The sequence below is a fragment of the Phocoena sinus genome, chromosome 1 (genome assembly GCF_008692025.1).
Source record: "Phocoena sinus isolate mPhoSin1 chromosome 1, mPhoSin1.pri, whole genome shotgun sequence".
Taxonomy (NCBI): Eukaryota; Metazoa; Chordata; class Mammalia; order Artiodactyla; family Phocoenidae; genus Phocoena; species Phocoena sinus.
The window spans coordinates 64,024,815-64,096,903 of NC_045763.1; positions in this window are offsets into that span (position 1 = coordinate 64,024,815).

The following is a 72,089-nucleotide window of genomic DNA, read 5'->3' on the forward strand; positions in this document are numbered from 1 at the left end:
AATGTTATTAATTTTAAACATTGGATAGGTGGATTAAGATCATAGCTTGGAACAGGTTAGTAATTTGGAGTCCCTACATCCTACCATAGATATCACATACACCACCCTGTATGTAAAATGGGCTCTGCATTCAAGAAATCTGTGTTCCAGGGACTACTTCCATTCCAGATAAATGATACATAGAGTGATAAAATGAGCATAAACTTTTGGACCAGTAATGAATTTGAATTCCAGTTTTGAGGATATATTGGGAAAGGAGATCAGATAACAATAATCCTCTTCTCTTGAGTGGTCCTCAGATAGGATCTAGCCCTCTGAATCCAGTGTCTGATTCTTCCTCAAGCACATTTACATACTGATCATTAGGCACACAAGCTGACCCTGAGGGTCTCAACATACATGTTGTAATGTTATCAGGATGCCAGGTCAAATCCAGTTAACTTTGAATTTCAGATCAACAAATGAGAGTTTTTATCCTAAGTATGTCACAAAACTGCATTTATCTGGGAAGCCCACGTAATATTGGAAACACACTTAAACTAAAAAATTATCAATTGTTGAAAATTCAAATTTAACTAGCTGACTAGTATTTTCATTTGTTAAATCTGACAACCCTAAATAGAACCCCCCCACTTTTTAAAGAAGCCCTACAGAGTTGCCAGATAAAGATAAAAAATTTCAAAAGGATTAAGGATGTCTAATATTTAAACACTTTTTAAAAACATGGTAGCATCTTGCCTATAAAACCAAGAGAAAAAAAGACTAAAGTATTGCACAGATAATTTATTAAAATGGCCAAAACTTTAAACAAATGCTATTTTCCTTGTGCATTTGTGAGTATGGGTATATATATGTTTGTATATGTATAATCTTAATGTACTCATTTTAACTTTCTGAAAACATCACTGTTTACATGGGCTAAAAAAGCATTAAGTGTTCAGGCTTAAATACATTTTAAAATTACAACTACATCACATCAGAAAGGATATTAAAAACATCTATATTTTGAGATTTTAAAATAATAATTCACAGTTTGCAATATGGAGAACTATATATAAATTATATTTCAACATCCGCTTGCAACTTCAACTTTTAAAGCTTTTTAAAAAACTTTTTCCATGGAAAGAATTGTCTATTGATAGCATATTTGCCTTCAGACTGGATATAAAGAAACTGAGAATGAAACAGATGGTTGTCTGCAAAGTAATGCCTACAAAGTACAATTGAAAATCAGTATTCAAAAATGAAAAGTTGGAAATTTTTCTTGATATAATTGTCAAAAGAACTCTGGCATACAAATTTAGAAAATAAAATTTTCAGTATTTACTTTTTATAAATATTAAATAAACAACTATAAATTTGTTGATATATACTAACATTTTGATGTAAACCATTGCAAATTCTAGTCTCTTTAATGACATATGTGCTATGTCCAAATCAGATTTTAGCTCCACTGTTTAATTGTAATCCTCCAAGATCTTCACTGGCATATGAAAACAGTAAAATAATCTTTTTATGCCATATAAATAATATTCTATGATTAATCAAATGACAAAAATTGCTAGAATTGTCTACTATGTTATCCATATATTTTATCTCTTATATACCTTGTGAATAACTTGAAAAAAGGTCATTAGGTTCTATATTATAGATGAGTTTTACTTTGATGTCAAAATAAAATGTTTTCTCTTGAAATCTGAGCAAAAAACTATAATGAATGTCTTCATTTCCTTTATTTTTACCAAGTATTTGAAGGATCTGGCTTTTATAACCACATAGGGAGGTAGTTCATATTCTCCAGGGAATTCAGAAATGGAGAAACCAACCACATACTTCTTCAAAAAGTTAAAACTTTTCCCTAATCAACTTAAATGTCAGTGCTTAATCACCTAAAACTAGACGAGGATTAGAATGAAAATTTTTAACAAGGACTTTTACAAAAGATTTCATTTTAAACTTAATTTCATTATTAGGACTTTGGCAGTAGATTGTCATGCTCAGTCAGTTGAGAGGTTCAAAATAGCATTTGCTAGTGTTTATTTAATGAAAATTGATTCATTTTGTCTATTGGCAAGTTCTTTTTCCTCAAGATGCTCAAGAAAGCTAACTTGTGGAATTTTAATGTATTAAACTGATGAATCAAAGTCATTAGGAATTTTAAATAGCTATTTTTTAAAATCATAATATCCTTAAAAAATTTGTACTCATTGTTCAGAGTTCTGCCATCATGGCTAGTATTACCTGAGTTGGGTTTTTCCTAATTATCTTATTTTCTTCCACTCACTCTCATAACCTTCTCAGCATGGCTATAACATAATGATGGTAAAAAACCAGTTTGTATAGCTGAATTTTATTCACAGTTTATCAGCCCATCATTGGTTTCATTTTCATCAGTTCTTAAAGCTAAACCTAGCACCATTATATTTTTACCTGAATGATCAAGCAATAAAATCTTGAGAATCAAGAACATATTTTTAAATGTATATGAAAATAAAAGTTAAAAAATTAAATTAACATCAAAATTTGTGAGATACAGTTAAAGCAGTGTTTAGAGAGAATTTTATACCATTGAGTACATATATTAGAAAATTAAAAAGATGTAAAATAAGTAATCTAACTTTTCACCCTAAACATTTTGATCATCCTAAAATGTTTCCTGAGCCTCTTTGAAGTCAATCTTCTTCCCCAACCTTTAGCACATGTAAACCACACTGCTTACTGTCACTATAGTTCTGTATCTTCTAGAGAGTAAATGGTACAGTGAATTACATAGCCTATCAAGAATCTTTTGAGAATTATCCATGTTGTATGTATCTGTAGTTTATTATTTTTATTACTGAGCAGTATTCCATTGTGTGAATATACCACAGAGTGTCTGTTGGTTAGCTAGCTGATGCACGCTAGTTTTTAACTATTATGAATAAAGTAGATTTGAACATTTATGCTTTTGTGAGAACATATGCTCTCATTATTCTGAGGGAAAGATATAGGAACAGTATCGTTGGGTTTTATGGTAAGTGTATGCTTAACTTTATTTGAGGTATCATGCTGTCACTTTACTTATAGTGTAGTTGAGTATCTTTAAGTGTATCAGCAATTCATCTATAATTTTTTGCCAATTTTCTATAGTGTTACTTCTCTACATCATGTTTTCACATTTTATTTTATTGTGGTAAGAATACTTAACATGAGATCTAACCTCTTAACAATTTTTATGTACAATACATTATTGTTGACCATAGATAAAATGTTGTACAATAGACCTTCAGAGATTATTACTCTTGCTTAACTAAAACTTTAATAAGTAATTCCTCATTTCTCTGGAAACCCCACAACCCCTGGAAACCACCATTCCACTCTTTGATTCTATGATTTTACTATTTTAGATACCTCATAGAAATGGAATCATGCAGTATTTGTTTTTCTGTGACTGGTTCACTTCCCTTATCATAATGTCTCCAAGGTTCATCCAAGTTGTTGCATATTGTAGAGTTTTCTTCCTGTTGAAAGCTCCATAATATTTCATTGTATGTATAAACCACATTTTCTTTACCCACCCATCTGTTGATGGGCATTTAGGTTGTTTATGTTTCTTAGTTATTGTGAATAGTACTGTAGTGAACATAGGAATGGTAATATCTTTAAGTTCTTGATTTCAATTCTCTTGGATAAGTATATAGAAGTGGGACTTCTAGATCATATGGTAGCTTTATTTTCGATTTTTTGAGAATTTGTCAAATTTCCCAGTCTACTTTCAAGTGCTCTAATCCTAAATTAGAAATTTGACTCTCCATTCTGTGACAATGCTGCTGCTTTTATCTTGTATGTATTCCCAATGTGCAGTGAAAACTTGGGTGTGGAGATGATGTCCTATTTTAATTTTCTTCTTCCTTATCCTATTGGTGAGAGAGGGATTCCTGACTTAGGTTAAGGAGATGGCTGACCTCATGCCACCCAACACTGGACAGATAATATTGACGATTGTTTATTAGTTACATATACTCACAACCTGGGAGACGAGAATATTGCATGTTGTACAAGGCCACAGGGAGGCTGTACTCAGGGACAAGGTGAGCAACCAGGAACTGTGAGTGGTAAACATTGTAGTATCAAGAGGATGAGGTGCCCCCTGGTTCCCAGAAAAGAATTTGATTGGATTGGTTGAATAATTTTATGGGCTAGCAGAGAACTGAAACCTACTTCTTATCAATAAGCAGAAACTATACCTGTTTCCTTTAATAATAACTATGCCTGGCTAGGGAACCTTATCTGTGGAAGCAGAGTTGGGAAGAGAACTTGTGGTTAGACTCTTGGAGGTACTCCCAGTTTCACCAGGTATTGAAGCAGCATGTATAGACCTTAATTTTAGGTCTTACACCACAAACTCTAAGCAAAAAAGCCAGTTAAATGTCGCTCTCTCAAAAAAGAAAAAAAAAATGTGGACCTCTTATAGTGAGATTTATAGTGTGATTCGTTGTTTACAAAAGTCATATACCTTCCAGCTTCTATCTACTTTTGATCACTCTTCAATATGTTGAAATGGCTTTTATTTTTGTATTTGGTCAAGAATCTGTGATTGTTATTAGGGGAGGTTTAGTCCTCCACAAACTTTGAATGAGGAAAATGTGTCATTGATTTATTATTCTTCTATATGTTATTATGAAAATGTTCAGACATACAGAAAAGTTAAAAGGAGTCTATAGGGAACACATATATGCTCACGATCTAGACTTTACAATTAACATTTTGCTGCATTTGTGTCATTAAACATCTGTTTATCTATTCATCATTGTATCTCTCCATCAGTCTTTCTTCTTTTTTAATACCTTCAGTATAAATTGTAATCATCAGTGCACTTCACTCCTATAAGCGTATTCTGAAGGTAGATGAAACAGTATTAGGCTATAAGGTATGCAAAGAAGTGGAGTTAAGATTGACTCTAGATTTTGATCTGACAATCTGGAAAGATGCTGTGGTTATTAAATGAGAAAGGAGTAGTTTTTGTGTGTGTGTGGAAAGAACAATTTTTGAAACATTTAGTTTTAGAATCCTGGTAGACATCCATGACTTCTTTAGATATACATATTAAGAATTCATTCTAAATATCAAGATTGAAGATATATATCCATGGTTACCTAATGTCTTCATTTTCTACCTTCAGCCTGATCACAAAGTCTAGAATATATTATGTATCTATTAATCATTGTTAAATGAATCAATAGTTTAATGAATGGGAAAACAAATGAAGAAAAATTCTTTTGAAAATGTTAACTATTGTTAATTTCAAAGCAGTGTGGGTTTTCTTAGGGGAATGTTTCATCAGTGTGGAGAAATAGATATCTCAGTTTTCTGATGATCTATTTCAGTTATTTTCAGGGATCCACTGAAACAGAAGAGGTATGTTTTTAAAGGTGCTTCCAAGTGTTTAGAAAGAATGAATAATTTTAGCAGTGTGATTTAATAGTTTTCTCCATTATGGAATAGGGGTGGCTCAAATTTTTAATTATTGATTTAGCATCTACATAATTACTTCGCACTTGTAAGCCCCTACTTATAGGCAAGATGAGTAAATTCTAATATAAATTAGTGTCTGTTTACAAATTTTGACATAGGTAAGATCATATTTCATTTTGTTTTCATTTCATAATTTGATTTGTTAGTTACCTTCTTATAACAAGTATGTAAACAACAATATATTCTGTGATAAAGGAAGAATTCTTCATATGGGACCAAAGGTTACCAACTAGAGATGAAACATCTTAATTTCCACTTGTAAATTTGCATTTTATAAGTATAAAGTTTGCATGAGGTCAATCCTTCTATTGAGGGTTTGAGGGTAAATGTCACCTAAACTTGAATTCCAATTTTTTAGTTTGTTTTTCATTGATTCATAAACAATGCCTTCAATAATATTGCCAGGCTCTTTTAAAAGTCATAAAAAGCTTTTATTTTGGTATTCAAATTAACATTTCATTATTAATGAAATAACTGGAAAATACTGCAGTAATTGTTGGCTGTGTCAGTATTTTTGACAGCTCTCCTAATTTTGTACTCAAAAATAATACCTCATGTTGTCCCCTTTACATGATTAATAGACAAAAGCCATTCATCATCTTTTGACTGGTAGTGTATGATGAGGTCAAGGCAATCAATCAATATTCTTATTCTTTAATAATATCTAACCTGACAACAAGTCCTCAACAAGATGAAATTTGTCAGTAATGTGAATGTTCTATATAGACTGAACTAAGTCATTAAGCTCTTGGGTTAGTAATTGCTTTCTTTAGTATGGTGATGTTAAAGACATATTTAGATTTAAGGTGATGTCCTGAGTGTGAATCATTCTGTTTTTTTATCTCCAGTAATTCTTCAAATACACTACAATATTGGCAATCACCACAGCTATTTTTCATAATATCCTTTAGTACATTTCAATGTCAGAATACGTTTCATTGTGACTGACTTTTCCTGAACTACGAAAGCTTTAGGAAGACAGGTTTGCCTGTCTCAGTGGAATTCTAAGACCTGGAGCATCTTCTACCTGTCACTTTCTGTCTATAATTTAGATTTTTAAAAGGTAGATTGAGACAGCCTGTTTTTATTTTTACTTCTCAACTAAAACTTTATTTAGACATCTGCTCTTGGCCATAAAATATCATTCTTGAGGGACCTATACTTGATCTATGGTGTCAATATGTATAATAAAATATTGACTTGGGGGCTATTCATATCCAATTCTAGTGATAATAGCAATGAAGTCTTTAGTATAAATAAATGCCATTTCATTTCAGGATAATAAAGCCACATATTAAGTTAGAGTCATTAACATAATCAAAACTACATTTTACTGCTTACTAAATCTTAATATTTATTTAACAACTATGTAACTTCTTAAAACATATTCATCATAGTTTCATTAAAAATGTATATCAATTAATAGTTTATAACAATGATATATTCTTGGTTAATTCTGTGTTACAACAGTATTTATTTTTCAAACACCATATATTTTATACTCCATTATGTAATGGAAAATATTTCAGTTTATAAATTGAACTGAAATATTTACCTTTATATCATAGATTATAAAATGTATATATCAACTGGATTTATAGAGAGCAAATAAAACATTTAAGCTGGAGTAATTCTATACATTGTTCAAGAAGTCATACACTCCTCATACAAGATGTGTCCACCCTGGATCTCTAAAGAAATATATGATTTAGTCATGTGGATATGAAGGGCATCATATTTAGAAAAATAATGATCTTAGGAAAATTTTTATTTTCTAAATTAACACTGTGAAATCAGCTTGAACTCAAGAGACACAGATGTTGGTAGCATTTTACCAATTTTTTTTTTTTTCAAAAACCATGTTACAAACTGTGTGTCTGTGTTTATTTTATCTTTATGCATTGGTTTTACCTTTTACTTGTTTTTCTTTTTCCTTATTTGAGTTTTATTCTAATCTTAAAGAAACATGACCAATCCAAAGCAGAAACACAAAAGAGGTGTTTTTAAAGCTTTATTTATGTAAAGGTAGAAAAATGTTCTTTGTACTTGTAAAACTAGATAGAAGATTAAAGCAAATAGTACTTATTCATGGATAAATTTAAAAAGTAATGACAATAGAAATAAAGGATTCATAGTTAATAATATTATTCATCTTTATAAATAAAAAGGACATTTTTATTATAAAAGAATTATAAAGAAATGGTAAAATAAATTATCAAAGTTTTGAGATATCCTATGGGAATCAGGCAAATGAATAAAACTGTTAAGAAAACAGGAACAAAATGTATATCTACTAGGAACTTCTATACCATTTTAAGAATTCAATAAAATTGTTAATTTATTAGAATAAATGTTGTATTAGAGTAGTACATAGAAATGAATTTGTACAGATGAATTTTTTGACAGTCAAATAACCTACAGGAAATACAAATGTGTGGAACAGTCCATTAGTCAACTGGAGTTGGTATATCTTTTTGATTTTGTGGATGTTTTTCCCTCATTTTCATAAGGCAGAACTCTGTACTGAGACCTCCTCCAAACACTGTATTGGCTTATTGTAGCAATCCAAACCTCTATGCTTTGACATCATTATTGCCCACGTGGAACGGCCCATGTTTGGTCTAGCATCAGTGTCTTTGGCTTTCTTTCTCTGACCCCCAGTTCCTCACTGCACCAAAACAACACTACCTCATTACAATTGTTAGCTTTGGAGAGACAATACAGTCTGCTCTTCTAAGTGACATGCTTATGATTTAAACGTTGTGACACCAGGAAGGTAGCTAACAGAGAATCTTGAAGAAGAAGTCAGCTGCATTTTTCAAAAGAGTCTGTAGGACATTCAATGAAGATTTACATATGCACACTTTGGGGTTTTTCTTGTTTGTTTTTTGCTAAATTGTGTTTGCTTAAAAATAATTACAGTTAATCAGTAAGTGGTTTCCATGTTCTTTTACATTTATATTTTATACTCTAGGAGACCTTTCTCATGAGTGCTTTTTCTTTATTGTCCCTAGGTAACTAAAGGAAAAGATTCCATGATAGTATCACTCCTTTTCACACACCTTCAACTTTTTTGCCCCTTTTTAGTTTTATCATACACACCTAGACCCTTTCTTCCATTTATATTCTACTCTACACTCACTTCATTTTATCCAAATTTATCACTCGCTCTCAATTTCTTCACTTGACTCAAGGGTAATATATTCAATATTTTCCTTCTATCTCTCACTGGTCCTTTTTCTAAGTCCTCTGTTGGTGGTTTTTCTACGTTTCCACAATCATGAAATATTAGACTTCACTGGGGCTCAGTACTCATACCTGTTTATTTTCTTCCCTTGGTGTTCCTAGCCAATTTTTCATCTCTAAGATGAAATATATATTTATAAATATATAAAATGATTTCTAACTGCATATTTCCAACCCAGTTCTGAACTGTAAACAGAAGCTGTGCAGTAGAAATTCATTGATGATGTATATGTTTTATACCTGCACTTTTCATTAGAGTAGCCACATATGATTAATATGCAATTGAAATGCAGCTAGCTAATGAAACTGAGGAACTACAATTTTAATGAATCTAATTTTAATTGATTTAAATTCAAATTGCCATGTGGCTAGTAACTATTGTATCAGACAGTACATTTGTAGACTAATAATTTCTAACTGCTAAGTTAACCTAATCTCTTAGCTGCCTACTATGCAGCATGGTACAATAATCACTCCTCTTTTCTTCTCATACCCACATCCAGTATGTTGGAAAATTATGACACTTATATTTTAAAATTATATCCAGAATCTGACAAATCTGAACACTCACATCATCTCAACTATGACCAGCCTTGAAAAAAAAAATCACAATCATTTTTTACTTTATTTGAAATAGCTGCAAACACAGATCATAGATGTCCTGCCTGCTTCCACCTATACTGCATGCTCAGTATTTTTTAACAAAGCAGTTACAGATGATTTCTGAAAAATAATTAGACCATTCACTCCTATGCCCCAAATTTCTAATTGATTGCCATTTTGCTCAGTATAAAAGACAATTTCTTCACAATTACCTACAAGTTCCTACAGTTATTTTTTCTGTTCCCTTACCTCTCTGAACTCATTGCCAGCTGCTGCCTCCCTTGTTCTCTCTAGTCTAGTCTCACTGACCAACTTGGGTTTCCCTGAATATATTAGGCATTCTCTAGCCTCAAAGTCATTGCAATATTTTCCCCTTGAATCTAGGATGTAGATATATATCCACATGGCTCCCTAATGCAACTCCCTTACATTTTTAGGCAATGTCACCTTTTCTGTACTAACTTCTTTCAAATTATAATCCATCCACCATATTCTCTATTGTCTTTTTCATGTTTTATTTGCTCTTCATGGATCCTAAAATCTCTAATGCTATACATATACTATGCAATTCTAGAATATTTTAATAACTTCCCCCTAAATAAACCTACACATTAGCAGTTATTCTCCATTTTCTTTTCCCCTGAGCCTTTGGCAATCACTAATCTGCTTTGTGTTGATGAATTTGCCTATTTTAGATATTTCGTATAAGTCAAATTATAGAATATGTGGACTTTGGTTTTCAGCTTATTTCAATTAAAATAGTATTTTCAAGGTTTAGTCATGTTTTAGCATGTATCAGTACTTCATTTCTTTTTATAGCTGGATATATTTTATGGATATACTATATTTTGTTTATACATTCACCCACTAATGGACATTTAGCTTATTTCTACCTTTTAGCTATTATGAATAATGCTACTATGAAAATTCATGTGCAAGTTATTATTTGAACACCTGTTTTTGATTCTTTTGGGTATATATCTGGGAGTGGAATTGCTGGGTCATGCAACTCTAAGCTTAGTTTCTGAGAAACTGCCAAACTCTGTCCCAAAGTAGCTGCACCGTTTTACATCCACTCAGTAATGCATGAGAATTCCAATGTTTGCACATTCTCTCCAACACCTGTTATTTGTCTGTCTTTGTAATTGTAGCCATGTTATTAGTATGAAGAGGTGTCTCATTAGGGTTTGATATGAACTTCTCTAATGACTAATGATATTGAACATATTTTTGTGAGCTTGTTGGCCATTCGTATATCTTCTTTGGAAAAAAAATCCTACTTTTTCATTTGGATTATTTGTCATTTTATTTTTTGGTTGGTAAGAAGTTTTTTATATAATCTGGATACTAAATCTTTACCAAATATATGACTTACAGATATTTTTTCCCTCTGTGTGCTGTATTTCAACTTCTTGGTGGTGTCCTTTGAAGCATAACGTTTCTATTGCGATGTATTTCAGTTTATCTGTTGGTTAGGCTTTTGACACTGCATTTAACAAACTGCTAAATACAATGTCATAAAGATTTGCTTCTATGTCTTCTTTAATAGTTTTTTTTTGTTGTCTTTTTTTCTTTTTTTTTTTTTTTTTTGTGGTACACAGGCCTCTCACTGTGTGACCTCTCCCATTGCGAAGCACAGGCTCCGGACGCGCAGGCTCAGCAGCCATGGCTCACGGGCCCAGCTGCTCTGCAGCATGTGGGATCCTCCCGGACCGGGGAACGAACCCGTGTCCCCTACATCGGCAGGCGGACTCTCAACCTCTGCGTCACCAGGGAAGCCCTCTTCTTTAATAGTTTTATAGCTTTAGCTCTTATGTTTAGATCTATGAACCATTCTGAATTATTTTACATGGGTGAGGTAGGAGTCCAAGATTTTTTGCATATCAATAGCCAAGCACCTCAGGTACAAAGACAATAGATTTTCTTTTTTTTTTTTTCCCTCGGTATGTGGGTCTCTCACTGTTGTGGCCTCCCCCGTTGCGGAGCACAGGCTCCGGACGCTCAGGCTCAGCAGCCATGGCTCACGGGGCCAGCCGCTCCGCGGCATGTGGGATCTTCCCGGACCGGGGCACGAACCCGTGTCTCCTGTATTGGCAGGCGGACTCTCAACCACTGCGCCACCAGGGAAGCCCAATTTTTTAATATTGATCCTGTACGTTTCAATCTTGATGAACTGGTTATTAGTTCTAATAGTTATTTTAGTGGATTCCTTAGGATTTTCTGTATACGAGATCATGCCATCTGAAAACAGAGATGGTTTTACCTTTTTTATCCCAAATGGGCTGGTTATTATTTTATTTTCATTCCTAGTTTCCCTAGCCAGAACCTTGAGTACATTGTTCAAATTAAGTCTTGTTACTGATTTTATTGGTAAGCATTCAGTCTTTCACAATTAAGTATGATATTAACCAACGAGTTCTGCCTTTATTGGGATGAAGTTTGATTATTTTCCTGGTTTGTTGAGTGTTTTTATCAAGAATTGTTGTTGGATTTGTCGAATGCTTTTTCTGTATCTATTGAGATGATCGTGTCATTTGTTTTTTATTCCATTAATATGGATATATTATATTGATTGATTTTTGAAATCATGCTAAATGAAACTTTCATTCTTCAGACGAATTTTACTTGGTCATGTGTAGATTCAGTTTGCTACTATTTTTTGAGAATTTTTGCATATAATAATAAAATGTATTGGTCTATGAATTTCTCTATTTGTGAAGTCTGTCTGTGGTTTTGGTATCAGGATAATACTAGACTTATAAAATTAGTTGAAAAATGTTTGCATCTATTACTTGGGACAGTATGTGAGAATTGGTGTTAATTTTCTTTAAAACTGGTAACATTCACCAAAGAAGCCATTTGGGCCTGCATTTTTTAACAGGAATATTTTTGGGTTGATAATGCATATTTTATTTTTTACAGATATAGTTATATGCTGTATTTCCTCTTTGGTCATGTTATGATTTTTGTGTCTTTAGGAATTTGTCCATTTCATCCCAATTATTTAATTTTTGGCACATACCATGTATTATATTCCCTTGTAATTTATTTCTGTAAGGTCTGTAGTGATAGTCCTTCTTTTATTACTGATTGTAGTAATTTGAGTGTTTCTCTTTGTTCTTGGTGAGTCTAGGTAAAAAATTGTAACTTTTGAGTCACTTTTCAGTTTGTTGATGTTATCAATTTTCCTATTCTCTATTTAATTTACTTCTGCTCTAATATTTGTTATTTCTTTCCATTTGTTTGCTTTGTGTTTAATGTGCTTTTCCTTTTCATGTTTCTTAAGATGAAAAATTGGATTATTGACTTGAGATATTTCTTTTTTAATATAGTAATTTGCAGTTATAAATTTCCCTCTAATACTGCTTAAGCAATATTCCATAAGTTTGAGTGTGTCATGTTTTGATTTTTGTTTATCCCAAAATATGTTCTAAATCCTTTGTGATTTCTTCTTTGGTAATTTAAGAGTGTGCTGTTTAATGTTCACATATTTGTGAATTTCCCAAATTTCTTTTTGCTGTTGTATTTGAATTTAATTCCATTATGGTTAAAGAAAAAACTTTGTCTTATTTAAATCCTTTGAGATTTGTTGATACTTGTTTTATACGTTAATATATAGTTTATTGTGGAGAAAGTTCCTTGTTCTCTTGGCAAAAATGTACACTTTTTTTTTAACAGGGGGTGAAATGTTCTATAAAAATCTGTTAGCTCTTTTTAGTTTACAGTGCTGTTAAAGTCTTCTATTTCCTTGTTGATATTATGCTTATCATGTCTATTCATTATTGAAAATGTAATATTGAAATCTCCAAGTATTATTGTTGAATTGTCCATTTTTCCCTTCAGTTCTGTCAATTTTTGTTTTGTGTATTTTTGACCTCTTTTAAGTGCATATATGTTCATAGATTTCATGTCTTCTTTTCAATCTATTTTTGTTGTTGAATCTAAAGAGTGCTTTAGACAACATATAGTTGAATTATATTTTTATATATATTCTGTCAGTCTTTTACTTTACATGGGATATTTAAGTTAATTCATACTTAATATAATTCTGATAAGATAGGATTTATATCACTGATTTTAAATTTGTTTTGTATATGTCTTATGTATTTTATTCCACTCTTCATTTATTACTGCTTTATTTTGTATTAAATAGATATTTTCTTGTATACCATTTAATTTTGTTTCTTTTACTATATATATATTTTTAGTTATTTGCTTAGTGGTTGCCCTGGGGATTTTGATTAACATTTTAACTTAAAACAATGGAGTCTAGATTAATATTAAATTACTTTAAATAGCATACACTTTGCTTCATTTTACCTCCATTCCTTCCTGTCTCCTTTGTACTCTTATTGTTATATAAGTTACTGGTAAATTCTTTTTAATATTTATTTATTTTGTTGCTTGGGTCTTAGTTGCAGCAGGTGAGCTCCTTAGTTGCAGTTGTGGGCTCCTTAGTTGCAGCACGTGGGTCCCTTAGTTGCAGCAGGCAAGCTCCTTAGTTGTGGTTCCAGGGCTCCTTAGTTGCAGCTTGCCAGCTTCTTAGTTGTGGCATGTGGGTCCTTAGGTGCTGCTCGTGGGTTCCTTAGTTGCAACATGTGGGCTCCTTAATTGTGGCATGCGAACTCTTTGTTGTGACATGCATGTGGGATCTAGTTCCCTGACCAGGGATCAAACCCAGCCCCCCTGCATTGGAAACGTGGAGTCTTATCCACTATGCCACCAGGGAAGTCCCAAGACAGTGGTAAAATTATTGTTTTATACAGTTGTCTTATAAATGAGACAGAAGAAAAGAATTATAAAGAAAAATACATATGTACTGACTTTTATATTTACCTATTTAGTTACTTTTAAAAGTGTACTTTATTTCTCCATGTGGATTTAAGTTACCTTTTAATGTACTTTCAATTGAGCCTAAAGGCTCAAAATGTCTCTAATATTTCTTGTAGCTCAATTCTCCTCCTGAAGAGGTCTCTCAGTTTTTGTTTACCAGAGAATAGCTTAATTTCTCCTTTGTTTTGAATGATAGTTTTGCTAGGTAAAGAATTAGTACTGGATAGATTTTTCTTTCTGTACTTTGGATGTGTAATTCCACATCTTTTTAGTCTCTATGGTTTCTGATGAGAATTTAGCTGTTAATACTATGACTTCCTCATATATGACATTCTTTCTCACTTTTTAATAATTTATTTTTCTCATAGAATTTCAACAATTTGACTATGATTTGTATAGGTGTAAATCTCTTTGAGTTTATTCTACTTAAAATTTCTTGAGTTTCTTGGATGTACCAAATAAGGTTTACAATAAATATGGAAAGTTTTCAGCCTTTATTTTCATGTGTATGTAAATTGGTGTTTTTGGTGTTGCACTACAGATCTAAAGCTCTTTTAACTTCTTCATTCTTTTCACTTTCTGTTCCTCAAACTGAATAATCTCAGCTGACATGTATTCAGATTTGCTCTTATTTCTTCTGTTGAGACCCTCTAGTGAAATTTTTATTTTAGTTATTGTCTTTTTCAATTCCAGAACTTCTCTTTGTTTTCTTAAAAATAATATCTATTTCTTTATCATGTTGTCTATTATTTCAAATATCATTTTCATACTTTAACTTAATTATTTTGCCTTGTTCTTTTGTTTTTTATTTGAACATATTTAAAATAGCTAGTTTGAAGTCTTTGATTAGTTTGTTCAATATTTGGGCTTCCTCAGGGAGAGTTATATCAAATACTTTCTTCTATGTGTACAGGACAAACTTTACTATTATTTGGTGTAACTTTTTTGTTTAAAAGTGATAATTTCAAATTATATAATGGGGCAGTTCTATAAATCAAATCCCTCCCCCTTCCTCATAGGATTTCATTTTATTGTTGTGAGGTTTATACTTCCTGTTTGTTTGTTACATGAATTTCTTGGGCTACCTCTGAAAAGTATTCTTTGTCATATGTGGCCATTGAAGTCTCTGCTTGGTTGACATAGTAGTCATGAAATAATTGGACAAAGCTTTTCTTAAATGCCTTTAATTGATGTCTCCAAGTCTTTACTGAGTGACTTTGCATGTATGTTGGGGCAAGTAGTTTTGCTGTAAAAGGCAGTTTACATCACTGCATTAGGCTTCACCTCCCACCTGTGAAGTACCACAAGGTCAACAAAAGTTTAGAGATTAGGCCTTCTCAGGTCTTTCCTGGCCTTATGCACAGCACATGTGCATGGTCTTCTAGATTCCCAGAAATATGTCAGGGCTTTAAAAATCTCCCTGTGTAAGCCACCCCTTTGCCAGATGTTTTTCTTTTATATTTATTTATTCATTGATCAGTCTCTTCTTAGTCTAACAGGTAACACCACCTCAGACAGTTGCCGTGTTAAACAATTCTTAGTGATTATTTTGGGCAGCTACCTGGAGATAAGGCTGTTTGCCCAGGGTAAGCTCAAAGCAATGCCAAATAGTCACAAGTGCTGAGAATGAAATTTTTCTGCAAGCTTTCAGGTCAGATAGTGACAATTTTCTGAAAATGGGGCTTTTGGGAAGCTCTAAATCCATCTGCCCTATGCAGGTGATATTAAGCTGCTAGCTTTTACAGCTACCATATTCGTGAGAGTCTTGGTTTTCAAGACTATCAGAAACTGAGGAGAAGGGGATAGGATTAGAGAAAGTAAATAAAGGTTACAAACTTACTGTTCTTACCAACATTCAGCCATTTTTTTGAATCCATGATTCTTGGATGGTTGAAAGAATTTAATTAATTTACAGAGTTCTAAGATAGTTGATTTTGATAATTATTTCAATATTCTCTTTGTTTTTCATTGACGATCTGAATTTCAGAGGTCTTTACTTCACCACTGTAGTAGTGGGATGGTCTAGATTATACTAATAGTGAATACTGTCTGTAATTGTAGAAGGAAAATCCCACTTAGATTAGTAATGAAATATCTGAGAATGTTTCAAAAAGTTTAATATATTAACTTTAGAATTATTTAATCAAATTTTGTACCTACATTTTTGCTTTTAAAGGAAAAGTGGAAATCAGACTTAATCCATAGACTCTGTGGGGTTTTTTGCAATTTGAAATTATCTTTAATAATTTCCAAATTTGTATCAGGAAAAGACATTGAACAAAATACAACGTGTATGACTCTCTCTGTGTGATGGAATAAAAGGTGACATTTTAAAAATTAATTTTTATTGGAATATAGTTGCTTTGCAATGTGTTAGCTTCTACTGCACAAAAAAATGAATCAGCCATACATATACATATATCCCCTCCCTTTTGAATTTCCCTCCCATTTAGGACACCACAGTGCATTAAGTAGTGTTCCCTGTTCTATGCAGTATGTTCCCCTCAGTTGTCTATTTTATACATAGTATCAATAGTGTATATGTGTTAATCCCAATTTCCCAATTCCTCCCACCCCACCCCTTTCCCCCTTGGTATCCATACATTTGTTCTCTACATCTGTGTCTCTCTTTCTGCTTTGCAAATAAGGTTTTCTATACCATTTTTCTAGATTCCACATGTATGTGTTAGTATACAATATTTGTTTTTCTCTTTCTGACTTCACTCTGCATGACATAGATTGTGTTTTAATAAAAGTTTATTTTCATGGATTGCTTGCTAGGTACCTATTTGTATATAGTAAGGGTTTTGCAAAAATTAATCCATTTAATGTGCACAACTCTGTGAGGATATTGAAGCAGAAAGTCAAAAGTGACGTACAGAAAAGATAGATAATTTGACCAAAGTTCACATCTATTACGTGAAAGAACTCGTAGGGTTAGAATGGAGCAGTCTTATTCTAGAGCCCATAGATATAGCCATCATACTTATTTCATGTCCCTAATATAAAAATGTATTAGAAATTCCAGCCCACAGAGAGATATTTGAAAGTCTCAAACCATCTGGAAGAGTCTCACCAAAAGGATGCCACAGGGCTTTTCATAAAGAGCTAATTGGACACAATCTTTGCCTGCTTTACAATTTTGTCATTAATTAAATCTGATATAGACTACAGTTTACATTTCTAGAATTTTACGTGTGTACCAATTTAAGATATAGTCATAAGGAATTAAGACAGCACATTAACAAAAAAATCCCTCTAAGGCAAGTCAGCTAAAAGTCAGGACTTGAGTGGATTAAATACTTATTAAAACTAGGCAGATGGCCTCCTTGGCATCTTATCACTTCTTTACACAAACTCATTGCAATTTCCCTTTAAACAAAATTCCATGGTATCTGCTATGGTACTTAACAGGAAGCACACCAAAAATGTTTATTGAACAAATGATTGCAACTAAAATACAGTGTGTAATGAAATGATAATTATATGATAATAAAGAGTTCTAGGTTCTAGCTCAACTCTGGGCCCTTTCTTGAAAAATAATTTCACCATTCCATGTCTCAGATTTCTTAATAGAAAAGTTTGGGTAGATCACCTTTAACATATATTTCAATAAACACAATCTATGTCAAATACAAGGATGTTTATAACATAAATTGCTTCTAAACCAAAAACATAGTTTCTTCAGTTACAATTTATGTAAGTCAATGTATATTAACTATTCAAAAATATAAAAGACACAGGTAAAGACAGGTAACAAAATTATAAGACAGAAATATTCAGATCAGAACAGATCAAGAATAGTTTGGGGCGGTCTGAAATTTTATCATTAACTATGTAAACAGTTCTTATAGTTGATGAAAATGCAGCTGAAGTGGTGTTTAATTGGAAATTTCTTGATTAGCCACTGCAACTCTAATGAATGCAAATTTCAACACTTTCAAAATTATATCCTACTGTGTGAATCTTTTTTATGCAATCAACAACAAAATGCAGTACTGATTTACTAAACTGATCTTAAAAGTTATTATTTCATTGTTAATTTAATCAAATTTCACTTACTATCTTTTTAAAACAAAATTTTCCTGTACTTTTGTTTACATGACATAGTGGGGGTTCTTTTGGAATCTTAACTCTAAACAAGAAAAGGAAAAAGTAACCAGAAAGTAAATATATTTTAAATTATTTATTTCAAGGAAACAGATCATCATGAAACAATCTAATTATGAAGGTATTCTTTTTAATTTAATTAAATATCTATCAAACGGTGTTTGGTGCTCCTGGAGATTTGCTTAAGACCCAGCCCCTCTCTTTAAACAGCTCACAATGAAAATGCTGAATATAAGAAAAGAAGGAGATGTCTAACCATTTGCAGAAACTGAGGAAGATACTTATTTTGTAAGCACCCATTCCTGGACATAGGATAAGAGAGTTGGAAAGGAATTTAATTCAACATTTTTTATTTCACGAGAGAAAACAGTACCCATCAAATGTGCCCTGCTCAACACATTTTTTCTACAGTTTGTAAGACATGTATATAGTACAGATTCTGGAAGATAAATCAGATTCTTGAGTACCTGTTGAGTGCTTTCTGCCAAACTGTATTATCTTGTGAAAAGTCAATTGACTTTGCCTTGACACAGGATAAACGAAATCTTGTAAAGGGCCAACTGATAACAGGAATTCTTCAATGTTATTCAGAACTTTCACTCACTAGCTTACACATTAACGTGTGCTTTTTTATCATGCACATTTAAATATTTTGTCTTGAGTGAGTTTACTTATGGAATAAACCATCATCAAGTTTAACTAATATTTATGAAACGCTTAATAATATCGGAAAAGACTATCATGAATAAATGTGACATTGATCGAAAATCGTGATTCAAAATCATTTATCTGGAGGAATTTTGACTGACCCTGTATAATTTGGGAAGTTGTTGTAGTTGATTTGAATTTAATATGAATCCCTATATTTTCACTTCACACATCTGTTGAAACTTCTAGGATTCATACAAAGTGTAGAAGATGCCATTGATTTCCACTTCTGAGTTTACCTTCCAATTGTTTCTCTGCCTAAGGAATTTTTCTAGAAACACTTTTTTAGAAACATTGCAGCTTGCTTGGAAAAAAATATCAGAGGTTAAAGAGAATTAATACCTCCAGGGATGACCCTTAACTCCTAAAGGACAAGAGTTGAATATCTCAGGCTTCTTAATTTTTAATGGGATAATTCTGAGACAGTAGAAGACAGAGTATCTCACTAAATATGTATTTTATTGGCTTTTTTTTTGCTTTCTTTCTTTTTCATTTCCCATTGCCTCACTTGTCTTCCTGGTGTTAACTCCCAAGACCTTTTCTCAGGGTTTGTTTTTATAAGAACTTAAATCAGACATTGGGTAAGCAAAATTCTCCATTTCCATTATTTGAATTATAACGAGTCTCAATTTCTCGGGCGTGTAATCATAGAACTCATAACCTGCTGGCAGAGTGATGAATGTGAATTATATAAAATAATAAATGTAAAGTGATTAGGTATACATTGCCATGTCATAGAACATGAAATTGTACATGTTAACTTATAATATGTAGCAGAGTAGTTCAGGCCTAAATATGGAAGAAGTATGAGAGTAGTTAGAAATTTGGGGGTTTCCCTGGTGGCACAGTGGTTAAGAATCCTCCTGCCAATGTAGGGAGCCTGGGTTCGAAGATCCCACATGCCACAGAGCAACTAAGCCAGTGCATCACAACTACTGAGCCCTCGTGCCACAACTACTGAAGCCCACACACCTAGAGCCTGTGCTCCACAACAAGAGAAGCCACTGCAACGAGAAGCCTGCACACCTCAACACCTCAACGAAGTGTCGCCCCCACTATCCGCAACTAGAGAAAAGCCCACGTGCAGCAAGGGAGACCCAGCACAGCTAAAAATAAATGAATAAATAAATAAATTTATTTAAAAAAAAGAAATTTGGTGTTCTAAGTACAAGAGGTGTCATGGCAATGGACTGACATTAAGGGGTCTAGGTTGCTGGCTTGAGATTCTTTACAGATGTGTATTTGTATGTCAAATGCAATATCCTTTCTATGAAAATATTTAAACCGTTTATCTGTTTTCTCCTTTTTCAAGAACCTTTATATGAGGATTTGTCATAGTAGTTTGACATGACTCTACCTAAGTTAAACAATGGACCAATTCTTTCTATGCATAAATATTAGATATTCCATTCCAGCAGAAGAACAGGTTAGAAAAATATATGGCTCAGTATCATTACCAGGGTGTTTTTCAATGTCAGAAAATCTACTATGAATAGTTATTCATGGTATGACAAAAGAAACAGTCCCCAACTCATTTTTGGAGCCACTGCACTCTAAGAAAAATAAAGCCTGAACATGAAAACTATATTCCTCATAAATGTAAAAACCTTTAACAATATTTTAATTTTTTAACTTAGCACACACACACGTGTGTGTGTGTGCATATCCAGCAAAAATAAACTTGGTTTTATCTTCCAAAACCTAACAATGGCATTATAATCTTATTTACAAAATCATTAATTTAAAAAAGAGTACACATTGTATAATGTGAACTCTGTGTACATAAGTATATACAAACAGTTAATTTAAGCATACTTGGAAACTCTTACACTTTTGCAGGTGTTCATATGTGTCTATATATGAAAAGATTTAAAATCTGCCTGTTTCTATTAATGAAAGCTCTTGCCAGGGAATGTTTCATTCCAATCTGTGTTTTTCTTTCACACATTGTACCAGTCTTCTATATCTTCACCATTCATGGCCTTATCCTTTTGAACTGGAAGCCATTCTCTAATCTTAGGGATCCTTCAATATAGCAAAACATTACTATACTTCCTTCTCCAATTGCCTTTACATCATTTTCTTTTGATGTGGATACTTCCGTTTAGTACACTGCAGCATGCTGGCTTCCTTCTAATTCCTTAGGAAAGTCTTCTTTCTGTTTGCTTAGTGCTAAATCAATCAATAGACCTCTTGCTTTTCCTAAACCTGTATTTTTTCTGTGTCTGTTTCCTTCTAAATCTAAAATCAAACAGTGTCTGGAATAAAGTAGTTTCACAATATTTGCTAAAGTAGAAGAGATCCACATTCTGAAGTGATACAAGGGGAAGAGTCATGTCCTAATTAAGTCTGATCTAAAAGCAGCTTTCCCTTTGGGCAAACATAACATGATTCTCCTGTGCAAAACTATTTAACCTCCTCCCATCTCTAATACAGCAGCATGTTTTACCATTTAATCTTTCAAATTTTGCAGCAAAAATTCCAATATACCTTCTTTTAACTAAAAAAAATGGGAGGGACTTCCCTGATGGCACAGTGGATAACACTGCACTCCCAATACAGGGGGTCCAGGTTCGATCGCTGGTCAGGGAACTAGATCCCACATGCATGCTGCAACTAAGAGTTCACATGCCACAACTAAAGAGCCCATGTGCTGCAACTAAGGAGCCCACCTGCTACAACTAAGACCCAGAACATTCAAATAAATAAATAAATAAATATTTTTAAAAAGGGAGCTCTCAAACACTCCCAAACTCATTCTAAAAGGCCACCATCACCTTGATACAAAAACCAGAAAAGGATGTCACAAAGAAAGATAACTACAGGCCAATATCACTGATGAACATAGATGCAAAGATATCAACAAAATACTAGCAAACAGAATCCAACAGCACATTAAAAGGATCATACAGCATGATAGTGTGGGGTTTATTCCAGGAATGCAAGGATTCTTCAGTATATGCAAATCAATCAACGTGATACAGCATATTAACAAATTGAAGGAGAAAAACCATATGATCATCTCAATAGATGCAGAGAAAGCTTTCGAAAAAATTCAACACCATTTATGATAAAAACCCTGCAGAAAGTAGACGTAGAGGGAACTTTCCTCAACATAATAAAGGCCATATATGACAAACCCACAGCCAACATCGTCCTCAATGGTGAAAAACTGAAAGCATTTCCACTAAGATCAGGAAGAAGACAAGGTTGCCCACTCTCACCACTCTTGTTCAACATAGTTTTGGAAGTTTTAGCCACAGCAATCAGAGAAGAAAAGGAAATAAAAGGAATCCAAATTGGAAAAGAAGAAATAAAGCTGTCACTGTTTGCAGATGACATAATACTATACATAGAGAATCCTAAAGATGCTAACAGAAAACTACTAGAGGTAATCAATGAATTTGGTAAAGTAGCAGGATACAAAATTAATGCACAGAAATCTCTGGCATTCCTATACACTAATGATGAAAAATATGAAAGTGAAATCAAGAAAACACTCCCATTTACCACTGCAACAAAAAGAATAAAATATCTAGGAATAAACCTACCTAAGGAGACAAAAACCTGTATGCAGAAAATTATAAGACACTGATGAAAAAAATTAAAGTTGATACAAAGAGATGGAGAGATATACCATGTTCTTGGATTGGAAGAATCAACATTGTGAAAATGATTCTACTACCCAAAGCAATCGACAGATTCAATGCAATCCCTTTCAAACTACCACTGGCATTTTTCACAGAACTAGAACAAAAAATTCCACAATTTGTATGGAAACATATAAGACCCCAAATAGCCAAAGCAATCTTGAGAATGAAATACGGAGCTGGAGGAATCAGGCTCCCTGACTTCAGACAATACTACAAAGCTACAGTAATCAAGACAGTATGGTACTGGCACAAAAACAGAAAGATAGGTCAAGGGAACAAGATAGAAAGCCCAGAGATAAACCCACACACATATGGTCACCTTATCTTTGAAAAGGAGGCAGGAGAAAGGACAGCCTCTTCAATAACTGGTGCTAGAAAACTGGACAGGTACATGTAAAAGTATGAGATTAGATCACTCCCTAACACCATACACAAAAATAAGCTCAAAATGGATTAAATTCCTAAATGTAAGGCCAGAAACTATCAAACTCTTAGAGAAAAACACAGGCAGAACACTCTATGACATAAATCACAGCAAGATCCTTTTTGACCTGCCTCCTAGAGAAATGGAAATAAAAACAAAAATAAACAAATGGGACCTAATGAAACTTCAAAGCTTTTGCACAGCAAAGAAAACCATAAACAAGACCAAAAGACAACCCTCAGAATGGGAGAAAATATTTGCAAATGAAGCAACTGACAAAGGATTAATCTCCAAAATTTACAAGCAGCTCATGCAGCTCAATAACAAAAAAACAAACAACCCAATCAAAAATGGGCAGAAGACCTAAATAGACATTTCTCCAAAGAAGATATACAGACTGCCAACAAACACATGAAAGAATGCTCAACATCATTAATCATTAGAGAAATGCAAATCAAAACTACAATGAGATATCATCTCACACCAGTCAGAATGGCCATCATCAAAAAATCTAGAAACAATAAATGCTGGAGAGGGTGTGGAGAAAAGGGGACACTCTTGCACTGCTGGTGGGAATGTGAATTGGTTTCAGCCACTGTGGAGAACAGTATGGAGGTTCCTTAAAAAACTACAAATAGAATTACCATATGACCCAGCAATCCCACTACTTGGCATATACCCTGAGAAAACCAAAATTCAAAAAGAGTCATGTACCAAAATGTTCATTGCAGCTCTATTTACAATAGCCAGGACATGGAAACAACCTAAGCGCCCATCATCGGATGAATGGATAAAGAAGATGTGGCACATATACACAATGGAATATTACTCAGCCTTAAAAAGAAATGAAATTGAGCTATTTGTAATGAGATGGATAGACCTAGAGTCTGTCATACAGAGTGAAGTAAGTCAGAAAGAAAAAGACAAATACCGTATGCTAACACATATATATGGAATTTAAGGGAAAAAAATGTCATGAAGAACCTAGGGGTAAGATAGGAATAAAGACGCAGACCTACTGGAGAACGGACTTGAGGGTATGGGGAGGGGGAGGGGTGAGTTTTGACAGGGCGAGAGAGAGTCATGGACATATACACACTAACAAACGTAGTAAGGTAGATAGCTGGGGGGAAGCAGCCGCAAGGCACAGGGATATTAGCTCAGTGCTTTGTGACAGCCTGGAAGGGTGGGATGGGGAGAGTGGGAGGGAGGGAGACGCAAGAGGGAAGACATATGGGAACATGTGTATATGTATAGCTGATTCACTTTGTTATAAAGCAGAAACTAACACACCATTGTAAAGCAATTATACCCCAATAAAGATGTTAAAAAAAAAAAAAAAAAAAAAAAAAAAATGGGCAGAAGACCTAAATAGACATTTCTCCAAAGAAGATATACAGACTGCCAACAAACACATGAAAGAATGCTCAACATCATTAATCATTAGAGAAATGCAAATCAAAACTACAATGAGATATCATCTCACACCGGTTGGAATGGCCATCATCAAAAAATCTATAAACAATAAATGCTGGAGAGGGTGTGGAGAAAAGGGGACACTCTTGCACTGCTGGTGGGAATGTGAATTGGTTCAGCCACTGTGGAGAACAGTATGGAGGTTCCTTAAAAAATTACAAATAGAACTACCATATGACCCAGCAATCCCACTATTGGGCATATACCCTGAGAAAACCATAATTCAAAAAGAATCATGTACCAAAGTGTTCATTGCAGCTCTATTTATAATAGCTAGGAGATGGAAACAACCTAAGTGTCCATCATCAGATGAATGGATAAAGAATATGTGGCACATATACACAATGGAATATTACTCAGCCATAAAAAGAAAAGAAATTGAGCTATTTGTAATGAGGTGGATGGGCCTAGAGTCTGTCATACAGAGTGAAGTAAGTCAGAAAGAGAAAGACAAATACCGTATTCTAACACCTATATATGGAATTTAAGGAAAAAAAAATGTCATGAAGAACCTAGGGGTAAGACAGGAATAAAGATACAGACCTACTAGAGAATGGACTTGAGGATATGGGGAGGGGGAAGGTAAGCTGTGACAAAGTGAGAGAGTGGCATGGACATATATATACTACCAAACATAAAATTGATATCTAGTGGGAAGCAGCTGCATAGCACAGGAGATCAGCTTGGTGCTTTGTGACCACCTAGAGGGTGGGATAGGGAGGGTGGGAGAGAGGGAGATGTAAGAGGGAAGAGATATGGGAACATATGTATAACTGATTCACTTTGTTATAAAGCAGAAACTAACACACCATTGTAAAGCAATTATACTCCAATAAAGATGTTAAAAAAAAAAAAGGGTGCTCTCTGAAGTGTATGTGAAAGTTTATTTGGTTCAATAAGATGATTTTTCTTTCCATCTAATAATGGAATTTTGGTAAGTATTAGAGGAGCTTGATCATTTAATATTGCAGTACAAATTTATTGTAATTATATTTTTGTTCATACAGCAAACATTTATTTTATATGTATATGGTATTTTAAAATCATTATCTCATTGACCACTAGCTATATCCTCATGCTTAACAGCTATCATTAATCACCAAACAGTGCTAGTTTCTCAGAATAATATGTTTTGCATCATTCAGAAGTCTAGTAATGGAGACAGTCAAGGAATGAGACAATTGTAATATTGTGTAATCAGTACAGTGATAATGATAAATGCTAGCTTTGGGGATATACAAAAAGTTTTACCTATTCCATCCTAGTTGAGTGAAGAGATGGGAATAGCTTTCTAAAAGAGTAGCTCATGACCCATCACCTTAGATATGCTTAGTATTAGCTAACTAGCCAAATGACTGATGTGAAGATGAAATTGGGCTGAGGGAGATAGAAAAGGACATTCTCGTGAGACAATATCAAAGACAAAGCAGGAAACTAGTTATAGTGGTCAGGCCAGACTCTAATCAGTAATGCAATAAGGAGAAGAGTCTAGTGTGATCTGAAACCAACATTTATTTGTTCAGAGACGACTGGGCATTTTAAAAGGAGACTGAAGGAATAGTGAGGGCAGTGAGGGGCTTCAGTAGATTCAGAGAAGTGAAGAATTACAAAAACTGGTAGAGGAGTTGGTCCATGTGAAACCTGTCTGGGTTTATTAACCGGCACTCATGGAAGTTAGGCTCCCATCCCCCCACAGAGGCTGGAAGACAGGAGCCCTGTCTTCAGGTGTGGGCTGCAACAAACTAAATTCTTTTGGCAGCCTTGAATTTTCTTACGCAGGCACTTTGGGGGAAGAAAGGGTCATCCTAGAAATATAGCCTTGAGCTGTTAGAAGCTATGTTAATGTTTTGGTCAAATATTTATAGGCCAAGGCTGAGGACTAATCAGGAAGATGGCTCCGAGAAGCCTGGCTAGAGTCTGGTTAAGGAGAAACTCTTTAGCAAGAGTATTGCATATACTAAAACAGAAAGGAAGAGAAAAGTAGGTTGTTTTAAGCATTAAAAGTAAGTTTTATTAGACACAATATACTGGTTATGATGCAGTAACCAGAGGTTCATTTCTCAAATATGCCGTCAGCAGTGTATCCCACTGCACTTGATGACAACTCCTTTCCAAGTGGTGACTAGAGATATTGTGGTTCTGCCTTATCAATAATGGCTTCCTGGTTGTTGCATCAGGAAAAGAGAACAGGAGGATCATACAGGGCATTTCCATTCCCTAAAACTGGAAGTCACTTGTGTCACTTCTACTCATAGTTTTTCAACCAGAACTAACTACACTGTAAATGAGAGAAATCCAGTTTAAATTAGATTATGCAGAAAATGGGGATTAAATAGATGAGAACCAGTATACTTTTTCAAAAGTGAGAAGCAAATTAAACATACAATTCTTGGAAAATGAATAAACCAAAAATATATCTAAATATGTCCACGGCAGAAATTTACAGAGCTTCTCTTTATGGCACCAGCATCAATATGACACATCCCTTTAGACATTTCAATGTCTCCTCTTTCAAGTTTCATGTTCCCAGGAGAAGGACTTCAATTGCCTCTGATCAGGTTAGTTGTCTACTCCTAGTTCAACCAGATATAGCCAAAGAGACACTTCCAATACAGTCAGATATTGCTACAAGACTCACCTTCTTTGTATAGAGAACACTTTGAGGCAGCAGAAATCATTCAATAACTAACCACTACAAAAACTTCTGTTGAAAACGTAGCAGGAATATTCTTGGTAAAGACAAGGCAGGAATAACAAGATAATCTATAAAGTAATAATTTCTGTCAGATCAACAAACTAAAGCTTCAACTGTCAAGTTTCATATTTGTGCAAAGGATCACTCTTTTCCAGTCACGTGATGGTTGCCCTTCTCTTCAGAAAGGGATGAACAGACAAGGACCATCAAAGATTCAAAGTTTGGAACTACTGAATATAACATAAAATTTCAGGTATAACACAGAGGGAAAATGCAATAAGTTGAAGCGGTCTCTGCCTCTTTCCCATCATTACAGAGTAGAAAAGCCATTAGGACCTAGAAATGAAAACAAATAGGAAATAAGTTCAGATAAAACCTTTTTATATTAATTAAACCTTCTAACCAAGGACAGAATGTGAATGTGGGGTGGGGAGAGAGGAGTAATTTAGCAGGCAAAGTTCTCCAAGTTGAGTTGAGAGAACTGGGAATAAACAGACTTGCCCCTTGTTCAGAAAAAAGGTAACCACACAAATGCCATCGGTGGAAAAAAAAAAAATCACAGTGAAAGTGGCGTTGAGATATACTTCAGCAGTAGAGGGCCAAAGAGATGGCAAAAGAAGGGGTCTAGAAGTTTTTAAAAAAATACTCTTGAATTTCTAAAGAGGTGATTTAGGGGGGAAAAAATATCCCCATGTGCCTCAGCAAGAGATAGACAATGAGGCTGACAGTAGGCCCTGCCAGTCTCATAAGGTGGAGCAGAGTGGGGCACAGTGTTTCCTGATGACAAGACAGTCACCCTGTAGAAACTGATGTGAGAGCAGTCACAAACAGGCATCAAATAGGATATGTAACAGGACATCAGGGGATTAACTCCAGCAAAAGCCATGATAGATAGAACTGAATCAACAGGAAAATATGGCCATGCCTTGCTGGAGCAATCACGTTAAATTTTCTGTGCCAAAACATAAAGATATATTTTTTTCAAGATAAGCACAGACCAGTTTCACTCCTCTACAGTGATGTGAGTTAAACTTCGCCTGAATCTAGACATAATCCCAATACATGGGGCAAGTGGACCAGCTCCTTGAACTAACTAAATGTTAAATTGAAGTGACTGATAAATCACTGGAATTGAGCTAATTTGGCTGAAAGCATCCAGATTAAGGTTTAGTGTCAGACAGACTAGAGCTCAGAGTCAGACATTTAAATCAGTGCTAGAAATAAAGAACTTATGGAAACTTGAAATATTATCCGTTTTTACACATTTTTCAAATTAGCACTAAAAAGCAGAAGTGATAGTGAATATACTGAATTTTAAAAGGCACGGTGCAAAGATGCCTTGAGAAGTAGGATTAATAGCTTGTTATAAAAAGAGAGGTAAAAGGAAACTGATGTAAAGTCCCAGACTAAAACTCTAAAATGAACTTTGTTCGGTGCAGAAGATAGGCTTGTATATAGAAGATTGGTGTAAATGATAGTTGACAGAAGGCTTAAAATTCATGTAACCAGAAATGATCATATTATCAGATCATATTGAGCATATATATGATGTAGAATAAGAGAAGTGATTAAGATTCACAACTCTATGCTAATTAAATTAAACCTGAAGTATTTTATTCAGCCAGTGGCACACATTTAATAATTCAGGGGATGGAGGAGTTACAGACAAATTGGGACTTATTGATTACTCATCTTAATTACTTGTTGTGAAAGCAAATCTGTAGAATGGAGGAATGATTGAATAAGCTGAGCTTTAAGATCCTTTCTACCATCAAAATGTTTTGATTTCTTTAAAGTTTCATTTTTGTTTTTTGTTTTTTTAAGCACAGACATTCAAAATTGGTTATTGTACTTAAATATTAAATTACCACTGTAATTGTCCAACATACCCAAACATGCAAAAAAAGACTTAGGAAGCACTGACTTTGTATTTAGAAGAAGTTAGAAAATTAGAACAGTGGCTTCCTTGTCCAGATAACCTTATATTCTAGCAGTGCCCTACCCACTGTTCTTATTTTCAGCATATGATGAGAATAGAGACATTCAATCATCTTTATTTTAAATTTAGCTAATACAAAAGTTTTGATTTTGCTGAAGTGATTATTTTTCATTAATTATAACCTCTGTGGACTTCCCTTATGGCTCAGTGGTTAAGAATCTGTCTGCTAATGCAGGGACATGGGTTCGAGCCGTGGTCTGGGAAGATCCCACATGCCGCAGAGCAACTAAGCCTGTGCACCACAAATACTGAGCCTGGGTTTATGTGCGTGGGCTTAGCTCTGGGTATTCTATCCTGTTCCATTGATCTATATTTCTGTTTTTGTGCCAGTACCATATTGTCTTGATTACTATAGCTTTGTAGACTAGTCTGAAGTCCGGGAGCCTGATTCCTCCTACTCCGTTTTTCACTCTCAAGATTGCTTTGGCTATTCGGGGTCTTATGTGTTTCCATACAAATTGTGAATTTTTTTGTTCTAGTTCTGTGAAAAATGCCATTGGTAGTTTGATAGGGATTGCATTGAATCTTGAGATTGCTACGGGTAGTATAGTCATTTTCACAAGGTTGATTCTTCCAATCTAAGGACATGGTATGTCTCTCCATCTCTTTGTATCAACTTTAATTTTTTTCATCAGTGTCTTATAATTTTCTGCATACAGGTCTTTTGTCTCCTTAGGTAGGTTTATTCCTAGATATTTTATTCTTTTTGTTGCAGTGGTAAATGGGAGTGTTTTCTTGATTTCACTTTCATATTTTTCATCGTTAGTGTATAGGAATGCCAGAGATTTCTGTGCATTAATTTTGTATCCTGCTACTTTACCAAATTCATTGATTAGCTCTAGCAGTTTTCTGTTAGCATTTTAGGATTCTCTATGTACAGTATCATGTCATCTGCAAACAGTGACAGCTTTACTTCTTCCTTTCCGATTTGGATTCCTTTTATTTCCTTTTCTTCTCTGATTGCTGTGGCTAAAACTTCCAAACTATGTTGAACAAAAGTGGTGAGAGTGGGCAACCTTGTCTTCTTCCTGATCTTAGTGGAAATGCTTTCAGTTTTTCACCATTGAGGACGATGTTGGCTGTGGCTTTGTCATATATGGCCTTTATTATGTTGAGGTAAGTTCTCTCTATACCTACTTACTGGAGGATTTCTATCATAAATTGATGTGGAATTTTGTTGAAAGCTTTTCCTGCATCTATTGAGATGATCATACGGTTTTTATCCATCAATTCATTAATATGGTGTATCACAGTGATTGATTTGCATATATTGAAGAACCCTTGCATTCCTGAGACAAATCCCACTTGATCATGGTGTATGATCCTTTTAATGTGCTGTTGGATTCCATTTGAGAGGATTTTTGTTGAGGATTTTTGCATCTATATGCATCTGTGATATTGACCTGTAGTTTTCTTTCTTTGTGACATCTTTCTCTGTTTTTGGTATCAGCGTGATGGCAGCCTTGTAGAATGAGTTTGGCATTATTCCCCCTTCTGCTATATTTTGGAAGAGTTTGAAAAGGATAGATGTTAGCTCTCCTCTAATTGTTTGATAGAATTCACCTATGAAGCCATCTGGTCCTGGGCTTTTGTTTGTTGGAAGATTTTTTTTTTTTTTTTTTTTTTTAATTAATTTATTTATTTTTGGCTGTGTTGGGTCTTCGTTTCTGTGCGAGGGCTTTCTCTAGTTGTGGCGAGCGGGGGCCACTCCTCATCGCGGTGCACGGGCCTCTCACTGTCGCGGCCTCTCTTGTTGCGGAGCACAGGCTCCAGACGCGCAGGCTCAGTAGTCGTGGCTCACGGGCCTAGTTGCTCCGCGGCACGTGGGATCTTCCCAGACCAGGGCTCGAACCCGTGTCCCCTGCATTGGCAGGCAGATTCCCAACCACTGCGCCACCAGGGAAGCCCTGTTGGAAGATTTTTAAGCACACTCTCAATTTCAGTGCTTGTGATTGGTCTATTTATATTTTCTATTTCTTCCTGGTTCAGTCTTGGAATGTTGTGCCTTTCTAAGAATTTGTCCATTTCGTCCAGGATGTCCATTTTATTGGCATATAGTTGCTTGTAGTAATCTCTCATGACCCTTTGTATTTCTGCAGTGTCAGTTGTTACTTCTTTTTCATTTCTAATTCTATTGATTCAAGGCCTCTCCCTTTTTTCTTGATGAGTCTGGCTAATGGTTTATCAATTTTGTTTATCTTCTCAAAGAACCAGCTTTTAGTTTTATTGATCTTTACTATTGTTTCCTTTGTTTTTCATTTATTTCTGATCTGATCTTTATGATTTCTTTCCTTCTGCTAACTTTCTTTTTTTTTTATATATATAGTTCTTTCTCTAATTGCTTTAGGTGTAATGTTAGGTTGTTTATTTGAGACGTTTTCTTATTTCTTGAGGTAAGATTGTATTGCTATAAACTTCCCTCTTAGAACTGCTTTTGCTACATCCTATAGGTTTGGGGTCACTGTGTTTCCATTGTCATTTGTTTCTAGGTATTTTTTGATTTCCTCTTTGATTTCTTCAGTGATCACTTCATTATTAAGTAGTGTATTGTTTAGCCTCCATGTGTTTGTATATTTTACAGATTTTTTCCTGTAATTGATATCTAGTCTTGCAGCATTGTTGTCAGAAAAGATACTTGATAAAATTTCAGTTTTCTTAAATTTTACCAAGGCTTGATTTGTGACCCAAGATATGATCTATCCTAGAGAATATTCCATGAACACGTGAGAAGAAAGTGTATTCTGTTGTTTTTGGATGGAATGTCCTATAAATATCAATTAAGTCCAACTTGTTTAATGTCTAATTTAAAGCTTGTGTTTCCTTATTTATTTTCATTTTGGATGATCTGTCCATGGGTGAAAGTGATGTGCTAAAGTCCCCTATTATGATTGTGTTACTGTCAATTTCCCCTATTATGGCTGTTAGCATTTACCTTATATATTGAGATTCTCCTATGTTGGGTGCATAAATATTTACAATTGTTATATCTTCTTCTTGGATTGATCCCTTTATCATTATGTAGTGTCCTTCTTTGTCTCTTGTAATAGTCTTTATTTTAAAGTCTTTTTTGTCTGATATGAGAATTGCTACTCCAGCTTTTTTTTTGATTTCCATTTGTATGGAATATCTTTTTCCATCCCCTCACTTTTAGTCTGTATGTGTCCCTAGGTCTGAAGTGGGTCTCTCGTAGACAGCATATATACAAGTCTTGTTTTTGTATCCATTCAGCCAGTCTATGTCTTTTAGTTGGAGCATTTAATCCATTTACATTTAAGGTAATTATTGATATGTATGTTCCTATTACCATTTCCTTAATTGTTTTGGGTTTGTTATTGTAGATCTTTTCCTTCTCTTGTGTTTCCTCCGTAGAGAAGTTCCTTTAGCATTTGTCATAAAGCTGGTTCGGTGGTGCTGAATTCTCTTAGCTTTTGCTTGTCAGTAAAGGTTTTATTTTCTCTGTTGAATCTGAATGAGATCCTTGCTGGGTAGAGTAAGCTTGGTTGCAGGTTTTTCCTGTTCATCACTTTAAATATGTCCTGCCACTCTCTTCTGGCTTGCAGAGTTTCTGCTGAGAGATCAGCTGTTAACCTTATGGGGATTCCCTAGTATGTTATTTGTTGTTTTACCCTTGCTGCTTTTAATATTTTTTCTTTGTATTTAATTTTTGATAGTTTGATTAATATGTGTCTTGGCGTGTTTCTCCTTAGATTTATCCTGTATGGGACTGTTTGCATTTCCTGGACTGGATTTTCCATATTTCTTTTCCCATATTCAGGAAATTTTCAACTGCAATCTTTTCAAATATTTTCTCAGTCCCTTTCTTCTTCTCTTCTTCTGAGACACCTATAATTAGAATATTTGTGTGTTTAATGTTGTCCCAGAAGTTTCTGAGACTGTCCTCACTTCTTTGCATTCTTTTTTCTTTATTCTGCTCTGGAGTGGTTATTTCCACTATTTTATATTCCAGGTCACTTATCCATTCTTCTGCCTCAGTTATTCTGTTATTGATTCCTTCTAGATAATTATTAATTTCATTTATTATGTTTTTCATTATTGTTTGTTTGCTCTTTAGTTCTTCTAGATCCTTGTTAAACATTTCTTGTATTTCCTCCATTCTATTTCCAGGATTTTGGATCAAATTTACTATCATTACTCTGAATTCTTTTTCAGGTAGAATGCCTATTTCCTCTTCATTTATTTGGTCTGGTGGGTTTTCACCTTGCTCCTTCATCTGCTGTGTGTTTGTCTTTCTTCTCATTTTGCTTAACTTACTGTGTTTGGGGTTTCTTTTTCACAGGCTGCAGGTTCATAGTTCCTTTTGTTTTTGATGTCTGCCCCCAGTAGGTGAGGTTGGTTTAGTGGGTTGTGTAGGCTTCCTGGTAGAGGGGATTGGTGCCTGTGTTCTGGTGGATGAGGCTGGATCTTGTCTTTCCGGTTGGCAGGACTGTGCTCAGTGGTGTGTTTTGGGGTATCTGTGACATCATTATGATTTTAGGTAGCCTCTCTGCTAATGGGTGGCATTGTGTTCCTGTCTTGCTAGTTGTTTGGCATAGGGGTCCAGCACTGTAGCTTGCTGGTCTCTGAGTGGAGCTGGGTCTTAGTGTTGAGATCGAGATCTCTGGGAGAGCTTTTGCCGTTTGATATTACATGGAGCCTGGAGGTCTCTGGTAGACAAATGTCCTGAACTCGGCTCTCCCACCTCAGAGGCACAAGCCTGACACACAGCCAGAGGACAAATACCCTATCAGCCACACAGCTCAGAAGGTAAGGGAGAAAAAAAAGAAATAAATAAATACAATAAAATAAAATAAAGTTATAAAAAATAATTATTAAAAATAAAAAGAATTTTAAAAGTAATTTTAAAAATCAAAGAAAGTAGAGAGCAGTGAAACCAAAAAACAGATCCACCAATGATAACAAGCAATAAAAACTAAACTAAAAAAAAAGAAAAATAGGACAGACAGAACCCTAGGACAAATGTTAGAAACAATGCTATACAGACAAAATCACACAAAGAAGTATACACATACACACTCACAAAAAGGGTAAAAGGGGCTTCCTGGTGACACAGTGGTTGGGAGTCTGCCAGCCAATTCAGGGGACATGGGTTTGTGCCCTGGTTCAGGAGGATCCCACATGCCATGGAGAGGCTGGGCCCGTGAGCCATGGCCGCTGGGCCTGCATGTCCAGAGCCTGTGCTCCACAGCTGGAGAGTCTGCAACAGTGAGAGGCCCATGTACCAAAAAAAAAAAAAAAAAAAAACAAAAACTAAAATTATATATATATATATATATATATATATATATATATATATATATATATATAATCTTTGCTCCCAATGTCCACCGCCACAGTTTTGGGATGATTCATTTTCTATTCAGGTATTCCACAGATACTGTATACATCAAGTTTATTGTGGAGATTTAATCTGCTGTTCCTGAGGCTGCAGGGAGAGATGTCCCTTTATCTTCTTTGTTTGCACAGTTCCTGTGGTTCAGCTTTGGAATTGGCCCAGCCTCTGTGTGTAGGTTGCCTGAGGGCATCTGTTCCCTGCTCAGATAGGACGGAGTTAAAGTAGCAACTGTTTAGGGGGCTCTGGCTCACTCACACTGGGGGCACAGAAGGGTACGGAGTGTGTGGCGAGCCTGTGGTTGCAGAGGCCAGAGTGACATTGCCACAGCCTGAGGCGTGCCGTGTGTTCTCCCAGGGAAGTTGTCCCTGGATCATGGGACCCTGGCAGTGGCGGGCTGCACAGGCTCCCGGGAGGGGAGGTGGGGATAGTGACCTGTGCTCGCACACAGGCTTCTTGGTGGTGGCAGCAGCAGCCTTAGCGTCTCATGCCCGTCTCTGGTGTTCACCCTGATAGCCGCAGCTCGCGCCCGTCTCTGGAGCTCTTTTAAGCGGTGCGCTGAATCCCGTCACCTTGTGCACCCTGAAACAATAGTCTCTTGCCTCTTCGGTAGCTCCAGACCTTTCCCCGGACTCCCTCCCTGCTAGCTGTGGCTCACTAGCCCCCTTCAGGCTGTGTTCACACAGCCAACCCCAGTCCTCTCCCTGGGATCTGACCTCCGAAGCCCCAGCCTCACCTTCCAGCCCCCGTCCGCCCCGGCGCGTGAACAGACAAGCCTCTGGGGCTGGTGAGTGCTGGTCGGCACCGATCCTCTGTGCGGGAATCTCTCCGCTTTGCCCTCGCACCCCTGTTGCTGCGCTCTAATATCATCATGCTGAGCATTAGAATTTCAGAGTATATATTTTGGAGGAATACAAACATTTAAACAATAGCATGTAGTAATTCATCAATTAAAAGAAAATCTTTAGTCTGAAATTAAAAAAAAAATCATGAGAGTTATAGTGTTTATCGGAGAAATGTCTACAATATACAAACATTGAAAGGTTGAAATAGAAATATTTGAAAAGATAAATCCAGTGTACATTCACCAAATAGAGTAATAGTAGCTATATTAATATCATACATGATATACTTTAAATGTAAAGTGTCATTAGAAATAGATGTGGACACTAACTACAAAGTTTCAATTATTCAGGTAAACATAATCATTCTACACTTAAGTTCAGTTAATACCATAGTATCAAGATATGGAAGAGAATAAATGTACAGAATTATAAGGGAAAAAAATTATACAACACTAATAGAATTCAACCTATCTCTCAGTTGATCAATAATTTAGAAAAATAGCAGCAAGTGTATAAAACACTTAAACAACAAAATAAGCATATGAATTAAGGGACAGAAAAAGAAGCTGCATACAACAACTGGACAAAACGATGTTTTTAAGCTCCCATAAAATAATTGGAAAATTTAACCATATGCAAATCCTTAAGACAAGTCTCAACAATTTTCAAAGATTCAGCATCATACATATAATCTTTTCTGATCATAGTAGAATTTCTATTTTATTCAAATATAAGAGAAGACGTAAAAAGCACCATACATCTACAAGTGAGTCATGATTCAAAATTATAAAAGTGAAACTTTAAGTATACTTAGAATTGATCAATAATGAAATAACTATGTCAAACTTGCATGATGCAATGAAATTTGCAGTGCTAATTCTTTTATTAGAAAATAAGAGATCTCAAATATTAAAGAAATAGGTATCTAAGTTAAGAAGTGGGGGGGGGAATATGAAAAAAAATGAGGGGAATAAAGCATACACTCAAGTGAATTATGAGTGATGAAACAGAAATTAATAAGTTTAGAAACAAAAGGTTACTCAAAACAAAAATTGATTTAGTAAGAGGATTACATTAATCCTATATTTCTAATTTGGACTGGAGATCAAACCGTGTTTAATTATCTGTTATTTGTCTCATTATTGAGGTGTGGATTCCTGACCTAGGATATGGGTATGGCTAAACACACAACACAACACTGTAGTTGATATAGGTAAGAAATGTATTAGTCACACATACTCATATTCTGGGGGAGGAAGACACTGCACAGCACAGAAGGTTATATGGGTGTTGCATGCAGGAACAGAGTGGAAAAGGAGGAAGTGTGAGAGGTGTTTTTTTTTGGTTGAAGAGGGTGGTATATTCTCTGGTTCTTAGAAAAGAAATGAAATTGTCTTGTTTGAATAATTCTGCATGCTATCAAGAAACTGAAACCCACTACTCAGAGTTAAGCAAGAAGAGCTATGTGGCTGGGAGCTATTACCCATGGGAGCAGAGTGGAGAGTGGAATTTGTAGTTAGGCTACTTCAGTAACTCTCAATTTTATCAGATGTCAAAGTAGCACATAATAGAGACTCTTGATTTTATACTGCAAATCTGTAAAAAAGATAAGTAAATACTGCAAATCTGTAAAAAAGATAAGTAAATAAATGCATAAATAAATGGTAAACTGCTCAGAAATAGTAAAAGTAGCCCTTATATGTAGATGAAATGTTACATACATAAAGATTTAAGTACAAATTACAACAGTTAGAAGCAGTAAATTATGCAATTTTATGGATATTAAATTATTATAAAAATAAATATCATTAAAATCAATTAGAAAATGTCACTTAATTTAATGTTACAATAGAAACATAACCACTAAAAAAAAAAATCAAAAAATCAGATGAAATCTAAGAAAAGATAATCAAGACATCTATAGAGTACAAAAGTTTTGACAGAGTGACAGAAATATTCATTAGGTCAACCACCACTTTTTTAACTTCCTTCTAAGTGTGCATTACTATATTGTATCATTAAAAAAGCTGGGCTTCCCTGGTGGCACAGTGGTTGTGAGTCCACCTGCTGATGCAGGGGACACGGGTTCTTGCCCTGGTCCAAGAAGATTCCACATGCCGCGGACCGGCTGGGCCCATGAGCCATGGCCACTGAGCCTGCGTGTCCGGAGCCTGTGCTACGCAATGGGAGAGGCCACAACAGTGAGAGGACCGTGCACCAAAAAAAAAAAAAAAAAAAAAAGATGAAAAGCATGTTTCTCACATTCTTTTGCATTTTAGGTCCCAGAAGAGACTTAAGTTCTGCCAGTCATATGTACCCAACTGAACTTGGACTGGAATTTGGAACTTAGCTACACTGGGAATTTGGCACTGAACAAGACATTTATTTTTGCTTTTGCATTTTCTATTACACCCAGTATGGTTCTGGAGCCAAAAATTCTAGAAACAGCTCTCTGATCTCTAAATGACAGTGAAGCTGGTGTTCTCCTGAAGCCAGCATTTGTGGTAGCACCTTGCTGATCTGGGCAAAATGGGTGATCATACAGCCAGCAGCTACAACTGTTGACTTCCTTTGCATCAAATTTCTGTTCATGGCAAGGGTAGAACTTCATTGGCAGGTCAATATATAATTTTGTCCAAGTAGTAATTTCTGGAGATCTAGCCTAAACACTGCTCCTCCAACCCTTTCCACTATTTGTAAGCTATTAAATCATTTTCTACTTAAAATAGTTTGAAGTTTTTCTGTCATCTGAAAATTTACTGTAACAAAACAAAGGCATGATAAAGATCTAAATAAAGTCAGTGATATGCTCTTAAAGAACATTTCATTTCAAGGATATAGGTACAATTGAAATTAATTTATAAATCCTCAGAGCTTTCTCTGGAATTTTATTCTGATTCTCAATTTTAGAAGAGTTATCTTACAAAACATCAAGATAATATAAAACTATTACAGTAAAAAATTGGTGTTGACATAGGGAAAGATATATAAAACAAAGTAACAGCAAATCAAAACACTAGGAGCTCATAAATGAGGTCTTGTTTATATTCATTAAATCAACAAATATTTAATTATTATAATGTAAGTCAGGAACTGTTCTTTAAGCTGTGAATACATGAAAAATGTGAAAAGAGAAAAAATGATATGTGAAAAAATGATGTGTCCTTCTTACAGAATGAGAAATAACAGAGTACAGTTTCTGAATAATGAGGCAATAAATTTGAGAAAAGTGAAATTGATTTCTACCTAAAGCTATACACAGAGTAACTAATACCAATTAATTTTTTTTAAAGGAGACACACAAAAAACACCTATTAAAAAAATGGGTTAGTGTTTCAATTCTGACAGGAAAGAGCTGGGAAAGCATCACTCTCATCCTACCAATAAGAAAAAGGTACAGAAACTGAAAATCAATGCTTTTTACTGGACCCATGAGAGAACTGAGGTCACAGGATAAACGGTCACACCAAAATCTGAAGAAACATGCATATCAGGAGAGATACAGCAACCAAGATCTGCTTACCTACAGCAGAAATTGCCAGAGCCATAAACTGGCAGGAACACTTAATTAGTAAATCAATGAATTGAGATTGAATGTGGATTAAAGTGAAAATTATACACCTTGGGGGGGACACAGATGTAGGGATGCTCTCATACTTTCATGGTTCCTCATGAGGATCTGAGAAAGATCCTTTCATGGCTCTGGGAAGGCAAGGGAAATGCAGTCATTTTAAAGTATGTCCAGAGACGTCTACTTAAAAAGGACTACTCTCCAGGGAAAGGCTTTGCCTAAGCACAATTCTGAAACATAATCCCAGTCCCTTCTAACTTTCCTTTCTATCATAAGGGGAAAACAAAAACATAGTCAACAGGGGTAAGGTTTTTGAGGACACTGGCTGGGAAGTATGCAACAAGGAAACAGAAGACGACTCAGGAGACTTAAAGCTAACAGTTGGAAAAACACTCACCAGAGACAGACCACTAAAAGAATGAGATATAATTGGAAGAAGGTAAAATGACCCCCCCAAAACCTATAAAATATGCAGATGCACATTATATTCAAATTTCAGAAAACCAAAAACTAAGAGAAATATATTGAAAGAAGACAATAAAAGCACAGAAAACACAGAAACGTGTAACAAGAAAAGACTTAGAAAGAAATTACAATTAAAAAGAAAATTTTCCAAAATGGATGACAGATATCAAGCCACATAATTTAAAAAGACTATATAAAGGAAAAATGGAAGAATTTTAAAAGTAACTAGGCACAATATATTTTTTAAAGTTAATGAAGACAAATCTTTGAAGAAGCTAGAATGAAAGATACATTGTTCGAAGGAAAAACAGTGAGCTAATCTCTCTAAAGAAATAATAAAAGCCAGAAGATAATAGAAAGATATCTTTAAAATTCTGAAAGAAAACAACTGCCAACATAGAATTGTAGAACCCACTAAACTATAATTCTAAAATGAAAGTAAAAAACATATTTTCAGAAAAGTAAAATTTGAGAGTTACAAGCAGACCTACAATAGTGGAATAAAACAATTATTAGAAAGAAACAAAGTTGAAATTACTTGCAAAGCTTATGAGTATGTACAATGAATTAATACATATGATTACAATTAATAATCAATTTAAGCAGGGACGATTTATACAAGGCAAACATAAAAGTTGTATACCTATATACTTGGAAAAATGAAATTTAATTTTTTTAATTTTTCCATAGCATTTAAACCCTTGAATATTTAGGAATTGAAACAAAATATGCCCAAGATCTCTATAGAAAACTATATAACATTATTGAGGGAAAGAAAGAAAACCTGAATAAAATATAACAAATATATGAATTGAAAGGCTCAATACTGTAATAATCTCTAATCAGTCCCAGTGACACCAATATTATTTTAACAAATACAGTTTCTTTTACTGTGAAAGTCACCATTCTACATGCTTTACAAAAATTGACATTTATTTTGCATAACAACCCAATGGCATAGGTATTATTGTCACTCCTATGTTATTGTGAGAAAACTTGTGCACAGAGATTTAAAAAATTTGTCCACCCTAAAGAACTAAACTAAAGCCATTGGTTCCAGAGTCTCTTCCATGAATCAGTATATGATGCTATCTCTCTAGAGAGTGATGAAATGTTATATATATATAGGTAGATAGATAGATAGATACACACACACACACACACGTATAATATATGCACAAAAATAGTTATAGCTTTAGATAAATTGTATACACATATGTATAAAGATATGTATGTGTATATATATATAATTATATGTGTATATAAATATGCACAAATATATATATACATGTATACATATATGTGTGCATGCACATGTATGTATATATATTTTTTACATGAGACCAAAAATAAAAATGATGAAGTTGAAGACTAATTGATTTGATCACTGTACAATTATGATTTTTAAATCAATAAAAATAATTGCTAAATTAAAATCAAACTTTGTAAGGCAATTGTTGATATACTGATTTTAAAATATTTACCATTAATTTACAATTAGCAAAACTGTAATGGAATGGATAAAATTCAAAGTAAAGCTATTTAAAATGCAAGAAATAGAAATAACAAATAAATATTTTAATTTTCCTCTTCTTATAATTAATGAACTGCATATCAAAATAATTATTTACTACTGTACTCACTGAATTTTTAAGTGACAACTAATTATAATATACCATGTTTTATAACATTTGGAAAATATATTCTCTTGTAAAATTTAAACAATCTTTATGAATGACAATTTTATAATACAGATTCATAAGTGTAGTAAATATACAAATCTTTGGTCTTAGAAATTCCACTTCATGCAATAAAGAATATATCAAAGGTATAACCAAATATGCATACATATACTTATTCATGAAAACATTAGTTATAATGGAAAATGAAGAAAATAAACTTTAATCCCCAGTTATAGTGGGTTGACTACATAAATTAAAGTATATTCCTTTGCTAAGATGATGTAAGTTCTGATAAATTATGCTTTGTACCTGTGTTGATATGGACAATTATTCATAATATATTTTTAATATTAAACAAAGTTAAAGATTATATGTTTTATAATACAATTTTATTTGAAATACATATATATTTATCTTTTCATGCAAGTCGCTCTCACTTATCCTCCACAGCCTTCCTCAGTCAACTATGTTCACCCTTCTTTCCATATGGCTTCCCAACCACCTGAGGTAGCAATTTAAAAAAAGAGATACTCAAGAGTTAAGGCTTCTCAGCTTGGGTTCTTAATGATTTTGACTTTCAGATCAGCACTTTTGAGTTTCATGAAAATTTCTTCAAAAATATGGGTTCGCATTCAGAAGTATGTCTTGTTTCAACAATATGAGGCTCATTTAAAATATTATTACCATGTTGTCTGAGCAATTCAATGAAAAGCTATTAATATTATTATTGTAATGGATTTTTAGAGGTCCATAAAGAATTTCTGAGACAACATCTTGGTAGTGCATGTTCTTGTTCCATTGTTATCAGTAGAAACTGCAGAATAAACTCTCATAAGATGGAGAAAATATGGATAACAATGATATGATGTATGAGGTATATAATAAAATAGACATATAATGAGGAAATAACTTACATTTGTGCTCAGTAAAAATGATTTAAAATGCTCTGACAAATCGAACTGACTTATAAATTCAACTTGTAAAATAAGAATCACTTTTTTCCTGAACTATTTTGTCTCTGGCCACCAACTAAATGGGTCACCAAACGCTATCCTGTGCCATAATATTTGATTCGGTGATTGATTATATATAGTAAACTATTATGTGTTAAAATTAGTTATTGAGACTAAAAAAGAAAACTATTAAACATAGGAAATAAGATAAAAACTGCAACTCCATCTTTCTTGGGACACATCTTTTCAGGTTAGTACAAAATAAGTAAATGAATACTATATGTCATTCCCAGTCCATTCCTCTGGACTGGGAGTTTGGGGCTGGTAGATGCAAACTGCTACATTTAGAACGGTTAAACAACAAGGTCCTAAAGTATAGCACAGAGAACTATATTGAACATCCTGTGATAAACCATAATGGAAAAGAATATTAAAAAAATAGTACAGTAAAAAAAATACTATGTGTGATTGTTTAGCTCAACCAGAAAAAACACACAAAAAGTGAAATCCATAAAAAAGATTGCAACATATTTATATTAAATAATTAAGAAGTTATAATTAAGCTTTCCATTACTTTTGCTGTAAGACTTTGATCTAACATTCATTTTATGGTAATAATTGTAAACTTGAAGCACACATTAATTTAGGTATACTGTTGTAATTATATAAGATGCCTTATATTTTTATTATTACTAAATATTATTTTCAGAAAATGCAAAAAGAATAAAAAGCACCATATGACATCATACAGTAAATAACCTTGGATTTGAAAATTTCATGATAAAGCAGATTAAAAAAAAGAAAAAAAAACATTATTTCCCAAGAGTTTGGCATTTTTTGTTTATGGAAAGCATTAACCTTAATAGAAAACTTCTTCATTGATTTATCTTTATTGGAACACACAAAAAGAGAGAAAAATCTTTTCCATCAAATGAAAGAAGACTGGATTTAACTATTTAACTTGATTGTATACTTTAGTAATTTTTTTATTCCAATAAAAGTATTTACTACTAGACAATTTGAAAAGTGTTTCATTACTGCACAAGCTATTTCAACTGTTAGCATTTTATTTAATGGAGATTAAGTAGAAATGGAGAAAAATTATGATTTTCATTTTTAAGAAACAAAAAACTTTCCAAGCATTACAGATTAAGCTGTGTAGTGATTAATTACACAGGTCTAGGGTCAGGCCACGTTGGAACAGACTTACCACTCTTAAAATATTTTTGATTCAAGACAAATTTCTTAGCCACAGTTTTTTTCACACTCTGACAATAGTGATAAATATTGATTCATACTTCTAAGAGTTTTATTTGTTTCTTTGGTTTGTTATTTTTATTGAATTCTTTGTAGTTTAGAATGTATATAATGTGTTTAGCACTGTACATAGCAGTTAATAAGCACGTAATAAATGCAAGCCATTTTTAAAAAAGGCTTATTTAGGCAAAGTAGGTTTGAGAATGTATTAGTTCCCTAGGGCTGCCATAACAAAATACCACAAACTAGGTGGCTGAAGCAATAGAACTTTATTATCTCTTGAAGCTCTGGAAGCTAGAACTCAAAAATCAAAATATTGGCAGGGCAATGATCCCTCTGAAATCTGTAGAGCACAATCTTTTCTTGCCTCTTCCTAGCATCTGATGGTTTGCAAGAAATCCTTTGGCATTCCTTGGCTTGCCACTGTAAAACTTCAATCTCTGTCTCCGTCATGACATGGTATTCTCCTCTTAAGTGTCTGTGGCTCTGTATCTTTTTTTCCTCTTCTTATAAGAGCACCAGTCATAGTGGATTATGGGTTTACCCTACTCCAGTATCACCTTATCTTAACTAACTAAATCTACAATGACTTTATTTCCAAATAGGTCACATTCCGAGGTGCTGCATTTAGGATTTCAGCATATCTTTTTTGGGACACAATTTAACCCATATCTTGAGACATGATGAGTGCTCACATCAGTTCAAGAAGATTTTGAAGGTGAATAACATGATATTTAGTATCAGTTTATAGGGGTAAACTAAAGATCTTGACGAAACTGTGACAAAGGAATATTTAATTTAATGTCTAAGGATATCTGATTAGTAAACCAGACTAAGAACTGGGTTTCCTGAATCTGTGGCAAGCGTTCTTTTTACTAATCTACTTGGGCTCAAATCAACAGTGATAAAGGGAATAGGCAGGTAAACGTCATTCCACTTCCTGTTTAGTTGACTTCTGTTTTGTCTGTCATTTTATTTATTCATTGTGTTTCTCAGGCTAATGCAATTTTAGTTGATATTTTAAATTAAAGCAGCCTTTTGAACTTAACATCCTTTACAAATTATTGTGCTTTAGAACAGATCTTTAAAATTAAAAAACAAAAATCTTAGTTTCCTTACCTATAAAATGAAGATAATTATTATACATGACCATTCTATAGACTTAGGAGGGTCCAGTAAATTTGTACATAAAATAAATCAGTTAATAGTACGTGTTTAAGAGTGTTTAAATAATAAATATAATGGGTTTTTGCCTATATTATTACATGACTTGCTTACACAACTTATATTTGTTTATATGATACATTTTATACTATATATTTATATGTAATCATATATATTTCAACCCCTTGTTTTTTAATATAACAACTTTATTGAGATATAATTTGCATACTATGCAACTCTCCAGTTTAAGGTGTATAGTTCATGGTTTTTAGTACATTCACAGAGTTGTGCAACCATCACCACAATCAATTTTAGAACATTTAAACCACACTGCAAAGAAACTCAGTATCCAGAATCGGTCATTCCCCATTTCCCCTCAACCTCCCCAGCCCTAGGCAACCGATAATCTGTTTTCTGTCTCTATGCATTTACCTATTATAGACATTTCATATAAATGGAGTAATACAATATGTGGTATTTTGGGACCGGCTTCTTTTGTGTTTGTTTTCAAGGTTTATCCTTTTTGCATATATCAATATACCATCTCTTCTTAAGGCTGAATAGTATTCCGTTGCTGCACAGATACAGTGCATTTAAACCCATTCATCAGTTGATGGAGATTTGTCTTTTCCTACTTTTTGTTGTTATGAACAATGGTGCTATGAACAAGTTTTGTGTGGATATGTTTTCATTTCCTTTAGATGTATACCTTGGTGTGGAATTGCTGGGTCATTTTGTAATCCTACATTTAACTTTCTGAGAAATTTCCAGATTATTTTCCAAAGCAACTGCATCATTTTATGTTCCCACCAGATGTATATGAGATTTTTGCTCTCTCCACATCCTTATCAAACCTTTTTATTGTCTGTCTTTTTGATTATAGATAGTCGAGTGTGTGTGAAATGGTATCTGATAGTGGTTTTGATTTGCATTTCCTTGATGGCTAATGACTTTGAAAATCATTTCACATGCCTAATTGCTGTTTGTAATTTTTATGTGGAGAAATTTCTATTCAGATTCTTTGACCATTTTTAATTGGCTTGTCTTTTTATTATTGTCGTACTTGTTTATATATACTAGATAAAATTTCTTATGAAATACATGATTTGCAAATATTTTCTGTTTGTGTTGTGTTTCCACATTCTTTTTTTTTTTTTTTTGAGAGCAAACTGTCAGATGCTTTTATTTACATAGTTTTGTAGCGCTCTTTGGTTTTTTTAAATTAAATCTCAGTATTTCCACATTCTTGATGGTATCCCTTGAAGCACAAATGGTTTAGTTTTGATGAGGTAAACTTATCATTATTTTTCTTTTGTCACTTTTGCTTTTGGTGTCGTATCCAGGTAGGCTTTCCCTAACCCAAGGTTAAAATGATTTCTTCTACATTCTCTCTAAATGTTTTATGTTTATAGCTTCAGCTCATACTTATAAGCTTATGATCTGTTTTAGTTCATTTTTGTGTATGGTGTGAAGAAGAGGTCTGTTATGGATTGAATTTTGTCTTCCAGAAAACTGTCCTAACACTCAACACTTCAGAATGTGATCTCATTCAGAATTAGGGCTATTTCAGATGCAGTTACTTAAGATGAAATTAAACTGGAGTAGAATGGGTCCCTAATTTAGTATGACTGGAATCCTTATGAGATGAAAATAACCTCACTTGAACACCAAAATACACGGGGAGAACACTATATGATGACAGAGACAGAGATTGAAGCTTCAAGCTAAAAAACACCAAGGATTCTTTGCCATCACAGGAAGCTGAGAAGAAGCAAGGAAGAATTCTACTCAGGATCTCAGTGGAAGCATGCTCCTGCCAACACCTCAATTTCAGATTTCTTGCCTCCAGAATTGAGAAAACACATTTCCGTTGTTTTAAGCTAACCAGTTTGTGGTGCTTTGTTACAAAAGCCCTAGAAAACTATTACAGATTTTACTATCAAGAATTGATGTGCTACTGTAATGTGGAAGTGACTTTGGAACTGGGTAATGGATAGAGTTTGGAAGAATTTTGAAGCACTTGATAGCAGAAACCTAGATTGTAGGTTTTTGCAGAGATTTCTTGCAGAGATTTTTGGTAGAAATATGGATGTTAAAAGTAATTCTGGCAATGGCTCAGAAAGAAATGAGGAAAGCTGTAGAGAAAGCTTCTATTATCTTGGAGAATACAGGAACAGACTGTTGTTAGAAATATGAATGTCAAAGGTGCTTCTGGAGAAGATTCAGATGAAATGAGGAACATATTATTAGAAACTGTAAGAATGGCTATCCTTATAAATTGAATAAAACTTGGCCAAATTATGTTCTGCTGTTCAGTGGTGGAAAGTAGAATTTTTAAGTCAAGAGCTTGGATATTTAGCTGAGGAGATTTCCAAGCAAAGTGTGGAAAGCATAGCCTGGTTTCTCTTTGCTGTTTATAGTAAAATGCGATAGCAAAGAAAGAAATTGACGAAGGAACTATTAAGCAAAAAGGATCCATAACTGTTAGTCTTCAATTTCTTTCAATTATATTTGATAGCTTTCTCTGTACAAGTCTTACTCTTCTTTAATTTATTACTAAATATTTTATTTTAAGACTTTTATCTATAAATTTATGTCATCTGTAAGTGATCAGAGATAGTGTCACCTCTTTCTTTTCTTTTATTTCCATGTTTAATTGCCAAGGCTAGAATTACTGGTAAAATATTGAACAGAAATAGTAAGAACAGAATGTTTCCTGTATATTTCTCTTCCCCATTCTTCCTTCTTATGCTATTTTATATAAAAATATACGAGCCCAACTGTACGTTTTTGTAATTATTAATTTATATAATTTTGTCATTTAAAGAAGCTGAAATAAAAAAGCCAATAACAATATATGTATCAAGTTTATTTTATTAACCTTAATAATTCTGATTCTCTTCATTTATTCCTGTGGATTATAGTTACTATCTAGTATCATTTCTTTACTCCAATAAAATTTTGCTCCCTCTTCAACTCTTTTGCACCATTATTGTCATTATATTAAAGTTTTATACATTATGACTCCAACAATGTAACTACATACATATCATTTTCTACAATTATTTTTAAAATCAGTTAAGAGAACAAATGAGAAAAGATATGCATTCATAATTACCTATACCAATATGTTTCATATATGTTCAAAATACTGTCTATGGTCAGTTGCTTTCACTCTGAAGAACATTCTTTATTATTTCTATAAAATGGGTCTGCTAGAAATAAATTATTTTACCTTTTATTTATTTATTTATTTTGTTTATCTCTGATTTTCTTTACCCAGATTTTATTTATCCTCACACTTTCCTTTATTTCTGTGAGGACGTTTACTTTAATTCCTTGAAAATATTTATAAAACTTACTTTTAAGTATTTGTTAAGTTCAACATCTGGGTACTCTCACAGGCATTTTCTTTTGTATATATATATATATATATATATATATATATATATATATATATATATATATATGAGGGAGCCCACAATCCCCTCTTCCTGGAGCTTGCTGCAGCTGTTGTTTGTTTGTTTATTTGTTTAATGACTTGTCTGGAATACTTTAGTAAATTCTATTTCCTCCACAATGTGAAGCCTGTGATGTCCTTCCTAATAGTATACAGTCTTGGGCTTGTGCAATTACTCCAAGATGACAGTGATTTTAGCAATCTTCTCCTTGACTGACTCTTCTTCTGATCTCACCTTTTAACTGTAGACCTTTGTTGGTATTATATCCGTCTGTTAGGCTCTACTATTTTATGGATCATTGCTCTATTGTTTTTGATAATGCCTTGAGGCATAAATTGTTCCACAATCTGATCCAATTAAATTTGGTACTTTTTGTATGGATAGTTTCTGAGACCTATCTGTGAGGTTTGTTTTGACAGTAGGAGACCTCTTCTTAGCTGTGTCTCTCCCTGGTTCTGTCTAATAAGCTGGCTTACTACTTAGTTTGTAGCTTTCCAGCTTTCTTTTAATTTCTTACCAACAAAATCTCCACTGTTTAAAAGAATGCTCTCAGCCTTCATCATCCCCACCGTCCGCTCCAAATAAAGTCAGTTCCTTAACTTTGTGGTTCTCTGTTCTAATGACTTGACTCTTTTCATGGAAAAAAAAAAATCTCTGAGCTACTGATCTGGGGCTGGGGCAAGGACAGTAGCACCCATCTCTTGGAGTGATGCATCTGCTTTATAAACAGGGGTTCTGGGAAAGGTGGTAGTCTCTGGTATTCTTAGTTTGCCTCTCTCAGGGTGGATCCTCCAATCAATGAGTAAGTTCAAAAAAAAGGAAATCAGTGTCTCAAATTTCTCTGCTTCTCAGAACTAGAACAGAGCCTGTGCCGTATGATTTGGGATTAAGAAGGAAGGGGACTTCCGACCTCTTGCTTATGCTTTCCTGGAACTTAATTCCTCTGAAGCACAGAGCTGAGTGAGAAGATAAATGGTAGTCTACCCCTTCCAGGGTTGATTCTTGGCCACACACCTGGCTGGAATGGAGTTTCTGCCCCACTGGGACCTTTTGTGGCTCAAGTGACACAGATTTTATCTGTTCTTGACAAGACTTAGAATATTTTATTGGATAAATATTCTTAATTTGCCTTATGGCCTTAGAACAATTTTCAGAGGTTTTAAATGGCTGTCTTAAATAATTTTTACCAGGTATGGCTGTTTCACTAGGCAATAGGTCCATGAAGACTTTCAGGCAACCATTCCAGAGGTAGAGTCTTCTTCAACCTATTTTTTAATGTCTATACTAACTATAAAATTTTATCCAACATATTTTAAAATTAATTTTTTTAAAGAAACATTACTAAATTGAATTGAATTAAAACTGAAATACAGAATTGTGAAAAATTCTCTCTCAGGGATTGTTTTTTTAAAATAATGTAATCCCTTTGAAGTCATATGAAGTTGCTAAAGGCAGACCAATAATTTCACTGAGAACTACTGGAAAATCTACACAAATTCTAAAAGCTAGCTCTCTAAAGTCATCAGCTATCTGCTGAAGCAATAAGGACTAGGACTGTTAAATTTTAAGAGATGAAATATAAATTAAAATGTTGAACTAATGGGGTTCTTTTTATTAGGTTATATTCAGATTCTGTGTACACAGAAGACTGAGAATGTACACCTCGTCCAGGCAGAGAAATGTTGTTGGGGATCAGCATATTTGGTGGTTCTGTGGGACTGGAGAGACAAAAAGTAGACACTTGAGGGGACAAACTAAGGAGAGAGGGAAAAAAAATCTGACATAAAATTGCATTTCTTCTAAGAAGACTGACTTCTGATAAGTTGCAAAGGTCACCCAGTGGAGAAAAGAAGTTTTTCAATAAATTAAATGATGGGATATTCATATCTATCTTTAATGCAAAATGTCTCCTATATGTAAAAGTAAAACCCTAAACTATAAATTATCTAAAAGAAAATATGGGAGAAAATATATATGACCTTTGTTTAGGCAAAAATATCTTAGTTACAATGCTAAAAGTGTGATCTACAAAAGTACATATGGATAAACGTACTTCATCAAAATTAAAAACTTTTGCTCTTTGGAAGATACCATTAAGAAAATGTAAAAGAAAGCCACACATGGGGAGAAAATATTTCAAAATACGTATCTTATATAAAACATATTTAAAGTTAAAAAGAACTATCAAAACTCACTAAAAAGGATTTAAAAAGTAATTAATAAAAAGAAATAGAGAAATAAAAGAAAACAAGGAAATTAATTAAAAATAAGCAAAATATTTGAATGACACTTTACCATATAGACATACGGATGGCAAATAAGCCATTAAAAGATGTTCGACATTATTAGTCATTATAGAAATACACACTAATTCTAAAGGAAATACTCTGAAAACATATTAAAATGGGTACAATTTAAATAACTTATGCTATCAATTACTGATGAGGACATGAATAAACTGAAACTCTCATATACTACATGTAGAATGTAAAATAGGTAATCCACTTTAGAAAACCAATTTCTTTTTTTTGACACCAGAAGTAATAATAAAGGAAAAAACAAGCCAGACTACATTAAGATTATGATTCCTATTCACCTAAATATGTATTAAGAGAACAAAAATAAAGCCACATGAATAGTAGAAGATATTTGCAATGTAAAGATCTGATAAAGGAATTGTACTGAAAACATATGAAGAACTGCAAACATGTGAGAAAAAGATGGACAAATAGAAAAATGTAGTGATTTAATTTTCAATTTTATAACAAGGACATTTTAAAAAGCCAATAGAAGGGGGTGGTGCTTGAAAACATGCATTAATTAACTAGCCGTCATGGAAGATCATAACCCAGTATTGACATATATGCAGTCAGTGACAAAAATGAAAAAGAAGATGGTTATAACAAAGTTTTTGTGGGAACATTGAGAAACTAGAGCTCACATAAGATGTTGGTTGAGATAGAAATTTTTTTTTTTATAACTTTAGGGAAAACTCATTGTTGTTATTAAAGCTGAAGATAATAACTCCTAGGTATATGCTTATCAGAAATGCATATACATGTTCATTGAAAGAAACAAATGTTATCATAATGATATGAAACTTGAAGCAACCCAAATGTTAAACAGCATTAGAATAGATAAATTTTGATATATTCATAAAATGGAAATAATGAGAATGAATATACAAAAATTAAAATGAATAAATCATTGCTATACACAACTGGCTGGAAGAATCTCATTATAACATTAATGAATAAAAGAAGCCAGGCACAAAAGAGTTTGTATTATATGATTTGTTAATATAAGTCTCAAAAATAGGAAGACCTAATCTATACTATACAGAATGTGATATGTGGAATTCTAAGATGACCTGCAAGGTTCACTCCCACTGGTGAATATGCATCCTTGATTGTGGATGCAATTTGTGAAAATTATTTGATTTCTCTTTTTTATTTTGAATTTTTAAATTAAATTTATTTTTTTATACAGCAGGTTCTTATTAGGTATCCATTTTATACATATTAGCCTATAAATGTCAATCCCAATCTCCCAATTCATCATATCACTACCACCATACCCCCTCCCCAACATTTTCCCCCTTGTGTGTCCATATGTTTCTTCTTTACATCTGTGTATCTATTTCTGCCCTGCAAACCAGTTCACCTGTACCATTTTTCTAGGTTCCACATATATTCTTTAAAATATGATATTTGCTTTTCTCTTTCCGACTTACTTCACTCTGTATGACAGTCTCTAGATCCATCCACATCTCTACAAATGAACTAACTTCATTCCTTTTTATGGCTGAGTAACATTCCATTGTATATATGTACCACATCTTTATCTATTCATCTGTCAATGGACACAGATTGCTTCCATGACCTGGCTGTTGTAAGTAGTGCTGCATGAGCATAGGGGTGCATATGTCTTTTTGAATTATGGTTTTCTCTGGATATATGCCCAGTATTGGGATTGCTGGGTCATATGGTAATTCTATTTTTAGTTTTTTTAAGGAACCTCCATACAGTTCGGCATAGTGGCTGTATCAATTTACATTCCTATCAACAGTGTAAGAGGGTTCCCTTTTTTCCATATCCTCTCCAGCATTTGTGGTTTGTAGATTTTCTGATGATGCCCATTCTAACTGGTGTGAGGTGATACCTCATTGTACTTTTGATCTGCATTTCTGTAACAATTAGTGATGCTAAGCAGCTTTTCATGTGCCTCTTGGCCATCTGTATGTCTTTTTTAGAGAAATGTCTATTTGGGTCCTCTGCCCATTTTTGGATTGGGTTCTTTGTTTTTTCAATATTGAGCTGCATGAGCTGTTTATATATTTTGGAGATTAACCTTTTGTCCATTGTTTCATTTGCAAATATTTTCTCCCACTTTGAGGGTTGTCTTCTCGTCTTCTTTGTAGTTTGCTTTGCAAAAGCTTTTAAGTTTCATTAGGTCTCATTTGTTTATTGTTGTTTTTATCTGCATTACTCTAGGAGATGGATCAAAAAAGATCTTGCTGTGACTTATGTCAAAGAGTGTTCTTCCTATGTTTTCATCTAAGACATTTATAGAGTCCGGTCTTACATTTAGGTCTCTAATCCATTTTGAGTTTATTTTTGTGTATGGTGTTATGGAGGGTTCTAATTTCATTCTTTTTCATGTAGCTGTTCAGATTTCCCAGCACCACTTATTGAAGAGACTGTCTTTTCTCCATTGTATATCCTTGCATCCTTGGTAATAGATAAGTTTACAATAGGTGCATGGGTTTATCTCTGGGCTTTCTATCTTGTTCCACTGATCTATAGTTCTGTTATTGTGCCAGTACCATATTGTCTGGAATACTGTAGCTTTGCAGTATAGTCTGAAGTCAGTGAGTCTGATTCCTTCAGCTCCATTTTTTTTTCCCTCAAGACTGCTTTGGCTATTCAGGGTCTTTTGTGTCTCCATAGAAATTTTAAAATATTTTGTTCTAGTTCTGTAAAAAATGCCATTGGTAGTTTGACAGGGATTGCATTAAATTTGTAGATTGCTTTGGGTAGTGTATTTATTTTCACAATATTGATTCTTCCAATCCAAGAACATGGTATATCTCTCCATCTGTTTGTGTCATCTTTGATTTCTTTCATCAGTGTCTTATAGTTTTCTGAGTACAGGTCTTTTACCTCCTTAGGTAGGTTTATTCCTAGGTATTTTATTCTTTTTGTTGCAATGGTGAGTGCAATTTTTTCCTTAATTTCTCTTTCTTATCTTTCATTGTTAGTGTATAGGAATGTAAGAGATTTCTGTGAATTAGTTTTGTATCCTGCAACTTTACCAAATTCATTGATTAGCTCTAGTAGTTTTCTGGTGGCATCTTTAGGAAACTATATATTAGTACCATGTCATCCCCAAACAGTGAAAGTCTTGCTTCTTTTCCAATTTGGATTCCTTTTATTTCTTTTTCTTCTCTGATTGCCGTGGCTAGGACTTCCAAAACTAAGTTGAATAATAGTGGCAAGAGAGGGCATCCTTGTCTTGTTCCTGATGTTAGAGGAAATGCTTTCAGCTTTTAAACCATTGGGAATGATGTTTGCTGTGTGTTTGTCATATATGGCCTTTTATGTTGAGGTAGGTTCCCTCTATGCCCACTTTTTGGAGAGTTTTTATCATAAATGGGTATTGAATTTTGTTGAAACATTTTTCTGCATCTATTGTGATGATCATAGGGTTTTTATTCTTCAATTTGTTAATATGGTGTATCACATTGATTGACTTGCATATATGGAAAAATCCTTGCATCCTTGGGATAAATCCCACTTGATCACGGTGTATGATCCTTTTAATGTGTTGTTGGATTCTGTTCGCTAGTGTTTTGTTGAGGATTTTTGCATCTGTTTTCATCAGTGATACTCGTCTGCAATTTTCTTTTTTTGTAGTACCTTTGTCTGGTTTTGATGTCAGGGTGATGGTGGCCTCATAGAATGAGTTTGGGATTGTTACTTCCTCTGAAATTTTTGGAAGAGTCTGAGAAAGATGGGTGTTAGTTATTCTATAAATGTTAAATAGAATTCACTGTGAAGCCATCTGGTCCTGCACTTTTGTTTGTTGGAAGATTTTTAATCACAGTTTCAATTTTATTATTTGTGATTTGTCTGTTCATATTTTCGATTTCTTCCTGGTTCTGTCTTGGAAGATTATACCTTTCTAAGAATTTGTCCATTTCTTCCAGGTTGTCCATTTTATTGGCATAGAGTTGCTTATAGTAGTCTCTTAGGATGCTTTGTATTTCTGCGGTGTCCATTGTAACTTCTCCTTTTTCATTTCTAATTTTATTGATTTGAGTCCTCTCCCTCTTTTTTTTTGATGAGTCCGTATAAAGTTTTATCAATTTTGTTTATCTTCTCAAAGACCCAGGTTTTAGTTTTATTGATCTTTGCTATTGTTTTCTTTGTTTTCATTTCATTTAGTTCTGCTCTGATCTTTATGATTTCTTTCATTCTACTAACTTTGGGTTTTGTTTGTTCTTCTTTCTCTAGTTCCTTTAGGTGTAAGGTTAGATTGTTTATTTGAGATGTCTCTTGTTTCTTGAGGTAGGCTTGTATTGCTATAAACTTCCCTCTTAGAACTGCTTTTGTTGCATCCCATAGGTTTTGGATCATCGTGTTTTCATTGTCATTTGTCTCTAGGTATTTTTTGATTTCATCTTTAATTTCTTCAGTGATATCTTGGTTATTTAGTAACGTTTTGTTTAGCCTCCATGTGTTTGTGTTTTTTTACGTTTTTTTCCCCTGTAATTCATTTCTAAACTCATAGCGTTGTTGTCAGAAAAGATGCTTGATATGATTTCAATTTTCTTAAATTTACTGAGGCTTGATTTGTGACCCAAGATATGATCTATTCTGAAGAATATTCCATGTGCACTTGAGAAGAACATGTAATCTGCTCTTTTGGGATGGAGTGTCCTATAAATATCAATTAAATCTATTTGGTGTATTGGGTCATTTAAAGTTTGTGTTTCCTTATTAATTTTCTTCTGGATTATCTATCCATTCATGTAATTGAGGTGTTAAAGTCCCCCACTACTATTGTGTTACTGCTGATTTCCTCTTTCATAGCTGTTAGCAGTTGCCTTATGTATTGAGGTGCTCCTATGTTGGGTTCATATATATTTATAATTGTTATATCTTCTTCTTGGATTGATTCCTTCATCATTATGTACTGTCCTTCCTTGTCTCTTGTAACAGACTTTATTTTAAAGTCTATTTTATCTGATATGAGTAATGCTACCCCAGCTTTCTTTTGATTTCCATTGGTATGGAATACCTTTGTCCATCTCCACACTTTCAGTCTGTATGTGTCCCTAGGTCTGAAGTGGGTCTCTTATAGAGAGCATATATATTGGTCTTGTTTTTGTATCCACTCAGCAAGCCTGCGTATTTTGGTTTGAGCATTTAATCCATTCACATTTAAGGTAATTATCTATATGCATGTTCCTATTACCATTTTCTTAATTGTTATAGGTTTTTGTAGGTTCTTTTCTTCTCTTGTGTTTCCCACTTAGAGAAGTTCCTTTAGCATTTGTTCTAGAGCTGGTTTGGTGGTGCCACATTCTCTTAGCTTTTGCTTGTCTGTAAAACTTTTGATTTATCTGTCGAATCTGAATGAGATCCTTTCAAGTAGAGTAATCTTGGTTGTAGGGTCTTCCCTTTCATCTCTTTAAATATATTATGCCAATCCCTTCTGCCTTGTACAGTTTCTGCTGAGAAATCTGCTGTTAACCTTATGGAAGTTCCCTTGTATGTTATTTGTCATTTTTCCCTTGTTGCTTTCAATAATTTTTCTTTGTCTTTAATTCTTGTCAATTTGATTACTATGTGTCTCGGCGTGTTTCTCCTTGTGTTTATCCTGCCAGGGACTCTCTGCACTTCCTGGAATTGGGTAGCTATTTCCTTTCTCATTAGGGAAGTTTTTGACTATAATCTCTTCAAATATTTTCTCCAGTCCCTTCTCTCTTCTCCTTCTTGGACCCCTATAATATGAATGTTGTTGCATTTAATGTTGTCCCAGAGGTCTCCTAGGCTGTTTTTATTTCTTTTCATTCTTTTTTCTTTATTCTGTTCTGCAGTAGTGAATTCCACCATTCTGTCTTCCAGGTCACTTATCCATTCTTCTGCCTCAGTTATTCTGCTATTGATTCCTTTTAGTGTATTGTTCATTTCAGTTATTGTATTGTTCATCTCTGTGTGTTTGTTCTTTAATTCTTCTAGATGTTTGTTAAACATTTATTGCATCTTCTCGATCTTTGCCTCTCTTCTTTTTCTGAGGTCCTGGCTCATCTTCACTATAATTATTCTTAATTACTTTTCTGGAAGGTTGCTTATCTCCACTTCATTTAGTTTTTTTTTTTTTTTTTTTCCTGAGGTTTTATGTTGTTCCTTCATCTGGTACAAAGTGCTCTACCTTTTCATTTTGTCTATGTTTCTGTGAATTTGGTTTTCCTTCCACAGGCTGAAGAATTGTAGTTCTTCTTGCTTCTGTTGTCTGTCCTCTGGTGGATGAGGTTATCTACTTGATTTCTCTTTTCTGACTAGCTTACATTATATGGTAAAGGTGAAAGTATTCTTTGGATTTAATTAAGGATCTTAATTAGTTGAGTTTGAATTTATCAAATGGAAGGTTATACTGGGAGAACTTGACCTAATCAGGTGAGACTTTTAAAAAAGGATTCTATGCTCCTGTAGCTTTGAAGGTAGAAAGATTCATTGCTGGCCTTAAAGTAGCAAGTAACCAGTTTGTGAACTGCCTGTGGAGGAGATCATGGTCCAAGGATCCAAAAGAGTTCTCTAGAAGGTGAGAATTATCCCTAGCTGAAAGCCAGTAAATAGTGACATGAATCCTACAACCACATGAAAGAGGACTCTGAGCCACAGATGAGATAACAGCCATACCCACAACTTGAGTGTAGCCTGCTGAGATTCTGAGCTAACTATACCCAAATCCCTGACCCATGGAGACTTTGAGATAATAAATTTGTTTTATTTAACACCAATATATCTATGGTAACTAGCTATGCAGAAATTTGAAAAGAAGCAAACAAACAAAACAACTAATACAAACATCCAGGACAATGGTTTCCCTTGATGAGTGGGAGGTAATGACTGGAAATTGAATCTAGTGGAGCTTCTGGAATGCTGGTAATGTTCTATTTCATGATCTGGGTGTAATATAAATGGATGTTGACTTTGCAAAAATCCATCAAGCAAGGCACATGATGTATACAATCTATAAGGTATGTTTCACTTCAAAACAAATTTTATGCAAAAAATAAAAACAAAAGCAAAATGGACATAGATATTTGTATGAATGGTGTTATTTTATGTGCAAATTAACTTTAATGCCTATTCAATAATTCCTGAAATTTATTCTTAAGAGTTCCTAACATGGTTATATTTCTCTTAATCTTTTCCTTTTTATTTCAATCCTGTCACATTTTTTCTCTTTTTTCAGTTCTTAATTTGTATTCTTCCCTCCCCCACCCCAATATGAAGGGAATAAAATAAATAAAAGAACTACAACTAAATTTTGGAATAGAATATTAACATTTTTATGTTTTAAAATACATTGGGTTTTTTTTTTTTTGTAAGCACAAATTAACACTAATGCATTTCCATGTCAACTTTGCCAGCTATATTGATGCTGTTTGAAATAGCTCAAGGAAGCTTTACATGAAAGAGAGTTGCTTTATATTCTTAGCTCTGAATACATTTGCTCAACCCCTTTTTGAATGCTTCATTAATAAGACATAGATTCTCCATTTTCACATCTCACCACCTAGCCTTATATTTTTTCTAGTAAATGTACTAAATTTTGTTTTTTTATATAAGATATGACACATTCAGTACTAGTGTTAAGTTTCTAATATTGGTGTTTATCCCTTCGGCTTTCTTGTATTTCAAAAAGTGTTCTATGTTTTGGTAGGTGATAATTTTATACTATCTTAAGGTCCAAGATGAGCACATATCTAAAATTTGAATAGACACCTTTTAGCCTTTGGTCTTTTAAGGCAATAATGCACATTAGCAATCAAATGTCTACTTGGGCCACTTTGGTATAGCGCAATTGAGATCAAAGCAATGGTAGGGAAGCTGGTTAAAAATATCTTCCCCCACTCACTGATTTGCATATTTCACCAGTTTTTGCTAACATAGTTGGCATGAAGATAGAGGAAAATTTTGAAGGAAAGGACAAATTTAGATATGCATATTAGCAGATTTTAGTTTATCATATTACCAATGATGTCTTGAAACCTAAGGATATTAGAACAAGGGGTTTAATAAAAATGGAAGATTAAACACACAGGTTCATAATCCTCCCTTTATTTCCAAAAAGCCAGAAAAAATTTATAAAATATTTAAACATGTTTTAAAAATCCTAAGATGAGCTTGAAACCAAGGAAAAGAAATCCCGAAGCATCAGGAATGTTATAGTCTAGGGTGGGAGTTAAAGCTTGGTGGCTGTCAGTGGATTATGACCAAACACATATTTTGGTGCCATGGTTTGGTATGCATAGGAGAGGAGTTATGGCAAAAGACCCCTTGCACATCAGGGAGTCCAAATTATTTGAATATAAGAATATGTAAAGTCCTACTCTAACTAGTGAACAAATAAAAAATGAAGATAATGACCAGAATTATTGTTTGAAATGAGCCACCTGCCCTGATCCATGGGATTAGGTAAAAGCAATCAAATAACTGAGATTAGAAACTTTTGTTTGAAACAAGTTTTGAAAAAAAAGCAGATGAGAGAAACCTATTTCACAAACTGTCACTAACAAAGCCGTTTGAAATGGTTTTGCCATTTGGAACAAATCAATGAGCAAGAAAAGAGACAAGAGGAACAGTCTTGTAGATAGATTTATGTTATCCTGTGACAAAAGTAGCAGTGTACATTATTGTTATTATATTATTATTAACATTATGAATATTAATGTATGGTAATCGTACACCTGGCATTTCATTTTAAAAGGAGGAGAAATTTAATGACACACCTCTCAACATAGCAGAAATAAATCCCAAATGTGAGTTTTCAAAAATATTAATAAAGATTGATAAGAAACAATATATTTTATTTATAAGTGCAAATTAAATATAATATAGGAAACCATCTTGGTTTCTGGATACAATTTGTTTTCTTTAAAAATATATGAAGAGAAATCAAAAAGAAAATTTAATCAATATTCAATTAATATTTATTAAGGTCCTACTAAGAGATAGGCACAGAACTAGATACTGAGAATAAAGTATGGAAAAACATAAACCAAGTACCTGCCCTCATACTTACATATTATTAAAGGAAAAACAAAAGTTAGATTAAATTACTACACCACAAAATAACTTCTGTGTGGCAAAGGACATTAAACACCAAATTCTTTTTTTGCGGTACGTGGGCCTCACTGTTGTGGCCTCTCCCATTGCGGAGCAACAGGCTCCGGACGCGCAAGCTCAGCGGCCATGGCTCACGGGCCCAGCCACTCCGCGGCATGTGGGGTCCTCCCAGACTGGGGCACGAACTTGTGTCCCCTGCATTGGCAGGCGCACTCTCAACCACTGCACCACCAGGGAAGCCCTAAACACCAAATTATTAAAACTCACAAAGATGATGTTGAGTTAAAAGAAACCAAGTAAAATAGAATATATTCTGTACAATTTAATGAATATATATGTATATATGTAATATACACAACAAAATAAATAATATATACATAATAAAATATATATAACAAAAGTGAGGAATAACATTAATTTGGAAAAATTAAGATTTTGATAATATAAAATATTCAAGAGTGTCAAAAAATAACATTCTCATACAGCCACTTTGTATAGTCACTCTGAAGTGTAATTTGGAATATTCAGGTCAGATTGTATGAAACTGACCATTTAAAAATTTCATGATTCAACCCAAAACTATAAATTTAAAATTTGCATACATTACAACTCAGGAATTCCACTTATGAATACACAACTTAGGAAAATTAACCTCCATTCATGCAATGGACTTTTACAAGGGTGTTTATCATTTTATTTTTTGGTAAAAGTAAGAGTGGGGAATATTTAACAAGTACTTATATATGACAAACTAATGTGATATATTTGCAAAATTGGCTGCTATACCGCAATTTAAAAATGAATGAAAATTTCTCAAAATCCACATGGAATAAGCTAGACAAGTGGTATATAAATAGCTTCCATAGTTATTAATTAATTAAAATATTTTAAAAGACACCATACTAAGAGATATCACTTATGGATACCTACATAAAAAAGTAAAATAATAGAATATATTATACATGCCACAATAATGAAAGAGATTGCCTATAGGCAGATGGGAATGTGGGGGTTGGGAATTGTTAAAGGGTACCTTAGATATATTAATAATGCTTAATTTCTTATAAAAGAGCTGAGAGGTGAACACAATTAAAATTTAGCAGTTGTTACATCTGTATAGTGGGAACATGCTAAAAATGTATATATATAGGCTTGGCCTGTTAGCTCAGCTGGTGAAAAATGCATATATATATATATATATATATATATATATATATATATATATACACATATATATATGTGTGTGTGTGTGTGTAGATTAGATATACATATTATATATTTTTCTATATTTCATATTACTTTAAAAGAAATAAAGAAAAGGAAAAATGATGAAATTTCAATTTTGGTGGTTGGAGAGAATATAACAAAGAAAGACTGACCATGGGCTCATGGCTCAGGGAGGAAGCTACCATTAAGGGGAATTTAAGGTAAACTGTCAATTTAACAAAAGCCTTTAACGTTACAATTTTTGGTGATCATGTAGAAAACGGCAGATTTCAGTGGAAGTATCAGATATCCAATTAAAGAAACTGTTGGCTTTTGTATACCAGTGAAAGTCATTTATAATAAAACCTAGAAGGAAAATTTCCCCAAATCATAGGTGTATTGTGCTTAAGGATACACTGAAAGCTTGCTACTTTCTTATTTTATGAATTCTTTCGCACCAAATATTTGTGAAGCTACTTAGGCTCTCTTTATATAAGTCCATGATTACTGTTGATATGGCTGGTGTCTTCTGCTCTTTCTTCTTGCCTTGCAGTTTCAGTATGCGAAGCTCCACACCATTTTGAGATTATCAGGTAAAGACAATACCCAAGGGTATAGAGCAGAGACCAAGGAAGCTCGATCTTTGATGACACATTTGAATTGCTACTCCCCTGGTTTAATCTCCTTAAAATTGTTTGTTATGTGAGAAAATATGTAAATATTTGCAGCTTTATTCATTACTGCTTCTACTCAATCACCTCACTGACAACATTGTGCAAGTGGGTATTTGTGGTTGGTGAGTTCCATCTTAGAGACCTCACCTGTCTTACATGTAATGTAATATAAGCCTTTTCTAATATCCTAAAGCAAGTTGGTATGATCATTTGCAAGATGTAGTATAAGCCTTTTCTAATATCCTAAAGCAAGTTAGTATGATCATTTGCAAGATGAACAAACTTGCTTTAACCTTGTCTTGGGAAAGACAGAAGGATATATCAGTGCACGTTTTACTGATTCATAAGCAGGGAGGAAATCCGCTACATTGTGTTATTGTAGTCATAGTATAATTGCAGAATGGATGACCAGGTAAATAATATATAAATCCATGAGAAAGAGCATTTCAGAATATTACATAAATCTTTTTGGGGTGAGCTTGAACATGCACTGAATGGTACAATGAAAACCTTTTTAGGTCTTGTAGGCTGGTCTGGTTTGTAATCTCTGATCAGTTGTCTGAATTGAGCAGATTTATCAGCCTCAGCTTCTCATCTGTAAAGTAAGGTAATAGCATTATTTCACAAGGTACTACATGGAAAAAATGTATATACATATTATATATTGATAGATATAAATATGATAGAAGTATTGTTATTTTTACTTAGCACCAAGTAAATATTTATACTGGCTTTTTTCCCTTCATAGAAAATTAGTTTATTTTAAGAGATAATTTTAAAATATGACTATTAAGCAGATTCATTGAAGAAATTCCCACTTCTCTCTAGTCAAATATATTTTAGTATTCCCATAAAGCAAACTCTCATTAATCTCAGGTTCTTTGTGCACTTGTTAAAGCCCTGTATATAGTGATATTAAGTCTTGTATTTAAAGGACTTATACTGATTGTTTGCATAGAATATAGATTGAATCAAATAGATTTAATATACTACCAAATTGTTATAAAGAAAAAAATCACATTGAATTTCCTCATAGCATGTTACTTGCACACCTTTTGGCTCAACATTTTCAAATCCTGATGCTTCATGTACATAAAAACTGTATAAGACTATTTTGTATTTTAATTTTATAGTCGAGTTTGAGTGCTAAGACTAATATTAATCACATATTAAGCTAAGTATGTCCTAGTCTCAATGTGCCACCTATCTAACCATGTAACATTGCATGGTCCTTTGACGGTTACAGAAAAAAAAAAATATTTAAGATGCAAAACCAACTAGAGCTCAATAACAGAAATTATGGTAATAAACATAACAAAAATTGTTTGATTTCCTTTGCTCAGGGTGTTATCCAGTGAAGGCACAGAACAACAAATGTAAGAAGCATTGGGTATGAAGAAAGTGTTCATGAAGATTTACAAAAATTGTATTTAATTATTTGAAGTTAAACGAGAGATATAAATAGAGACCAGCTTAAATAAATATTTTCATCTTATTCAATATCACTTAAGAGTACAACAAATATGCATGCATTCCAATGGTCAGTATATTTTAGAAGCCAAATACACATAATAGGAACTAGGTATAAAATAAGTATAGCTCAGGTTAAAACCTCAAATTTTATTTAGTGAGTAGTCATAGGAGGTGAAATGTGGGGTAATAAAAATCACAGCTTGCTACCAGGATCCAAAGAAAATTAAGACATATTAGTATACAGAGTGGTTATGGAAGATTGTAAGGAAGGTTGTATTTATTTGATTCTGAAGAATGGTTACTTTTTGGAAAGATAAGGTGAAATCAAGAGCAGTCTCTTTTCCTGATTTTATTTTCAAAGAAAGAGCCATTTACTTGTTGGTTCCTTCTAGAAACCTTTTTATTCACAGCATAGTTTGGAAATGATTATAACTTGCAGAAAAAAAATAAAACCTTTTCTCATGATCATTCTGCAAAACAAAAATGTTATAGTTTGTTAAAAGTTAAAAACTAAACAAGTCCACTCAACTGAGAATATTTTGAGAGGCAGTTTGTTTCGTTGGTTAAGATGTAGGTCTGTGAGCTGACAGAACTAGTTTGAGTCCAGGCTCTATCACTTACTAGATATGAAACATTTTATTAGTTGTGTAATCTCTGCGTATATCAGTTTTCTCATCTGTAACATGGGATTGTTTTAAGTGTTAAATGAGTTAATGATGTAATGCAGCACCTGGCACATGGTAAACAATTAATAAACGTAAGTTTATGTTATTTTTCTTGTTATATCAGGAGAAAAAGCCTATTTATCATTTCATATCATTGTATTGCTTAATGTTTGTACTCAATTATTTGGGTACTAATATTTCTTGCTAAAAGTGTAACATGGGTAGCATATAATGTAAGCAAAGATTTAAGAGGAAACAATTCTAAATCCTCTTCAAAATGGTAAAGTTAGGGTTGAAACATATAAAACCAAATTTTGAATCACTAATACCTATAAGTACTGAATATCAGTTTTTGACTTCCTTCTTTCAAGAAATAAAATAAAATAATCGAAGATGCCATTGTGACACAAATCAATATCTTCACATAAAAAAATTTTCTTAGTAGTCATACTACACAAGAATACCCAAAAAATATAACAAAATATTGGTAGTTCCTTTAAGATATATTTTTTTAAAATAAAGTTCTTTCTATTTTAGTGATGATACACAAACAATTACATTGTGTTCACTGGAACAAGTCAAGACGCCATCATAAGTGAATATTTTTTTAGAATTTAGAATGTGTTTATTGCTATTTTCATGGAACGTATTTTGCTTAAGGCAAGATACCATTGTTCTTGTTGTACCTAGAATTGTTCTTGGTACCTGATAGGTGTTCAATGAATATTTGTGAAACAATGAAAGTTCAAAATAAATGATACTTTGAAAATACTAAACTTACAGGTTTTCATTTCTCCAGTGTAAATCATATTCCTGGCAACCATTCTAATATTACTGCTCAAGGAGGAGACAGGAAGTCAAACATTATCTCACAAAAAAGAAAATGACATAAACAGAGTTTTTCCAGACAGTTAAAGAAACACTTTTTGATTGATGAGAAATTTTAGGAAGAAGAGATGCTTGGGGAAACAAAGTAATCCAAATCTCATTTGACTTGATTTTACATTAAAACTTAAAATCCTGAAGGATGATATCCAGGAGAGACAGGTACACAAAGCAGAGACCATGTTACTTGGCTTCCCATTTGATAATTTTTGCCAAATAACATTAACAAAATTTTAGATTTTGTGGCTTCTAAATTCAACAGAAATATTTGGACTTTATTTTTTTAAGGTTTCTAGGTTCTATCCTTAACATATTAGCCCAGAATTTATCTTTAATAGTTCTATCAATTATTCCAGTACACTGTTTATGTTTGGGAACAAATGGTCAATTAAAATAGTAAATGTTGTTTAAAAGGATCACTCTCTTTGGATCTTTGCTAATCAGTGTCACTTAAATGAATTATGGACATGAGTATCAGATGGCATCATACTTCTAACCATATCACCATTGTTTTATTTAAAAGAAAAAAAAAAGAGAGAATTTGAACATTCAACATTTTGAATAAAAAATGCAAAGATTCACAAATGCAAATTTCAATCTTACACTTCAAACTTAGTACTTGTTACTTTATAATAACGTGGTCTAAATAGAATATGTTATCTTGATACCTTATAAATAGATCACACAATCTAAATATAAATATTTATTTTAAATTATATTGTGAAGATGTCTTAGTTCAGGCTGCTATACCAAGATACCCTAGATTGAGTGGCTTAAACAGCAATCATCTATTTCTCACAGTTCTGGAAGCTGGAAATCTGAGATCAGAGTTCCAGCATGGTTAAGTTCTTGTGAGAGCCCACCTCCTGGCTTGTAAATAGCTACCTACTCATTATATCCTCATATGGCCAAGAGAGGGATCATCTCTCTTGTGTCTATTTTTATATGGCACTAATCCCATTCATAAGAATTCTACCTTCACAATCTAATTACCTTCCAAAGGCCTTACCTCCAAATACCATCATATTGGGGATTAGGCTTCAACAGATGAATTTGGGGCAGTAGGGGCGGGCACAAACTTTCAGTCACACCAGAGGACCATTGGTGTTATTATTATTATTATTTTTTTTAATGACAGAATTCTATGGGCAAATATTTTTTGGGAAATATCACAAATTAAATTCATCTTTGAACCAGTCCCATTGCAAATATTATTGGCTCTGTGACTTCCTTCAGTTAAAACAAACAAAAAAAAAACTTTAAAAATGCCGTTTGGACTTTTTTTTTCCTAACACACCAATAAAATTCTGTTTTAAGTGGACTCAGGTGTCACCTATAACACACTTTTGAGTACAATGATTTATGCTATTAATTTTCGAACCATGTTCCAAAGAACCCTAGGATTCTATGAGATATTTCTTTGGTTTCCAAGGACGAAAGTATGATCACTACGTTTGTGTTTAATTTATATCTGATCTGTCACCTCAGACTATATCTCAATATCACCACAGAAGCTGAGCTTCTAAAGCATAAGAAATTGCCCAGCAGGGTTTCCAAATTCCAAAAGTTTAAGAAGCATTGATGCAGATGATGAAAGCTAGAAATCTGAATATTAATTTAATTTCTGTTATTTACTGTGCAATCTGAAATAACATTATTTTAGATTTATTATCTTTCTATTTTTATTATTTGTAAGCAAACTAAGGATTCCTTTGTCCTATTGTCTTACATTTAAAGTTTATTGACAATTATTAAGTTATTGTGTATATTAAAAAATATTGACTAATAAATGCTTGTAAAGTACTTAGTAAATAGAAATCACTATGTAAACACATATTAAAATCATTATATAGAAAGAGAAAATGAAGATGTATACATCATATGACAAGAAAAGGCAAGCAAAATTCTGAGGTGCTCTCATATTTCATAATTAACAAAAAGTATGCACTGGAAATTTTAATGCTTGCCTAAGTAAACATTAAACAACGTTTTTTAGAGCCATTCATTTACATAACTCTTAGGTAGAGCATACTTAGCCTTCTAATGGATAATACTAATGTTAATGGCTATCATATTCTACATTTACATAATATATTTATTTTGCTCTGCTGGGAGTACTTTCACAACATTGATATCATTTTCCTTTGATGATATTCTTGTGAGGTAAAAGTACATGTAGCTCAGAAATAGATCTAAAATATAGACTGGAAAACAGTGGAGATAATCATAATAGGAGAAAAGTATTTACTAGCACACACACAAAAGTGCTAACTTAATGTTGTCTTACTTTAGAAACACATGAAGAGATGCACAGAAAATATTTTATAAATTTAAGGTAGCAAGTATTTGTCTTATTTTTCCTAACAGCTATTTGAGCCTACGTGCTTAATTTTTGTTCATGCATCACTTGCCCTATTAAATATATATTTTCCATAAATAAATTGCTCTTATTTATGATAAACTGTATTTATCATTTTGCATTGTATGTCCTTATATACATTTCATACCACATTTACTGATATTTGAAACTCTCATCTCTATAAATTGATCAAATTCATTAATTCTATTCAAGATTGATGTCTTAAGTTTAAACTACGAATATTGAATATTGCTTTAATCTATAAGCACTTACCAAAAATGGAAATCATAATAAGATATTCACATTAAAAAACAAGACAAAGATTTTTGTGGGTCATTATAGAATAGAAAAATGTAGCAGTAGGTGAAACAGGTGCTTCAAGCTTTCTAGACTCCAGAACTGTCTACTGCATACATACTATTTAAGAAGCAAAGAATTTGAACCAAATCCATTTCTTAACACCAGAAAATGTAGGAAATTCCACTGTCTATAAAAATGACATAATAAAAACTATGTGGAAACACTCTCAGGAGAGAGGTTTTAATAAAGTTTCTTACTCAGCAAAGCTGGATCAGTATTTTTCAAACAGCAAGATGCAACCCATTATTGGATTTGAAATCAATCTAGAATGGCATAATCAGTATTTAAAAAATAAAACAGTATATAATAAGGAATATTAGAGTACATAACATGTAACCTTGCATATGTTTTGTTTTGTGAAGTTTATTTTCCTGATATACACATATACAATTGTGCACCAGGTTAGAATGTAAATTGAATTTGTCTTGTTTTCTGTCAAAAAATCTTGAAAGGTAGTGAACTTGAGTTAGTAGGAAAAAATTCCAACAAGTCTGGAAAGCCCAACTTCCTTCTTAGTAGAGATATCTATGATATCAAAATTATCATTAGAATTTTATTAGGATAAAATGTCATCCTAGTTGCCTTCATATACCAGGTTTTGGACTGGAACCCTTAAGGACAGAATATTCACAATAAGAGTAGGATGGGGGTGTGTAGAAAAAGAGAACAAGAGGAAATAGATAAAAATAACAAATGTAAGACAAACTCCCATTCACAATTAACCTATAAACTAAAATTCAAGAGAAAAAGCAAAACTAAGAAGAATAAAGAATACCAGATGTAAACTTATCCCAACCGAATAAAAACAATAGAAAAGTAAGAAATTACCTTAAAATGGGGATATTGTGAAAGAATGGTGTTCTGGGAACAGAGCAATCCATACAAAGCTCTCAGTTCTTCCAATCTGAACTCCAAGTTAACAGTCTCTGTGAGCTAGGAAGCATACAAAACAATGGTAATCTAAATTGAAGAGAGTTGTTGGCTTCCAAAGGGTTTCCAGTAGAGATATCTAAGGAAGATTTGTTTCCTCCAGGTCTCCTCTCCCCCACTGCAGAGGGAGATTAGACGTCAGCTTAGTGAAATACAAGCATGGGGGAAGATCAGAAAGTGTCATACATCATATCCTAGGGAGATTTGGCACCTCAGAGGTGTTTGGAGCACTGAGGTGACATTAAATGATCTGCATTCCCTTGTATTCTACTCTAAGAAAGAGCTGGAAGGCTAGATGAGGCTTTTCTGCTACTGAAGCTTGAAAAATATAAAACAAATTTGGAACTGGGATGCTTGCCTCAGGTACCTGCTACTATGCTCTGGCTTATGACAGCAGATACTACTTTGCTGCCATAATTTAATATATTTTAAGAACAAATCCTAACTCAAAAAGAAAGAGGGCTTAGCAATCACAGAGAAGAAGAAAAAGGAAATTAGAGAGAGAGAGAGAGGAATATGACTGTAAAATAAAGCTGCAGAGGGAGAGAAATAACATTTTCAGCAAAGGATAATAATATAAGCACTTTCAAGTGTTCAGGAAAAAAAAATTCAGAAAAATAATAATAGTAGAGGAATTTAAAGAAAAATACAGTCACTGCTGAGGCTTGGAAAAGCACAAGAGATAATTATCTTGAAATACATAGCAACATATAAAGACAACAGAATCAAAAGGCAAAAGATAATTTGAAAAGAGATTAAAAAATATATTATATAAAATTGGGTATTCTAAAGAAAAAGAAAACAGACAAAAAAGAGGTAATATTTAAACAAATAATAGAAAAATTTTTTTGAGTTGGAAAAGAGCAAAGTGTGCAGATGGGAAATAAAATAAACCAAGTTGATGAGAAAACTCATTCACTCAAATATTGGTGAATTCTTGAACTCTTTGGATAAGCAAAAAATTTCTTATGCATTCCCAGAAAAGTAAAAGAACAAGTTATCTTTTGGATTATAATAAAATTGGAATTGGACTTTTCATCTGTGCCACTGGAAAATAGATGGTGGAATGTCATCCCAAGAACACTAAAAGGAATGAATTGCAACACAAGAATCCTAGTCAAGACATCATCCTTTTGCTAGAGTGGAATAAAGACATTTGTTGGGGATACATAAGATTCAGAGAATAGATATCAATTATTTATCACGATGGAAATTACTGAGATAGCTATACAAAAGTCATTCACAATTCCATTCTTATTTTCCTATGTGAAACATAAAGCCTGTAAAATTGAATTCACTAATTTCTCATGTAGATAATGGTGTACATACTACATAATTCTAGCCTATGTTATTTAGCAGAAAACTGCTGTTGTCAACTATTCATTTCCCTCCTGTTTCATGCTTATAACATGAACTGAAAACCATGGAAGTGAAGTGGTCATCTCAATACCAACTCTTTACTCTAAGAATGACAGAGACAGATGATATTAAGATCCTGGTTTCCTGAGAGATCAAGATGGCAGAGGAGTAGGAAGCAGAGTTCACCTCCTTCCACAGAAACATTGAAAATGCATCTACAAGTGGAACAACTCACACAGAACAGCTACTGAGCACCAACAGAAGACCTCAGACATCCAAAAAGACAAGAAAATGTCCATATAACTGGGTAGGACTAAAGGAAAAAGAAAAAGAAGGAATCAGGATGGGGCCTGTGCCCCAGGGAGGGAACTGTGAAGAAGGAAAGTTTCATGTACCTTGGGAAATCTCCTCACCAGTGGGGAGATCAGCCTGGACAGAGGGGGATCTTCAGAGCCTAAGAGAAGAGAGCAGCAACTGGTTTCTGGAAGACAAAACAGAGAGTAACCTGCCCAGAGGGTTGGCATCACCACCTTGTGATCCCCAACCTGAGACATTCTTCTGTCAGTGAGGGTGGGGGGTCAGACGCTGAAACTCAGACTCTGGAGCTCAGTCCCAGGGAAAGGACCAGGGTTAGGTGTGGAAACATCCTGAAGCAGTTAGTCTGTGGCAACTGAGGATGTATTAGGAAGAAACCTGGGCCTGCCAGAGAGGCAAGTCACCATTATTGGGAGACACACAGGGAGAGATGCAAGACCACCATAAAAGCTTCCTTCCCTGTGAGCACACCCAGGCAATAGGACACTGCCTAAAGGAGGTTCAGGGGTGGGTGTGAGTCACAGCTGCCATCTTGGGCTCCAGGTGGGCATTGGCCACCTCTCTTCCAGACTTGTGGGTAGATGTCAGACCCCATACCTGCTGACCCAGAAAGGCGTGGACAGCTCCAGCCACTAGAAACTCAGCCAGCAGGCTCCAGGACCTACCCATTTTGTCCCAGGAGGGTGAGGATAGCTTCAGTGACTAGGAAATCCACCAGTGGGTGCCAGAAACTGCCCTGCTGTCCCAGGATTGCACAGATAGTTTTCCCACTAGGAAATTCCCCCAGAGGAGTGGCTGAAACCACAGCTGAGCTCCAGGAGCTGTGTGACTAAGGAAGAAGAGCTGAAATCTCTCTTCATGGCTGCATGAAATGCAGAGTTACACCTCCACTGACAGTTTCCTAAATTCAGCACCTGTGAAACATCTGAAATGACAACAAGTGCTCCTGTAGCTGAGACAGGTCTGGCTTTAGCATCTGTGGGGTTAATGGGCATGTACACACAGGGGTTGGGCCAGACCAGAGTCTGAGATACCTCCATAGCTCCCACAATGGGCCCAGGTGCTTGACTACTGCAGTCCTAGAACCTGACCTCCGTGGATCTGTGCCAGTGGCTGGGGAAAATAATGTGTGAGAGTCACTGGGGTCAATTGCCAGCATACCCAGAGTTAAGGTGTACCTGAGAGCAGTGCCAACAACAGTGTACTTTGTGAGACCACACAACAGGCTAAAGGGAACACATCAAAGCACATTCACAGGTGAACATCTCCAGAGGAGGAATACTCAGTGTCTTCTCTCTCAGTGGGATTGCTCCAATCCTGCCTACTTCACAACACAGATCAGAATCACAGCTAAGAAACAGATCTGGAGGCCTCTACTCCAACAACTAAGGAGCAGACCCCCACGTCTGACAGGGCAGTAACAACCACAGAGCAAAGAGAAGGCCTTAATCAATATCTAGGGCAGGCTCTGGTCACCACAATACTAATCAAACCCTCTATCAAGGGGATAATGGCACAAGTCTCTGGACCAACCTCTCACCAAGGAGCAGACACCAGAAGCAAAAGGAACTACGATCCTGCAGCTTGCAGAAAGGAGACCACAAACACAGTATGTTAGATAGAATGAGACAGCAAAGAAATATGTTGCAAGAACAACTAAATGAAGAGGAGATAGGCAATCTATCTGAAAAAGAATTAAGAGTAATGATAGTAAAGTTGATCTAAGATTTCAGAGAAAGAATGGAGGTACAGATCAAGAAGACACAAGAAAAGTTCAACAAAGACCTGGAAGAACTAAAGAACAAACAAACAGAGATGAACAATAAAATAACTGAAATGAAAAATACACTAGAAGGAATCAGTAGCAGAATAACAGAGGTAGAAGAACGGATAAATGACCTGGAAGACAGAATGGTAGAAATCTCTGCCATGGAACAGAATAAGGAAAAAAGAATGAAAAGAAATGAGGACAGGGTCAGAGACTTCTGGGACAATATTAAAAGCACCAACTTTCTAATTATAGGGGTTCCAGAAGAAGAAGAAAAAGAGAAAAGGCCTGAGAAAAATATTTGAAGAGATTAAAGTCAAAAAACTTCCCTAACATGGGAAAGGAAATAGTCACCCAAGTCAGGAAGTGCAGAGAACCCATACAGGATAAACCAAGGAGGAACACACTGAGACACATACCAAACAAACTAAAAAAAATTAAATAATAATAATAATAAAATATTAAAAGCAGCAAGGGAAAATCAATAAATAACATACAAGGGAATCCCCATAAGGTTTTCAGCTGATTTTTCAGTAGAAACTCTACAAGCTAGAAGGGAGTGACATGATATATTTAAAGTGATGAAAGGGAAAATTTTTTAAACCATGAATACTCTATCCAGCAAAGCTCTCATTCAGGTTAGACAGATAAATCAAAAGCTTTACAAACAAGCAAAAGCTAAGAGAATTCAGCACCACCAAACCAGCATTACAACAAATGCTA